The sequence below is a fragment of the Lipophrys pholis genome, assembly GCF_963383615.2.
Source record: "Lipophrys pholis genome assembly, chromosome: 22".
Taxonomy (NCBI): Eukaryota; Metazoa; Chordata; class Actinopteri; order Blenniiformes; family Blenniidae; genus Lipophrys; species Lipophrys pholis.
The window spans coordinates 14,392,271-14,453,218 of record NC_137644.1 but is presented as its reverse complement, the minus strand read 5'-3'; the positions used below and the strand labels follow the sequence as shown (position 1 = coordinate 14,453,218).

At 41.8% G+C, this 60,948-nt stretch overlaps 5 protein-coding genes across 6 annotated transcripts; 2 read left to right on the top strand and 3 right to left on the bottom strand.

Annotated features, from left to right (window-relative positions):
* Positions 1 to 441: 441 nt before the first annotated feature.
* On the bottom strand, positions 442 to 10,232 carry pnpla8 (patatin-like phospholipase domain containing 8). Its single transcript, XM_080492040.1, has 10 exons — positions 10,151 to 10,232; positions 7,422 to 8,514; positions 7,185 to 7,334; positions 6,899 to 7,050; positions 6,087 to 6,181; positions 5,803 to 5,974; positions 5,629 to 5,686; positions 5,357 to 5,551; positions 1,768 to 1,963; positions 442 to 1,608 (listed from the first exon to the last, which is right to left on the bottom strand). Exons 2-10 carry the CDS (start codon positions 8,343 to 8,345, stop codon positions 1,334 to 1,336), a joined length of 2,217 nt encoding a protein of 738 aa, XP_080348166.1. The 5' UTR covers positions 8,346 to 8,514; positions 10,151 to 10,232; the 3' UTR covers positions 442 to 1,333.
* A 4,357-nt stretch (positions 10,233 to 14,589) lies between these two features.
* avpr2l (arginine vasopressin receptor 2, like) lies at positions 14,590 to 16,374 on the top strand. The gene is made up of 2 exons (XM_080491872.1): positions 14,590 to 15,530; positions 15,639 to 16,374. The coding sequence occupies exons 1-2, from the start codon at positions 14,711 to 14,713 to the stop codon at positions 15,716 to 15,718; spliced, it is 900 nt and encodes a 299-aa protein (XP_080347998.1). The 5' UTR covers positions 14,590 to 14,710; the 3' UTR covers positions 15,719 to 16,374.
* Positions 16,375 to 17,585: 1,211 nt separating this feature from the next.
* Positions 17,586 to 23,776, bottom strand: LOC308127087 (THAP domain-containing protein 5-like). Of its 2 annotated transcripts, none has more exons than XM_080491861.1 (3): positions 21,026 to 21,212; positions 20,413 to 20,599; positions 17,586 to 19,829 (listed from the first exon to the last, which is right to left on the bottom strand). In XM_080491861.1, the coding sequence occupies exons 1-3, from the start codon at positions 21,109 to 21,111 to the stop codon at positions 19,083 to 19,085; spliced, it is 1,020 nt and encodes a 339-aa protein (XP_080347987.1). In that variant the 5' UTR covers positions 21,112 to 21,212; the 3' UTR covers positions 17,586 to 19,082. The 2 variants fall into 2 exon arrangements, with proteins under 2 accessions (XP_080347987.1, XP_080347988.1); XM_080491862.1 differs by lacking the exon at positions 21,026 to 21,212 and adding an exon at positions 23,657 to 23,776 and having other exon boundaries at positions 17,592 to 19,829.
* On the top strand, positions 21,399 to 24,324 carry LOC308127088 (dnaJ homolog subfamily B member 9-like). Its single transcript, XM_080491863.1, has 3 exons — positions 21,399 to 21,681; positions 21,950 to 22,192; positions 22,758 to 24,324. Exons 2-3 carry the CDS (start codon positions 21,976 to 21,978, stop codon positions 23,237 to 23,239), a joined length of 699 nt encoding a protein of 232 aa, XP_080347989.1. The 5' UTR covers positions 21,399 to 21,681; positions 21,950 to 21,975; the 3' UTR covers positions 23,240 to 24,324.
* Positions 24,325 to 25,489: 1,165 nt separating this feature from the next.
* akr1b1.2 (aldo-keto reductase family 1, member B1 (aldose reductase), tandem duplicate 2) lies at positions 25,490 to 46,777 on the bottom strand. Its single transcript, XM_080491881.1, has 12 exons — positions 46,230 to 46,777; positions 34,255 to 34,348; positions 32,239 to 32,407; positions 30,845 to 31,012; positions 30,641 to 30,757; positions 30,474 to 30,551; positions 29,915 to 30,037; positions 29,210 to 29,316; positions 28,862 to 28,943; positions 28,671 to 28,754; positions 28,500 to 28,582; positions 25,490 to 27,148 (listed from the first exon to the last, which is right to left on the bottom strand). Exons 3-12 carry the CDS (start codon positions 32,302 to 32,304, stop codon positions 27,106 to 27,108), a joined length of 951 nt encoding a protein of 316 aa, XP_080348007.1. The 5' UTR covers positions 32,305 to 32,407; positions 34,255 to 34,348; positions 46,230 to 46,777; the 3' UTR covers positions 25,490 to 27,105.
* Between the last annotated feature and the right edge of the window lie 14,171 nt (positions 46,778 to 60,948).

Here is a 60,948-nt window from a genome sequence, read left to right as displayed (position 1 = left end):
GACAGCGCTCTGACACCGCGATATCAGTGTTTACTATCTGGAAGGATCAGTCCAGAGCGGGGCCAAGTGTATGCGGCACGGCCATAAATCAGGTCTCGACATGAAGCTGAAGCCACGGCGAAGCTTAAACTGGCAAAAAAATAAATAAATAAATCAGTCGATCTATTGGTTGAATCAGCTGAAAGCAAAATGAAATGCTTGGATGTATTATTCTTTCGGGAGGCAGATGATCGGTGTGACAGAGGACTGACGATTAGGAAAAAGGGGCGATTCATCAAAGGCCAAACGCTCGGAACTCTTCAGTGCCAGTTCTATCGTGTTGCTCTTTGTGGTCCGTGCTCAGTGGTGCTTTGGCAGGCGGCTCCAAACGCAGGCGAACATGACACAAGTGGAGCGGGGATCACCGTCGGTGCTGAACTTCAAAAGAGAGACATGCCAGGAGAACATTTGAATCAAGGTTTTCACAACCGAGTTTTATTATTTCATGACATTTTGTAGATTCCTTGCAGCATTCCAACAAGAATGAGAAAAGGATGGGCTCGGGGAGAAATCTGGATTATCACAATTTAAAAAAACAGTGCGTTCAATTTGTAAAGAAGTTAGGTTTGAACTGGTTTACAAGCTTGACACTACTGAATGGGCTCCAACTAGAAGACACTGAGGTTTTCAGAATAATGTCCTTATACTTTAGTGCACGGTCAGGTTAGAGTTTGTCGTATTAATCTTTTTTTCCAAACAGAAACACTCAAAAGAACAATAACTTCAAAACATTATTTACATTGTTCCACAGCAGTGGGGCAAAAAATGTAATCTCACAAAGTGCCTAAGTATTTCTTTTTTTTGTACAGTATAACAATGAGGCAGTCATTATTTTAATTCTCACTGTGCAATCAGGTACTAAATTACATCTTAATGTATTCAACTTCATAATATTTTCAGTTTTTCTTTTTCTATTTCGTAGATCCACAAAACCACGACTGGCAAAACTATCATGTTGGCGCTGATGCTTCATTTCCACACTCCCGTCTTTGTGCGCCTCTAAATCCACTCAACTTTTGGCCACTTTCATAATACTTTCACCAGAGTTTAAAAATCAACTGGATTCTCTTTAAAGAACCTGATTCTATCTCCATCGCAGACACATTCTGTTCCGTGTAGAACCAATTACACCACACGTTGACGCTATCTATAGTGTTAAAATGAATAAATAATCATGTTTTCAGTTTTAGGTAGATGAGTGATGGGACCGTGTAAGCATTGGGCATTTCACTTACCCGAGATTACCAAATTGTGCCCATTTCTTCTTCTTCTTTTTTTTTTGCCAGGCTAACACTTACAGCTTGGACACGAAGGGGAGGCCCTCGTACATGTCGGCCTTGAGCTTGGCCCACTCGGCCAGTCTTTGAATGGCGCCCTTCTCCTGACCCAGCACGCTCGCCGCCTTCTTCAGCTTGGCCTCGTTGCGCTCCAGGTAGCGCTCTCCTTCGCCTTTGAGGAAGTTGAGCTTCTCCCCGCGGCTCTCGTTTAACGGGACGTCCTCGGTGATGTAAGGGTTGAAGCGGAAGTAGGTGTCCGGGGGCAGGAGGGCATCCAGCATTGTGTGCACCTCTGACACAAAAAATAAATAAATAAAATAGAGGAGGAATCTTCAGTTTCCCTTTTATAGAAGGCACTCACCTAATGTTGAACCACTGTTTTATACGACCGAGACAGCAGTTTATAAATAAACTTGAGTAGGACGTCAAAACACTTTTTGTGTGGTCTTACCCTCGGTGTCTGTGGCACTGCTGATGACGTTGGTGAGCTTGGTCTTCAAGCTCGTGTAGGCCGTGCTGTTTTTGCCCATCGTCTCGTAGCGCCCGGTGCCCAGAGACAGCACACACTGCAGTGGTGTGTTCGGCCACAGACACTTACACTCATGAATGGCCAAAGCTGTGGGATTGTTAATCAGGAGTCCCCCATCCTGCAGGGGAAGAAAAAAAAAAAGAGAGAACAAAAGACACATTGCTTTAGTCTTGATTCTCAAAAGGGAGTATTCAGTCTATAAAGGAATCATCTGCAGCTTTAATACATTGGTTGTGACAGTCTGTTGGGGCAAACGAGGTGAGGTGGCTGTTCCAGAGCCTCACAGCGTCGGTCCAGAGGAAAGCCAAGCTCGCGGCTCAGAGATGTGCAACACTGGCAGACAGCCCTGTTTACCGGTTATCCAGAAGTAAACACAGAGTGAAGTACTGGGGTTTTTTTCTTTTTTTTTGCAGTGACATGAAATGATCTAAATCAGCACGGACCTTTATGACTCTGACAGTTGGTTTACGATGGATTCGCCGTCACTAATAAATCAGACAGTATCATAATCTTAAGTGATTTATTATTCATTATTTGCTTGCGCTCACATTAGGAGCTTCATGTCTATTTACATTAAACAACGTCAGCGAAATCATTAAAGAGTTGCTGACCTCAACGATGCCGGCACTGAGAGAAAGAGGACAATCACACAAATGGATGCCAGGACCGATTTAGTGCTTGGGCTGCTTCTCGGTCCCCCCCCCCCCCCCCCCAAGTCTGGATGTGGACCGCATCCAAGCACTGAAGTGTTTTTTTTGTTGTTGTTTTTTTTGGCTGGGATTAATAGAAAATGGTGAGTTAACACACCATCGTCACCCCAGCAGAGCAGGGGTAAAGGTTATTTCCATGTCTCAACAGGTTGTGGTTATAATTACTCCTAAAAAGAAATCAACAGATATCAAGACCTGAATGTAAAACTTCTTAAATACACAGGAAATAAGCTAAATACAGATTCTGAAAAATCGATTTTATTTTTAATGCAATATGTTCAAAAGACTGAGCTTTTAAGGTGTTGATTTTATGCAAACGCTGCCCAAGTATTACAAAGGGACAATAAGCACAAAGCTGAGCTTGGCTATAAGATTGTTGATTCACAAATAGAAGCTCCTAATAGAACTGGCATTGATATTCAGAGGAAATACTCCTAAAAGGTGGCTCGGACTTTTACCCTAAGCTCTTAGCAAACTTGGATCACAGTGAACCTTTAACAGTCAAATTATGGTAATTATGGTCACTTATGCTCCGAGTTAAGTCTAATTCAGGTTCCTCCTTTGGTAAACAACAACTATATGAGACAAGATGAGACAACAGGACTGTGTGACATTTTACAGATATTTGGTGACACTTTTATCTAACTTTTAAATAGGCATTTTAAAACTATAAAATGTGTGTATTCTTAGTCAATTTTATACATTTTATTGCACCTACTCAGCAAATCATGGCCTTTGCTTTTATTATAGAGTTGATAATAATGAAATGGAAAAATATAAAATTTGAACTGTTTGTGCCATGGTCTACTTTAAATTTTCAAACATTATCAAAGTGCAAAAATCAAATTTTCATGCAAGACAATCATTGGATATTGTTGCATTATATATTCACAGCTGACTTCTGCACCTTGTGCTGAAAGAGAAATGTCTGTACAGGACTTTGTGAATGTCACTCCCTCTGCTCTGTTCACATGTGGATTTATGGGCACGGCAGAATTCCCCTGAGAAATACCACCGCTCCTGCTGAAAACTCGAGCGGGAGTGAGACCGGTGGGTGGCAAAGGTAACCCGAACTGTCGATGAAACACTACGCAGCTCCATGAGGAATGTGGAGGACAACAGACACAACTGGTTCCGTCTCCATCCTTGCTGTCAACTCTGAGGTTTATGGGTAACGGCTACTTTCTGAACAGACATGTGCAGACAAAATATACAAAAACACATGAACATCTCCGCGAATGAAGTTGTGGGCAAGTCACATTTGTCTTGTTGACACAGTGAAAGTTGCATTTCCTACAGATATGTCTTGGCGAAGAACTAACTGGACACAACTCGGACATCCTGCGAGAAGCACAGATCAGGTTGGACACGTATGTAATTTGAAATGACAGATTATGAGCAGAAATGGACCAAAACTTAAGACAGGGCTCTCCGTCAAGGCATTTGCTTTAGAAAGTGGCAGGGGAACGGTGGAGCGACAAAGCTAATTTTACATAAGTAGGTTATCAAAATGAAGCTAAGCCTTGAGCATAATTGCTACCCATAAAGACCATCTAAAGATATCTGGCCTAATAATCAAACCTCGTAAAATAAGACTTTAATGCAACTCTATCGGAACATGCAAACGATACAAAAGACCCTAATTGTAAAACGTAAACTACATTAATCCCGCATATATTTAAGCAGTTTAATGGATGATTTAGCTCAGAATTACAAAACACATTAAAAGCCGGATTTTTATTCACAGACTTCCCACATCAATCCCATCTACATTTGTCAAAGCTAATCATCTATCATATCCTCCTACTTCCGTGACTCAATGCCGAAAAGGTGCGAGGATCCATGACTTAATACAGCCATTAATCAGTGTGACAATGAGTGATGAGGAAACAGTTTTAGGACTGAAACGCATCAAGCACAAAGCGATCTAATGGGATATTTATCATCAGTGCTAAAATATCATTTCACAGCAGCTTACAACATTTTTTATAGATTGGATTGTTCAGAAAATTGCAAAATTTTGAAAAAAAGATGAGTATTTTTAAGAATAAGACACTAACGTGTTTGTGTTTTGGACCCCCAGAAAGATCATTTTAGACGCACACTGGCCTGACAGACAGCCTCCTATTGGATATTCCCTTTCATGTGGAGCGGAAACTGTCCCCCCCCCCCCGCACCAGTAAGGCGAGCCAAGTCACAAGAGGACAAAGCTTTTGATGTTTAGGGACACAGACCAGGTCTCAGGACTCCCTCCATCTAACTCTATTCACTTCCCCTAACATCCATCCGACTCCTGACAGCCAGCAGAGAGGATGAGCCAATTAGGGGACTGTTTAATAGTTGTGTGGAAAAGCGAAACCAATCTAAACCCCCACACACACATACACATACACATACACATACACATACACATACACATACACATACACATACACATACACATACACATACACATACACATACACATACACATACACACACACACACACACACACAAACACGGTGAAGTGCAGTAGAGTCTGCGTCATTGGCGGCAGCCTCTTAGGAAACACAACACCACTGCGGGAGCGTATTTAATAGTAAAATCTCATGGAAATGACTCCCTCGCTCTGAAACACGCCACTGTTTTGATTTGCACTGATTAAAATGGTCAATTTTGCATTGTTTGTGTAACATTTCTCACATGTACCTTGTCAAAACTGCACTATTGCAGTGCTTTTGCACTACTCCAAGACTGAAATTCTCTAATTAAAGATGAAATTATCTGAAACTTCAAGATATCTCGCAGTTCTATGCTGTACCTGATGAAGGTCTTTTCCCAGCACGAATTCCTGAAAGTAGCCCGGGGCGGCAGACGAGGCCCTGATGGCCTGCCACATCTTGTGTTTGCAGTCTCCGAGGTAGTGGGATCTCACTCCTGGCATGAGCCTGTAGTTCCTGAATACGAAGGCCTTCAGGGGCAACCCTCTGTTCACAATGGTGCTCACTGCTGCCACCTAGTGGATAAAAAAAGAGACGTCAATAAATGATAATATTTTATGATGGTGTAGAGCTGAAAAGACATACGACTTACTTTGGTGCAATGTGGATCCCTGGAACTCTCAATCATACTCATTTCACCCATCCGTTCTCTGGAGTACAGACGACACATAACAGATGAATAAGATCTTCCGAGACTAAGACTGAAAGAGAGGTCGGATCGAATATAAATATATATTTTATTAAATATATGAAGTTGCAGACTGACTTGAGAATATTTTCCCAGATTTCACTGTCATAGAAGGCGTGGCTCCAGCCCATCTTCACAGTCCCGACGATGACGTTCTGTTTGAAGACGTCCGAGCCCAGCTTTCTGTACATCTCCTCGCACTCATCCAGGGGGATCTGAAAAATCCCCAGCATGAAGGCCAGGATGGCACCTAACACAAAAGGACCGGTAGTTGTACAGTCAATGGCTATTGCATAAATGAGAGTTCACAATTAGGAACGAGCTGAGAAAAAAAAACAAAAAAACCCTGAACAATTACATACCTGTGCTGACACCACAGATGTAGTCGAAGAGCTCGTGGATTCTTTTTCCTGTCAGGTCCTGTAGTTTATGGAGAGTTTGCAGAGCCAGCAGCCCCCTGTTACAAAGAAAAAGAATAATATAAGTACAATTTCTGACATTACAATCAAATATATAGTAATGAACTTAGGATTTTAGCACACAGAGCTGCATTGTGTTTAATGATTTATCAATAAAATGGAGCAATACTGTGACTGTCACTATAGTGGGCAAATAGACAACCCTGATGACCATTAATTTGTTTTCTAAAATAATAATAATTCAAGCATATAATTAAAACAAATGACAAAAGTTGTTGTCAACCTTTTCCTAAACCTTTGACAGGACACAGGCACATTAAACACACATGGTAACAGAGCAACTTTGCCAAATACCAGAGATATTTTCTTGCCGCATGCAATTTTATTTACAGTTTACAGATCCCCAACTATCATTGTTCTCATTCTCTTCCCACAGTGTGGCGTCTTTCCTGCCATCCAAACAATTTGAGAAGCTGCACTAAAACTTTTAAAAAGCTTGTTAACGTGCAGGCTTCTCACCTTTCCGACATGATCACTGTTCATTGTTCATTGCATAAACTTTACATATGCTAGACTCCAGATGGATTGCATATAAAAATAAATCCCACTTTTTGACAGCTATCACCAGGAAAAAAAAACAGTCTTTAATAGAGACAATGGCAATCAAACTAGTTTAATTTTCTAATACTCAGCAGCATAGTCTGATTTACATTGAATTCTTTATTTCTTTCTTTAATTTTAATAGAAAACTGCACCTTGTTCCCCCTCCATCAATGGTCAGGACCCGAATCCCTCGGCCTTTGACCGGTTCAGAGTAGCCAACCAGCGCCAGTGCTTCTCTCACGGCAGCCTGGAGAGGAAGGTCTCTGCCCTGACGCAGTCGGAGCAGGCAGGGAAGCGCACTCTCCTGAGGAGTCAAAAATCATATATGAACATTCAGAAAACAAATTTCATGACTTTAATTTATATTTGTGGATCGAGGAAATCTTCCTCGTCCTCCATTATATCGGTGTACTCTGCGCTGAAACAGTCCAAACTTACTTTAATAGCCACACCGCGAGTCTCAGGAAACTCCAGGAGATGACAGCTGAGCTCTTCCACTCGAGTTGTGAGGAGTTTGACATCAGAGACTTTCTGCAGGCCTTTCACTAGACCTCTGGTTCTGTTGTCGACGCTCACTCGGGCTATAATCTGCACGACACAAATTCCCACAATGTAAAGCATGTGTACAAAAAAAAACCCAAACATTTGATCACTGAGCAAAGTTTAGAATCTCACCTTTTCTCTTTGAATCACCAGCTGTTTAGCTTTCTCAGCATTCTCCTCTTCATTCTCTACCTTCTTGGTCGCTTTGTCCACAACCTGCTCCCCCACCGCGGTTTTATCTTTCTCACTTATAAACTTAGGGACCAGAGGGGTGATGTAGCTGCCGACAAAAGCCTGAACGCTGGGCCGGGGGTAGGACAGGTATTGGGTGAAGCCCTTTTTCGGAGGGGTAACCAGAGGAGGGACTGACTGAGCTCCACTTTGACTTGCGGAGGCTTCTGAAGGAGAGACCTCGCCAACGGGACTGGGCTTTTCCGGCGGAGAAGACGGTAGAGGAGAGGTAGTGGGGGCGCCGTTGCTCTTTGCAACTGGGGACAAAACAGGAATGTGGTGCTCTGTTCTCTGAGGGGCAGAAGGACTTGGCTCCGGAGAAGGAACATCCTCTTCTCTGTTCTGCTGCTGCTGCTTGTTGTCTCCATCTTTTCCCTGAGCGCTGGTGCCAAAGTAACTATTGATGTGATGGGACAGGCTTTTATAGGTCTCGTCCATGTTGGTGGACAGAGCTGCCGGGTGGAACAGCTGCCTTGTTTGCTTTGCCACGTTGGAGGAGGAACTCGGGGTGGAGAGATTTGCCACGGAGACAGAGCCGGGCTTCTTCTTCGTCACAACAAAAGCTTTTTCTATAACCTGCGAGCTTTGCTTCTCTGACTCTTCCACTGCTCCGTCCTTCCCATGGTCTTCTTCTTTCATCGTGTCGGCGGCAGAAGCGGCAGCTGTGTTGTTAGAAGTCACGCTCTCCACTTTGACCAGAGCCTTTTCTGCAAGGACACCGTCCACGGCGGCACTGCCCGGTTTCAGACGGGAGAACTTGGAGATGAGGTCCGTGCTGCCTACCGCCTTGGTGACACTGTCCAGTGTGGTCCTGAGTCGCGACATCTGTCTGCCAGTTCAGCATTAACTGGATCAAGCAAAGGAGCAAGGCTTCGGTGTTCGTGTGACGAGATCCAGCATGCTGGCAGGTTCCCTGCCATGAGCTACAGAGGTTCTGGGTTCATGCTGGAAGAAAACTATTTCAGTTGAACTGATGCTGTTGGCCAAGTATCTCCTAAAAAGGTGAAATGGAAATAAGAAAGATACAGTCAGATTATAACATTAAAAAAAGATCAGGATTTTGAACATGGAACACGGGGATACTTAAGACAGAATTGAGGAGACACTTTAATAGAAACTAATGTGCCACAGATTGATGAAACATTTTTTAAATGAGCATCTATTATGATGGTGGCGTCTTTCAGTTACTCTATTGTCTCAACAGCGGTGATCAACATGTTTGATTTCACACAAGTTTTTTGCTCACTTCCCGCAGTGGATGTCAGGTTATTATTTACTCTGTGTGTGTGTGTGTGTGTGTGTGTGTGTGTGCGCGTGTGTGGTGGTGTGGCATGGTGTGATGTGTGTGTGCCTGAGTGATGGCCAGTTAAATGACTTGCACCCTGTCAGTCCACTACCTAGCCTTTCACCCAGTGTCAGCTGGGAGCGGCTCCATGTCGCCACGTCATTGATCTTGATAACACATATATAGAAAATGGTCAGATGGTTGTTGATGAAATAACTTCAGGGTGTAATTCAGTATCGTCTTATTTATTTATTTTTAAAGAATGATAATATAACAAGTTGAATCATCATGATCATTCAGAGTATGATAAGAATGATATGAAGTTAAATGTAAGTAGAACATGAGCCAACGGAGGGCTCCTTCTGACTTCCGTCGCCTGTTGGTAACCATAGTAACAGTTCAAGCAACACAGCAGACGCAGTCAGCAGAATCACCTAGAAATTCCCCGAGGATATTCTGTGTTTGCTTGTCGCCCTTTGCCTTTTTTTTTAGATTATTATTAAATTGCCAAAATGGATCAAGAGTCAAGTAATCTGGTGAAAACTTTGCTGGAGAGACACCGTCTGGCCAAGCAGCAGGACGACGAGCCGCCTGCCGGGGAGGCAAACATCAAGTGGCCAGCCTGTGAAGACTTCACAGTGGAAGAAGGGAGGAAGCACATCGCTTCCTACATCCAAACATGGGAGATCCGGCCCAGCTGGATCTTCAGTCTGGACTTGCTCTCCTCTACCGAGGAGGAGTACCGCGTCTTCTACAATTACAGGGCCCGATTCAGCACGCCGACCCCGCACAGGCCGATCCAGGGGACCGCCAGCGTTTACTTTGCTGTGGATGTGTCTAAGGTGAAGCCCGGGAATCTGCCGGTGCAGGTACATTTCGTGGTGGAGTCCAACCGGCTGGTGCACACACCCGGCAGGACCGTGTTCAGAGAGAAGTGGCTGGAGGACGTGATCGAGGACAAGGACAAGCTCGAAGGAGTTCTGGGCTTTAAACTATGAGACTCATTGTTTGCTTCGTTCCAGCAGTTTTCGGATCACCTGTTCACTTCCATGTACATTAAAGAAGCAAACTACTACAGCAAACTGTCAGCTTCACTCGCTTTACTGGGTAACGTTAGGCACAATAAATGAACCAACCAGCATAAATGAAACTATTTACCTCTAAAGGATACCAAAAATAAACACGACTGCTTCTCGCTGTGTTGTATTTTGAAGGCTAGCTCGGTAAACAAAACTCGCTACGTGTGATTAACACGTGAATATATGGCTAAACGAGCTCTGCTAATGTGTTGACATCATACCATCATCAAGCGTTCACAATTTCAAAGAAAATGTCATCTTCCTACCTTATGAAACAGAGAATTCGGTGCTTTCTAATCGCAACTCCGCGTAAGGCTGGCACAGCCCCGATATGAATGAGTCCAAGTCAATACAGGAAGATAACAGGAAGTGACGACCGAGTTTAGGGGTGCAGTGCTTCATCTTGAACGCCAGATGTCGCCAAATACGGGATATATTTTTTAAAGCTTTTATTTGAAATGTGTAAAAATAAAACAGAAAGAATAGTTAAAGAAGAATAGTATTAACTGTTATAGATTAGATTGATACTAACGCCATTGAGGTTACCTACAAATTATCTTACATAATTAGTAACACAGCCAAATAATATGGTCTGCCAGTTCTAACCACTGTCAACTATTTGCTAAATAGTTTAATTTCATTTTGCCAATGAATTATGATCACCAAGAAAAGTGAGAAAAAAAGTAAGTGAAAATAAACACTGGATAATATATGGTGTGTGTTCAACAGCCAAGGATGGTTTTTTCTACTACTACTACTACAACAACTTACACTAATACTACTAGTACAGTAGTGGTTGTAGTCGTAGTATTAACAATGGACAGGCTATTATTCAGTTGATAATATTCATATTTTTTTTCAGAACCAGATAGATTCATGTCCTGCTACTCCTTTAAAAACACGTGAAAACACAGAGCCAGTTTTGGGTTTTTTTCATCTTCTTTTTTTTTCATCAGTTCCCTTTATGGGCCTGTTTGCTTTTTTGTCGTCAGTGATCCACATGCCTAAAATTAAAAGAAATATATACATGAAATTAATAAATAAAGGACCAGCACCATGGAGAGCGAATTTGGAGCCACACATGAATTTGACATAATGGTTTTTGTATTATTGATGGGTGCTGGAAAACCTAAAGGAAGCCCATAAAGGAGGAACATGTAAAGCAGAGAAAAGGCTGAGAAAAGGCCCCCTGGATAAAATTAAACTTAAGATCCTCAGTGCTAACTATAGCATCACCAGCCAGCAGTTTTTTTTAAATGAAATGTTTGGGCAATTAAAATGTCAAGCATGCCTTTCCTCGAATAGAAGAAATCAATTTAGTCTACAGACCATGTGAAGCCAATTGAATGCTAACTTTGGAAAAGGTTTGTGTAAAAAGGCCTCTCAATGCTCTGTTAATACTCATTGCATTCCACCATTAACTGCCTCTCACTTTCTATTTCTTCACTATCATGCACACGCAATCCCCCCTTTTGTTTTCACATAGGACTTTGGAATCACTGAGGTGATGACAGTCTTTTGAAAGTAAATTCCAAATTGACACGCGGGGAGCATCATGCAATCAAGATGACACGTTTAATCAAACCCCACGCCGAAGAAGGACACTCTTAAACCTCACCTATCCTTATGTGGGCCTGATTGTCATTGTATTTACGTGCTCTGAGAGCCATGGGTCATTTCGAGCGATAATGGCTGAGGACTAATGTGTCAGTTGGTAATGATAATAGTTCCTCTGGCACGGACAGATCCAGGCAGATGACTACCTTGGTAGAGTTTAATAAATGAGGAGCTGCTTTTTCAAAAGGACGTAGTTCGTACTGTGACGGATGACACACATATCTGTGGAGTACAAATTACTCGGAAAATGACGTCTTTTCAGCAATCCAGGGTTGGCCCGACGTACAAATATATATCTTGGAGAAAAGGGGATGATTCCTTTCCCCCTCTTGAAGAGCGGGGACTTAGCAGTAACCACATGTGTGCAGAAAGCAAAAAGTCCAGCTAAAAGACTGATGCAGTTCGCCAAAAGAGAACTATTACTGATGATGTTAGTGCACAGTATTGTAATTATACCTCACACTCGCCTGTGTAAGTAGACCATTATGGTCGAACGGATAGGCGGTCATAATTAGAGTGTGTGACCTATATGGTATACTCCTGTAGCAGAGCTCAAACTATCAGTGGTATCTTTCACAAAGGATTGGACGCTATGAAAAACAGCTTTAGTGAACTCGCCCGGGCAGGAGAAGGCGTGAGGGGACAATCGGGGTGGATGAATAAAAGCTGAGAAAATGATCTGTACTCGCTATATTGTGACCATCCTGACATGAAGACACACAGTATGGATTCTCTGTCATTTGTCACGAGCGGTTATTGTCATTACGGCTCCAGCATGGCGCACGCAACACAGAATGCACTTTTACCACCGCGCTGGGATGCAGGATGGACGGAGAAATTTATCACAAAGTACATGCAGTTACACTTCCTTTAGTTCCTCTCTGCGTCAGCGAGAACAATTATTACCCGTGTAACAGGTCCTTCATTCCTTCAGCAAATCTCTGTGGCAGTTCTCTGATCTGGTTTTACTCAGTGTGACAGTTCTGCTACAAATAAACATTTCTATGCATGAAGGGAAAACTTATTAAAGGCTCCACACAAGCCGACTCTCAGACTAATCTGTTCATTCTACATTATTGCAGTATTGGTTTTTAAATTTTAATTTAGCAGTTAAATGTACAATGGTAATAATACCTTTACCCCTTTGTATTCACTGAACTACACACATAACAATCAATACTGATAAATACTTTATTCATCCAGAAAGAATTCAAGACGACGTCTCTTGAAACAATTATTTCTGTGCCTGAGTCTGTATTGACTGAAAAGGCAATAGTTTAGTTACCATTACTTACATTTCTGTCACTGCCTCTCCACTTTTAAATGTCAAAGCTTTTATGAAAACATAGAAGCCAATTCCAGTCCAGTCCAACTCTAATGTTACTGCCATGTAATTTCCACCGTGAAGTCTGTAGTTCTTGACTCAGTCTCTCTCGTTCGAAGCTCTTCTTAGCAAGACCAATTACATACTGGAACCTTGCAACGTTCATACAGTTGGAATCAATTACTGTGAGCAAATGCATTTGTATGTCTACTGCAAGCTGCAAGTGCATTGAAAGTTCAAAGACAACAAATGGATACCTCAAACATCAGAGTGCTGGGTTCAATGTGGCACACATTAGTGACGGACCGCAGCATGAAGCGATTAAAGGCACTTATAGCATTGTTTCGATGTATGTCTGAGTCTGAAACATTGTAAGAAAGAAAAGCTTTCTGCAACGTGACTTTTCCCGAATGTTATTGCATTCCAGCTGGGGGCCCCTGTCTGAGTCCCTGATGAGGGTTGATTGTGAGTGTTTTTCTTTCAAGTGACGCTGAAGTTGGGATGGCTTCAATAACTCACTTTTGCAGCATCTGAAGGCATTAGGGGCCGTCATGGCCTCTCGGGCGACAGTAAATCCATTCTTTATGCATGCAACTAAGTGTTTCTATCTCACAATTGGGGTGCTAATAAAGTATTTTTGATTTCAGGTAAATGTTTTGAGGGGCAGACACTGCACATAAAACACTGATATGCTTTAGAATATAAACTACGCACAAAACATAAGGGATTTGGAGCATGTGAGATAGTTTCTTCGTAAAAAAAGAATGTTTGGTTTTTCTCCTGGCAATAAACCGAGCACCACTTGTCACTTGATTATTTCCATTTTAATTGGTGCCTAATTTGTTTTAGTTTTTTTCAATTTGCTGTTGACTCTTGTGTGGTTTAATTGACGATGTGTCTGAAGAAACAGGGCCCCAGTAGTGCTTGGAAGAATAATTCACACCCACAACAGCCGAGTATCTGCACTGCTGTTTCCCTGCTGGTTCAACCAGTAAAGGGGAAACTCAGCCAACTCGGTAACGTTTGGTCATTCTGGATCAAACAGCTGTTTAATGGGCCTGAGGTCAGATCTGTTGGCAGCCTTACAAGCCTAGAAATATTGTAACAACAAAGAAATAATCTGCCAAACATAACATAATCATTTGATTTTCCCTCGATGTGACTTTTTTTTTTGGACATTGAACTTATTTTACTTGAGGGACAACATGAAGCTCAATTTGATCTTGAGTGAGCCGCTCCAGTGGCTCCACAAAATAACTTGTACATATAAGGACAAGCACAAATGGTTGGTTTATTTTTAGTGCATTGTGGTGAATTATACAGTAAACAAGCAAACAAACACTTTTCATTTACGAGTCCGGTGCTGTCTTGTTGTTAATGCATAGTCTCATTAGGATCTTAAAGATTAAATAGCTCAACTGGACTTTTGTTCTTTTTCCAAGTGACTTCATCAGTTCACACTGTTCCCTGAAAGAGACTGACACGTCTACATAATAGGTAAAACACTGTGATCCTCAGTCGATATATGAGAAACCACTGTAATGTGTATTTGAATGAATTTTAAATAGGATTAGAGGCTACAGTTTCAAAAATGCCAAAATGACTACGAGTGCGTAAATGAAGGTCTTTTCTTACTTTTGCAAATTTCTTGTTCTTTTCTTTTAATCTGTGTTAGTGCATGTATATCTGAAACACCGTGACGCAGGTTTTCAATCACCATGGGGTATTGTGACCCACCCCCCTACTGTCATAGATACTTTCTCCTGTTCCAGCGGTGCGCAATGTGAGTGAAATGCCCAGTGACGAGTTAATCAAACGTTTTCAGCTTGTCCGCTGATTTTATTGACATCTGGAGTTACGGTGCTTCGTGGAATTTGACGCTCCGATGGATCCTACAATGTCTGAAACAACGGCGAAGGAGGAGGACAAGGAGCTGCATGAACGTTTTGCGCTCGTCAGGGCTGGAGTTTTGGGAGTAATCTTCATGCTCGCAACGTGTGGTAATTTCTTCTTCCTGGGCACACTTTGGAAGAAAAGGAAGAGGAACACGAGGACCCAGCTGTTCCTCTTACACCTGTGCCTGGCCGATCTGGTGGTCGCTTTTTTCCAAGTCCTCCCGCAGCTCTCCATGGAAATTACGCACAGGTTCCGAGGCACAGACTTTCTGTGCCGCTCCATAAAATACTTACAGGTGGTCGGGATGTTCGCCTCAGCGTACATGATGGTTGCTATGACCATAGATCGGTACCATGCGGTGTGCATGCCCATGGTTTCTTTCTTCAAAGGCTCATTTAGGAGGTATCTCTCCATCGGCGCAGCGTGGCTGATCTCCCTCGCCTTCAGCGCCCCGCAGCTTTTCATCTTCTCTCTCCAGGAGGTCGAGGCGAGCCAGTACGACTGCTGGGCGACGTTCATTGAACCCTGGGGGAGCCGCATCTACATCAGCTGGATCACAGTGTCAGTGTTTGCCCTGCCGGCAGTTATTTTACTGTACTGCCAAATGAGGATATGCACCACAATTTACTTCAACATGAAGAGAACGGCCATCCAGCCGAGGCGCACGGGCACCAAGGGAGTCTCAAACGCGATGCTCAAGACTGTGAAAATGACTTTTGTCATTATCATGACATACACAGTGTGCTGGAGCCCCTTCTTTGTAGTACAGCTGTGGTCTGCATGGAGCCCCACCAGTGCACCTACAAAAGGTTGGTTTATAAAAAAATCCAAGATGATCGCCTGCATTCTTTACAACATCCATTTAAGCCCATTGCTTTCAAGCCTAATCACACGTGTCTCCTTTCTCTCTTCCTCAGGACTTGTGTTTTCCATCATCATGCTGCTGGCCAGTCTGAACAGTTGCACCAACCCTTGGATATATCTCTATTACGCCTAGAAATCCGGATCCTGATTATACAAATCCCCCTTTGGCTCCTGTGTTTACATATTTAGTGGCGGTTTATGAATGTTTTGGTATGGCGATGAAGGTCATGAGCCAAGTGGTCAATACTTTTTATTCACGGGGAAATGAGGTACAGCGGTGGCTTTAGGGGGAGGGAACCAAGCTTGAATCGTAACACCTGTTGGTAACAGTTCCGCGTCCCTGAGCAAGGCATCTAGCATAAAACTTCAAACATGGCATTCCCATGATCTGCTTGGTGGCCCCAGAAAGGACTTTGTGGATTTACATATTATCTCTGCATATGTATGTTTAGTTTTCTCTGTATAGTCTGGTTTTCTCCCACAGTTGAAAAACCTGCATTTGAGTCTATCTCTTTGTGGTGAACTGTCCAGAGGCCCAAAGTCCAGGGTCAGTGTGGTCGGACTCTAAACCCAGGAGAAATGGATGACACATACTCAAAAGCAAACTGAGGATAATTTGCATAATTCGAGAACAGACTGAGGCACATGTTGCAAATAAGTCCTCATCAAGATGAACGTCATCCTCACCTTCATCACTTCGCTGTCAAAGCTTTTATAGTAATGCTGTGATCAAATGATTTTGCTTGCTTTAAGTATTCTTGATGTTGAATATAATAAATGATTTACTGTAAAAAAAAAAAAAAAAAAAGGATGCTCTATATTAAAAAAAAAGTCACATATTAATTCTGCACAATATTCAGTTTTTATATATTTCTATGACCCCCCCGGCTAGCTCAGTTGGTAGAGCATGAGACTAACAATCTCTAGGTAGTGGGTTCGTGTCCCACGCCGGGGGCCACCTTCCCGTGGGCTCACCACCTGCAGGAAGGTTCTTAAATGGTGCGATGTGATCTGGGTGACAGTTATCAGACTGTCACCCCCGCGACCCAGAAACGGATAAGCGGAAGACAATGAATGAATGAATGAATGAATATATTTCTATATACGTTCCGTCTTTTTTCCCCCTCCAGGATCTAAACTACTTTTTTAATTTCAATATTTTTCTGACATGTTCAGAGTTGCCCTTTGAAAGCACTTACCGGGAAAATCACAACATTAGTGAGTTAACAAAGAGGAGTGCGGATGCAGATATGTGCCGAGCCACACGGCAACCTGATTGGCGCAATTTTATCCTCCAACTAATTTCAAGAACTTGTTCTCCTATGAGAACTGCAGATCCAGTGGCGCTCTCATCCACGTCTTCTTCCAAACCTGCTCATCTGATCCGACATCCTGGTAAACAATCGGAATTGCATCCTCTCGTAATCCCAATCAATCACTGGGATATTAATTTCAAATCCTTTTTGACATTTCACTCACGCTCACGAGCGCAGGTGGTTCACGAGTGCGCCAAATTAAATATCGGCCCCATCGCTGACACAAGGAGAAATTTCCATCATGTAGCTAAAGCCTCATGAATATATGTGAATCATTTAGCATGAAATGCATGATCCCATGCTTTATTATTCCCAGCAGGTTCTGTTTTTCCTATTTTGAGCCGACAACGTGCTGATTTGGATGTATACATGGTCACAGTTCTATTTTCGGCTCAGGTGTGGGTCGCAAATAAGAACGCTGTAGTACAGTGACAGCCCCGAGGACATGGACATTGTTTTCACCGACGATCTGGCTGGAAAAGACAGCCTGTGGTAAATTTCAGTCGGGAAATGTGCTTCAAATAGGATTATGTATCTCATGTGGTCAACATACCCCGACTCGGAGCCCAGGGGCTGGAGGGAGGGGGGGGGGGGGGGGGGGGGGCAAAACCATAGATACATCTTGCTGCCTGTTCATGTTCTTGCAGTTGTAATATTTAAATCAATCACCACAAACAGTTTGTTGAGTTTGAAGGCTTGAATTTACAATACGTTCAACCACCCGTGATGCTTTAATCAAAACAAAAGCGAGGACATCAAAATGAAACTTCAGTAAAGCAGAATATTTGGGATTTGCAGGTTGCGGACAATGACATGATTCAGTATGGGTGGAGTGGATTGGCTAAAGCATTGATTTGCTTAATGTTAATATATAGAGTCATCGCTGTTCCAGTCAACTCAATCCCACCTCTCAGGACAGAAATCCACCAGCTGTAACGAGGTTTTAAAAAAACAAAATCAGACATGACTCATAGATAACCTTTAAAATGGCGCAATTTTAAGTCTTTAATAAAAACAATTGACCTTGTCAGTGGCTGTGAGTCATACAAGTGCCACCATGTGCAATTCAAATAAAGATAGAAAAGACAACGACTCAGTATCCCTCAGCCAATCTAAGTGTAACAAAAGGCCCCAGAAAAGAAAGAGCAGCTCATTAAATTCCACAAAGGAATAGAAACGTAAAGCATAAGAACTGTAAATGAGTTTGAAGGCTTGAATTTACAATACGTTCAATTGTAGACAACTTCCCAATAATGAGTCACCGCGGGTGTAAATTACATTCAAAGTGCTGTAAATGTAAAACAATAATACATGAATGCCTTGGCCACTTTGCTCCAGAAGCAGCACGTCATTTAAGTGGGAAGCTTGGACAATTTCAAATAAAAAAAGTCTTTCAGAGATCCCAGGCTGAGACACTTGCGTCTCCTCACATAAATCACACACTGATTTTGAGTAGTTCTGAACTCCAGAGGGGCCAGGCCATCTGTTGGAAGAGCTGCTTGTACTTTCTGCCAGCGCACACAATTATGACTGTCTGTACGTTAAAGGTCACGTCGGCGGATGAATCTGAGTGAAGACGCTCTGGATGCCCAATTTGACAAAACTGAAAAACGCTTTTAAAATACTGAGCAACAGATCACTCATTAAAACAAGAAAATCACTCGGGTCACACTACGCCACCGTGTGGACAAAGACGGACAATCAAACGTGCAGAGTGGACTTCTGCAGAGAGGGGATCCTTCCGCCCTGCTGTCCTGGCATCGCTTGGCTTCTCTCACTTATATTCTTCATCACGTGACAAAAGATCCGGGCGGAATGTTTGAGTTATCAATTAGATATTTTGTGAAGCAAAGCAGACAAGGACAACACAGCGGTCCAATCAACTTTCAACAACGAAAATATGCAATCGCATCAAAAATTAATAATTTCACAAATTCCTGTTTCTGTCGCTCCGTGAAATTAAAAGTTACAAGTCAAAGAGTTTTTATTCTTTCTTTTACATTCCAAACTATTTGGGAGCAGTTTGACTGGAAATAATTAAATCAATGATTCCGAATTATGTTACACCTTTATAATACTTTTATCTACAGTCATGTGTGTGTTTGTGTGATTTTGCAAAAGTGAATCAATAGTAACATTGAGAATACACGTGCGTCTACAATCTCTTTCCAGAGTCCAAAATCAGATCATCACAGATGATATAAAATCTTCTAAAACCTTCTGTTTTTCTTTGAAAACAGCCCCGTCTCTCTTCAGGAGGCTTATCTCAGTCTCCAGTTCATGGATTTTGGCCACGGTGGTCTCCTCTCTGTGATCCAGTTCCAGGATCTTTGCATGCAAACTCAAGATTTTCCTCCAAAGCTGATCTTTGCTGGTGTCCGGCCTGCAATATGAATGCTCATACAGAGAAATGTGCTCTCCATCAACAGGCCCTCTCTCCTCCAAAAAGTGGTCTGTCGGTTTGTCCTTGACCGTTTCTACGGGAGCAAAGCTAAAGGCTTCACCCAGGGCTGCTTGGAGGCTGAGCACATCTATGTTTGCCTCTCCGCCAGAGAAAAGGCCCAAAGGGTCACAGCACAATACAGTCACAGCGGAGTCGGCTTGGTCTTCACAATCTGCTTCATTGTAAGGAGACGGTGGAAGGCAGGACCCTGTCGGGAGCCGTCTTTCCCCTGCGAGCGCACAAGCAGCAGTCTGTGTCTCCGAGTGGTTTGACCGGCCAGAAATGACTTTGTCTGACACCAGAGGAAGCTCCAATATCACTTCAGTGTGTTCGGCAACACACTGGAGTTTTTCGGGTGTGCTGCTCAAAATGAGTGGCCTTTTCCCCAGGGGAGAGTCACATCCCGTGTTGTCTGTTTCACGGTCTGAAGAGCTGAGTTTGCCCTTGGGGTTTCTTTTACATGTGGTCACTTTTTTCTCTCCGTCCTGAGACAAAATCAAACCAAAAACCATTACCAATGAAGCGACATCTCATCAATTATATTCATATCCACAAGATTAGGATGACTCAGGCCGCGGTATTATAACTGGATGTAAAGACCTTGTTTTTATTTGCGGTGAGAAGTGACCAGGTGAAAGCTGTTGTGGGCAGTATAATGCAGAGTGGTGGAGTGGCAGTATACCGTGCCACGAATAATGTCAAAGAGTCACCATAACCTCCATGGAAAAGTAGCGGCCTAAAAATGCATGCTCATCCTAACACTCATTATAATTAAGGATGCTTCTGTGGAAAGTCTGTTTTCGTCCCATAGTACCTCGCTGTTAAGTTAAACTTATTAATGGTTTTATTTGCACTGTGGGTGTGCCTGTCAGAAATCAGCATCTAAAGTGGAAGTCTAAACTGATGTTTTTACGTTGATTTATTTTGACTGGGAACACCCTTTCGGAATCACTTGTGTATTCATTGATTTTATTTGCAGGGTGTAACGCAATACAAGAATGTCTGAGTGAGAACTTAAACTGTTGTTTAGCGTGACGTTTGTTGACGTGTTGATAGAAAGATACCTACATCCTCAGCAGGAGGGAAAAGAGTGGGAACGGATGTATTCTTCAGATAGCGGATGCCCCATCGGATATCGAAGCAATCCTCTGTAAAATGCTCGCTGCACAGATACTGATGTCGACTTGGGATCCAGTCCTCCCGCTTCATGTTGTCCACCCATTTCTGAAGCCGGGGCTTGTCTTGCAGTGGAAACCTTTGGGAAAAGGACAGAGAAAATTAAAACTCCTCGATGTTTCAGTACAGGGAGTATAAACAAATCAACTCATGCTGGGACCCATCCTATTGATATGTCATTTGTACTTGTTGTGTTGACCACAGCTATGTAAATTTACAACTTCGAGCTACTCTACTTATTTCTGTTGGATTGTAAAGAGGAAATCGTTTTCCTATGAAATTTCATGTGCAAATCTGCAATAAAGACACAAAATAGCAGTGACAAAACAATACGAAGTAAAATAAAACAAATGAAATAAATTCACTGGTTCCCTGGAATATAATGGCGATAAATAAATGCCTTCAACGCTCAGTGTCTCCCTGACTAACACATTTCTAATCTAAAAAGTAGCATGTGCAGGTGAAATACAACACAACAGTCCATGATTAAACAGAGGCAACATACGGATAGAAGCTAATTCTCTTGCTGTCTTGTCTTGACGCTGTCCCCCCGCGGTTTCTGCACACTTTCACAGCGCAATACCGCGGCATGGCTTTAGGTTACTACATGAATACAGATTTGCGGAGAAAAGCTTCTAAATAAATACTTTTTACACAAGGCAGCTTGCGAGTAGCTATTTCCGGATTGTAGCGGAAGTGACGTTTTAGCTATTTATGTAAACAAAGTAAGCTAGTAACGTTGTTACGAAATCAAGTCCATAAAACAGTTACCTCTATGTATGTAACTATGTTGTATGAATGCATTAAGATTGTAAATTTAAAGTTAACTGTTCGGGAAACAATCGAGGTCACACTCTTTAATCGATGAATACGAGAAGTGGCGGGGCAAAGGGGAAAACGGAAATACAAACACTATAATCATCTTGCTTTATTTTAGCACTCTTTGTCGGCTAGTGTTGGCTCTCCACGTGCGCACTATTTGGACCAATCACATCGCTCTGAGTCATTGTGTGAGGAAACGGACCAATGGCGTTGCGAGTCGTGGTGTTCGGCTCAGGAATGCGGCTCGTCAACAACAGAAAGCTTCAGTCCGCATCAGCTGGAGCTGCTGGCGGCTGTTAAGAGGAGTGACCTCCCGGCTGTCTGTCACCTCATCTTCAGGTAAACCCTCACCAAGTACAATATTGTTATTATTATTTTGTTATTGTAACGTGTTTATTTCGGAGGTGTCGGTTCATCAGTTATTACAGTGAAACTGAGTTGTCGTTATGCCGAAACAAGCTAGCAAAGTAACACCAGTGTGTTAATAACGCAGTCGCTCTTGGTTAGTTTGGGAACTAAAGTCGTTTTTTTACTTCTTCACGTGGTTGTTGAAGGTTGTGTGTCAAATCGTCCTCGTATTAAAGTGTCAAACTGTTTTCCTTCGCAGCCCGAAGGGACTCAAACCCAGCAGCCATGGCCACAGCGCAGTCGGTGCTGCTCCTGGCGGTCCACGTTCTGCTCATCTCCGAGTTCATCCTGGCCCAGAGGGACTACTACGAGATCCTGGGGGTCTCCAGAGATGCCACGGAGAGGCAGATCAAGAAGGCCTTCCACAAGCTGGCCCTCAAGTACCACCCCGACAGAAACAAGGCCCCGGACGCTGAGGCCAAGTTTAGGGAAATGGCAGAGGGTAAGTCAGCCACTTTGACATCCTAGATGTTGTTTACGAACACATTGTGTGTCCAACAATTCAAAAAAGAAAAAGAAAAAAGAATTTGAAATGAGTTTATCGTCATAGAAAAGCTGTGTTCTCAGATTAAGGTTGACATATACTGAAGGACACACCCTGCCGCAGTAATCCAGTGATTGTGTCTTCTGATAAGGGCTCAGTTACCTGGATGATGGAGCAACTTTGTTGACCATAATCCAGGTTGAGTTTGCCTGAACAAATCTTCCACTGTGTGACACAATATTAGTTCATAACTGTTGCGTACATCTAAAGTGAAGTATCTCGAGATTGTTTCTGTTCCTTGTCGCATAGTTTAGAAAAACATCCTGCGGCATAATTTGACATATTGGTCAAAAGATTTGACCTCGTGTTATCATACTTCACGTCATTGTAAAACCTGTTATCATTACTATTATCATTTTAGTGAGTCCATGTGACTTAAGCCTACACTTGATTAAAGATTTTACTAATCGTAATCATAAACGACAACAGGTTATTTAAAATGATGTGTGTCTTTCTCGCGCAGCGTATGAGACGTTGTCCGATGACAAGAGGAGGAAAGAGTACGACCAGTTTGGCCACGCTGCGTCTTCAGAAGGGACCCACAGAGGCGGCGGCGGCGACTACAACTTCAACCAGCACTACCAGTCCTTCAACTTCGACGACATCTTCAAAGACTTCGACCCTTTCGGGCAGCAGCAGCAGCAGCAGCAGCAGCACCACCACTTCCACTCCAACTTCCACAATCAGGCCCACCAGAAGAGACACTTCGAGAGCCACTTCCAGGCTCACCGGGACGCCACCAACGCGCACAAGCGGCGGTCCCAGCAGGGCGGCTTCGGCGCGGGACTCTTTGATGACATGTTCGAGGACTTGGAGAAGATGTTCTCCTTCAACGCGCACGGCTCCAGGACTGACGGCACTTTTCGGCGGGCGGGGAAGCAGCACTGCAGGACAGTGACGCAGCGGCGAGGGAACATGGTGACCACCTTCACCGACTGCTCCTGAGGAGGGCGGCCGGGGGGTGGGGGGAGCAGAGCGGGCCCCCCGGGACAGTTGTGGAAATGGGAGTTAATTTATCGCTTGGCGGAATAGAGAATAGTGTCTGCGTGGCTTTTGTAAATGTCTGTATGTGACTTTCTATATGAACAAATATCCAAGCTGGCCTGAGAAACGGCTGCTTCCAAGCAATAATCCATTTATTTTATTCCTCATAGTCTTATAATAAGCTTGAGAATCCTTCATATACCTCCTCAGTAGTTTTCTTTCCAGTATTCTTACTTGTGCTTCCTTTTCTTTTAATGGTACAATCTATTAAACTCAGGTATGGTAAAAAAGTTAAGAGTTAAAAAAAAAAAGAAAGACCTGTGAGGCAATAGGATCAATTTGTAACCAATGTTGTGAGATGAAACATCAATAATCCACCTTTTCTCACGACATGAAGCTCGTCCTCAGACGAGACCAAGAATCTGAACTCGTTTTGTTTTTGGTTTTTTTGCACATTTCATTTTGGTTAAACCTCCAACTTTGCACATCGAAAATCTTCCTTTTCTGCAAACACAGAATCATAGGATCAAATTTAGCTGCAGCTGCTTCACATCCATCAGACCTGCGCAGGTTGGCCATCATCAACTGTTACCTCGTTTTTTGTTTTTATTTCAAGTTCCTTCATGTCCCTTCAATCCGTCAGGGTTGGGAAATGAACATCAGCCTCCTGACATTCTGCTGGTGTTTCGCCTCAGCTGTTGGGATCGTAGTCGGAAGCCCCCCCCCCCCGGGCTCGTCTGCCAGGGAGAAGCCGAAGGGATCTGAAAAGTTTCCGGAACTGATTGTAACGTGCAATATCTCGCACTTTCCGCTCTTCGTGTTGCCTATCTTTCAGAGACAGTGCTGCATAAATGTCTGCACTTTGTCTGCGAGTGTGTGTGAGTGTGAGTGTGTGTGTGTGTGCGTGTGTGCACAAGCTCACTGTGAGAGCCCTGACTTGATTGGTTGCGTAATGTTTGGAAAGTAAATAAAGTTACAAAAGCAAACAACTTTTGGATTTTAAACTGGTATTTTTCTTTTTAAAACATATTAAATGGGAGATTTCTAAAAAGTTTCTTGTCATATAGGCTTCATTAACATGTTTTAGTTTATACATTCTACATTGATAGACGGTACATCTGTATAGTTACTTTAAAAGTTACTGACTTTAAAGCAGTTTTTGTTTTTCCCTTTCTGATGAACAAAAAATGACCTATAATGCGTTTAAGGACAAGCTGACTCACCAGCTTCGGGCTGACTTTCCTCAAAAGGCCACTTGTCTACCGCAAGATGATGCGACGAGTAACTCTAAAGTGAGGAAACAGCAGGAGTCAACAATAAGTAAATAAGACGATGCTTAAAACGCTTAAACATTAACTGAAAACTGATAAAAAAGGATCAAATTGCATCAATCGTGCATGGTGCTCCCGTCTTGCAGCAAAGCAGAACTCCATCAAAACCAACACCTTTGGGTCTTATAATATAAGTAAGATCCCCGCCTCTCGTTACTCTGGGCTTGATCCAGCAAATATACAGGATCTATGAGTGGCCGGTGACACTTTCTACACAGGAACATGGACAGACGGGCTGTTCTGGAACGATGCAGTTCAACCTTACCTCCACAAGAGGGCGGACTTTCCTTCGATTCAAAGATCAGCATCAGGTTATGAAGTGAGGAGACACCAACTTCCTTCAAACGACAGATTGAGGTTTAAAAATAGTATTCAAAAAAGCAATTTTGATGGTGTAAGAGTATGTAAATACGCTCACACCATCTTCTTTCCAGATGTGTGTAGCATAATGTTGCAATCTGTTTTTAATTACGCACCAATTTTGTCTTTCAATTTCCTCGAGATTGTTGTTGTGGATGAGCGAGTGTGTCATTTCCCGGCAGTCCCAGATGTCACACACACAATGTTGTGCTCGTCTAATTGAATGAAATGAAAACATTCGTGTTGCGATTGGTCACGCTGTACTTGGATCAGAGCATGACTGCAAGTAATGGCTGTCGCTGCCGAGACAGCCACAACACATTACAGTTATCTCTTTTACTTTGAAGGGTTAATCCGTCTGTATTGCAAACTGCCTTGCTGTCTTGATTCAAGTGTTAAATTTAGAATTCTGTTTCAAAAAAGACTAATACTGTCACATAATTTCATGTGCTTCACTGTTTTCCAGCGGTTGTATTATGTTATTTATATATATATATATATGATCGACTCCTGCTGGTTTGATGTTGCAGTTAAAATGAAGTTTATTAAAAACAGAATAAATGCAGCGATTGCACCGGGGTTTGGTTTCACTGGAAGAAATGTGACAAGTCTGAACACACCTTGATCTTGACCTTAAACTGGTTTTTCCCACGAATTTTCGACTCGGAATAAGGTGTGGACACGTGTCCTTCAGTGTGTTTAACTGTGGCTCATTCATAAAGGAGCTTCGCTGAAACATTTGACGTTAAAGACGGAAAAACTAAAGGATCAGCGCGATCAGAGTCCGTGTGGCTCGACGTAATACGACTCTATTGAAGTTACACAACTTTCTTTTTCATTAAAGTCCAAACAGAACCACTGTGAGATGAGACGTTAAAGTGAATCCCCTCCAACTTTAACCTAAAAGATTACTGCCTGAAACCCGCGATTGCGTCCTGTCGACAAAAAATCCTTTCCAGTCTAACAGGTTATGATCAGTTACTTGTTACTGCAGTTACTTTGTACACAACATAACAGACATTCCTAACAGTCGTATAAAGTTCAGGAGAAAATCTTTGAAAAGCAACATAAACTAGTTTTGGCGAATAAACCAAAATTTTACATAAAAGCTGAGAAGATGCACTGCCTTTATTTCTTTATTTAATTTGTTTCGCAGTTCCTAAGTTAACTTTGTGGAAACTTTGCAGGTGACGCAGCAGCCGCCTCACATTGAGAATATCCACAGCTTCACTGAACGTTCGGTCTAAAACTCTTAAAGACATCAAGGACAAAAAAACCCAACTCCGTTTCCAAAAAACAAAAAGAAAAGTAATCTAAAGCAGTTAACCGTTTTTGCGTAATTCTCTCATTTATTCTCCAATGCAAACGTTTAATTTGGGAGATTAATAGTAAAATGTCATTTCCGCATTTTCACCCCTAAAAACAAACCCAGTTGGAGTTTTAAAGAAAACGCCAGTAAAAATACTGTACTTATACATTCTACAGCTTTAAACTTAAATCCATTTTAATAATTGTCGGATTCGTCAATAAATCCATAAAACACTATACTACAGATAAATCTGAAATCAATTTGGAATTTAAAGAGTTAAAATTCTTCACTATTTGATCATTTCAATCAGGACTTAATAAAAGAAGATTTCACACAAGAATAAAAATGTCATGTTGCTGGAAGAGGACACGTTTGTCTTTATCGGAGTTATTAAAAAAAACCTAAAAACATTTAAATGGAAAAATTTGGTTGAGCCGATGAGAAAGTGAAAACAGACAAATGTTGCGTCAGGGATGAGGCGAATTGGTTGTTCGCATGCGACTGGTTCCGCAGAAATGCCGACTCTGAGTAACGTGACTCCTCCTCATGCAGAAAGAAGCTTGAAACCTTTTAACCGGTGTGATTTTCTCCCACAGGATTTTTTTTTTTTATTATTTATTGCAAAGCTTTACAAAAACCAACGGATCCAAGGAAGTGAAAGCAGCGATCCTGTAACAGTTTACCATCAAATACAAGAATCTTCAGGAACAAAAGGTGCAAAAGGAATTAATTTGCTGGAGGGAATCAAAACTTCAGGTGAATATTAGATTGGAGGTGTTATGCAGAGCCATACACTGACTGTGAACCTGTGGCGAATCCTCCTCGCTTCAGAATTCCACGTTGAACGGGTAGTCTTTGTGCTTCTTGCCCCTGTGGAGAGAAATCAAACACACGTTTGCCAGAATAGAATAAACCGAAATTAATTCAAGGAACTGGTTCAATTTCGCTGAAGGAGGGCAAAGAAGATGCAATCTTGGGAGTGTGGAGGAGAGGCGGGCGGAGCTGTTCCGCGCTGCACCACTAGAGGGCATCGTTACATCTCTGACTGCTTCTAAAGCAGCGGACATGCACTGGTGGTCACAACTGGACCTTCAAAACAGTAAGACTTAAATGAATAAACTATATTACTATAAACAAGTTGCTCTAATTTAGAATTTATTTTTGTTCCCAAGCTCCTTTTTGTGTGTAATTGTTTTTAAGCAAATGTCTGCCACAGATTACATTCTTTACCGACGGACTAATACAGGCGGTACCAGTCTTTTAAAGATATTAATGTGTGACTGAAGCGACGATATTCCTTTTACGAGAGCAGGAGACCTCCACTGTAATAATCTGGCCGTTGACCAGTGGACGTCCCCCTGCTGTAAAGCAAAGCGGTCACTCCAACTTTAGCTTTTGGAGGACAGAACTGAATTTGACCTGGAGTTGGCTGAACATCCCACAGTCCAGATTTGGGCGAGTACAGAAGGGAGGCCGACGGGGAAAAGGAGGAGTGGAAGACTCGGCACACGTTCGTTTTGTAGATTTTGACGTTACGATTCTGTCCGTCTATCCGTCCCGTCATCCCGGAGAAAAGTTTTGCTTCTATTCGGAGCTCAATTCAGTTCTTTATGTTGCGTAATTACCCCCTCACAACTTAATTCTGTATTTATTCTACTTTTCTGACTATCGTTTGACATAAGCTAATATTTAAATACTTAAAATATTCTGGGCTGTGTTTAATAACCATTTTATTGTTTTTAAATAAAATTAAACTGGAGCCACAAAACACATTTTAAACCTACACGCCTCTTAAAAGTTTTGATATATGAACATAAACTGTGTCTTATGGTGCATTTATGAGGTTTTAATTACAATTTAGTAGAGTAAATATTTCAGTACATTTTGTACCCGATTCTGGAGCTTTCAACTTTATTTTTCAGCATTTTTTTTTACCATTTTGTCTCTTCTTATAGCAGTTTAAGAAATCCTTATCATTTTAGGTTTTTTATTTATAAAAGTTGTCTTGGTAGAATTTCTTTTTTTATCCATTTTAATTGCACCTTTACAGCCACGAGTTAAAATTCTTTTTAAAAGTACCTATAAGCATGAATAGAATTAAATGTTTATTTAGGTATAATCCTGCAGAAGGTTGAGGGAGCCACTACAGAAGGGCCAAAGAACCTGCTAAAACCAGTTAAACAAGCAAAGCCATCCTGCACACGACAACGTGCGTTCCTACCAGTGCATTGGACAGAACCTGTAGGCCCGGTCGAAGCCCTTGATGGCGCTCATCTCCTCCTCAGTCAGTTTGAAGTCAAACACCTGCACAGATTGTAGGAATGCTCAACACCGAACGAGCGCGCGGGGACGGCGGCTCGGCGAACCAAGACGACGGCGCCGCCTTCGTTACCTGGAAGTTCTCCTGGATGCGTTGCGGCGTGATCGACTTGGGGACGGTGATGACGTTTCTCTGGACGTGGAAACGGATCAGGACCTGCCAAGGGAGGGAAAAAACAAACAAAAATAAACACTCGGGTCACCTCCAGACAGATTGTGTGTCTATATCGGTTGCATTTCCTGCACTTATGAGGACTGTCGCACCTGAGCGGCGGTCTTCTTGTGCTTGTTGGCGATGTCGATGATGGATTTCTCCTCCAGCAGCGTGGGGTCGCCGGGTTGAGCCCTGCCGTTCACATTCACCATTCAAACTCACTACTTTCGAAACCAGCACTTCTTTCCGTGGCGCTCCCGTTGTTACTTAATCCCACACCCAGAATTAAATGGTAAAAAACACGAAGCACACGCAAAGAGGAACAACGGTCACAAGATGAAGCTACAAGAAGTCACATGGCTGACAGCAGGATCGGCAATGGAAAAAAATAAAAAATAAAAAAAGCTTCAATTTCATTTAAAAAGCGGCACAGCAGAGATTCAGCCGCCCCTACTGACCAGGGTCTGTCGGGGGAGCCCAGCGGGCTGTAGGCAGTCACCGTGATGCCCTGAGAGTGGCAGTAGTCGATCAGTTTCTCCTGGACCAGGTAGGGGTGACACTCAATCTGAAGCGGAAAAAATAAATTTAAAAAAAAAAGCAACACAAGTCGGTCAAATCCACGCAGATGCCACGTTCCCCAGAAACATCTGGTTAGGAGACGCGCTGATGCAATAAGGATCTCCGGAGGTCAAGAAAATAAAACATTTTACGTCTCAATCTGATTGAGCTTGCGCTTTTATTTTGGCGTCGCCGACTTTCAATCCGATTCCCTGGCTTTTAAGTGTCGCTGATGACGAAAGACAGGAAGACAATTGTCCCTTGAATCCAATTTAAAGCATGACAAAACGAGGCTAGACATTGATGGTGACCAACGGCTCTGGAAAAAAAGAGCAAGAAAATAAGGTCACCTCAGCTAATTGGTCTCCGCCTGAAGGGGGAACGGCTGCGGCCCATGATGCATTAACGACATTACTCCCCAGAGCTGATGGCAGAAGACCGATAACGCCATTACCGCCTCTTTGCCCTTTAAGACTCGCCGGCTTGAGAAGCATTTGCCTTGTTGCCGCTAATCGCCGCCTAAATCCACGGCAGGTCTCCGCCGCAAAGTGTAAAGTCGAACGCAAACACGCATCACGGCAGATAAACGCGTCCCGTCACGTTACCTGGTTGTTGGCAGGTTTGTGTTTGAGGCCCGGCTTGTTGAGAACGGCCTCGATCTGAGACTTGTTGAAGTTGGACACCCCGATGGCTTTGACCAGCCCGGCGTCCACCAGCTCCTCCATCCCCTGAGAGAAGAATACAAATTTTAAAAAAAAGAGAGAAAAAAAAAGGGGAGAGAAAGAAAAGAACACGTCGACCTTGACAGAACGTGACGTCAGCAGTTACGCAAGACGAGCAAAGAAAAGACTAAAGATTAATCCCGAACCCACAAAAGGGTTTCTCCCTTTACACATTTTCAGGCGATGGGTTAGTTTTACCTCACGACCTGATAACAACACATCCCCTAACCTCTCTGGACGCTACAGTTTCAATATGTGACTGACCGGTAGCAACTCAAGCATCAGACCTTGACCAGCGGTCGACTCATAATATCAGTTATAGTTTAGCAACTGCAGTTTGACTTTTATCATGATTAGTAGTTGTTGTTTTTTTTTTTTTCCTAAATTGTCCACCAACCATCTTCCCCTTCCTCTGAAAAACAGTCTTGTCTCAGTAACGTACCTCCCATGTCTCCAGGAAGTGAGAATCATCACTGATGGTATCTCCAGCATCGTCCAGAGGAAACAGCTCCGACCCGTACTGGAACAGAAGACGAGTCGTAAAAGCCAACGTGTATTCTAACCTCAGTCTTCTGGTTGCATTATAGCATAGAGAATAAAGCTACCTACCTTGAAACCCATAGGCCAGTGCACCAAGTAGAGGTCCAGGTAGTCCAGTTCAAGGTCTTTCAGGGTCTTCTCACAGGCTTCCCTCACTGTGGACTTCTGGTGATAAGTGCACCACAGCTAGGGAAGGAAGAACATTTAAAAAGAAAAAGGAACTATTGTTTTGTATTGGGGTAAATACAGTATGTACTTCAGTCTAACACCCACCTTGCTCACGATGAAGAGTTCCTCTCTCTTGGCCACGCCGGCGCCGATCATTGCCTTCACGCCTTCGCCCACCTCGTGCTCGTTCTGGTAGACCATGGCTCCGTCGATGTGCCTGTAACCGGCGGCGATGGCCGCCTTCACCGCCTCAGCGACCTTACCGGGCGGAGACTACGAGACAATCGGAGCCGCATCAGACATTAAAAAGTCTCGACAGAACGGATTTCAATTCACATTGTAAAGTAAGAAATAAACCGGCTTCATGGTACTTTTCTCTTTTCCTGAAAAGGTGCAAATAAAGACAGACTGACTGGTGACTGGACACACAGTCATTTGTTGTTATATGGAAAAAAAACAAATGGGCGTTTTCACAGTATGGTGGCCAGGGATAAGCGAAGCTGCATAACTGCCACCCAAACATATTCTTGTGAAAGCAGAGATTAGTTGATTACCCAGGTGTGCCGTACAAGCAGAGCGAAGCTCTTTCATACATTAAACAAAGCCGACTGAACAAGAAGATAACTCAGTGATGTTACATATTTATTGTAAACAAGCTCTTGAGGAGATTTAAAAAAGGAAAAGAATAAACAGTATTTCACAAGTGAAGTATCACTTCTCTATATAGGATTGGATATACAAATATAATATGTTCTAGTCTGAATTAAAAGTGGATTTTGGAGATTTGACCCCCCCCAAACAAACAAACTTACTTATAGTTGGATTTGATTTAAAAAGGATTCATTTTATATCAGAAAGTGTATAGATTGATCAAAAATAAATAAATAGCAAGAACACACACACAAAAATAACCATTTTGATCTTAATCCAGATGTAGAATCAGAGAAAGACGTTATTCCTCACTGAAATATTACTTACTAGATGTATTTTAATAAACCTGATGGGATAATCTGAGTTAAAAAAAACAAAAAAAACAACACAAATATAGTTCATTGAAGGACTTTACTTGTTTGTTTTTGGCATCAGTTTCACCGTACACACGCATTCCTACATGCATATTAAACGAAGAATAAACCAACAACTCGGTATAAAGTGGATAAAGTGCAGCTCTGGGAGAGAGGAGTCTCCGGGACAGTTGGACTGCGCTCCATTCCAGTGATGCGTAATTTGATCCTGAGGCTTTGCGCACTAAAGCTCCTCTACAAACATGCATGAGCCTCTTGTACCCGAGGAGGGAAAACAACCCAGAAACTATCCACGACATCCAATACAACTTCGTTTAATTCCCCTATGTTGACGTATTAGAAGGTATTTGGGAGAGAGCAGGGTTTTTTTTTTTAGCAGGGCGTTCCGCTGCTATCTCGCGCTAGCTTTACGTAACACGCGTAATATTGAGCCGCGCCTGCAAAAAAGAGACAATAAATGAATAATAAACGCACCTTCCAGGTCCCCAGGCCGACCAGGGGCATGTGTGCCCCGGTGATGAGCTTCACGGAGGTCGACATTGTCGCAGGCAGGTTGGAGGACCGCGGTCAGGCAGGTGAGCGGAGCGCGAGCGCCGCTTTAATAGGCCGGGATCTGGGATCGATTAGTGATGCCTTTTATGGGCTGCAGCAGGGTCAGGAAGTTTATTTATATCATTAAGGAGAAGAAAGTCACACACAGCGTGGATTTTGGATGGCTGTTAGGCCGCATCAGGGTGGAATACACACATATTTAAACTGTGGTTTCATTAAAAATAATAATAATGTGCTTACATGAGCGCTAAAGGTTCGAGTCTGGCCTTGGTTTTTATATCTAATTTGCTGCCTACGTTCTTTTAATAAAATGATGTTTTAAGGTGATTTGCAAAAATAAAGAATTATATATTTTTCTTATTTTCGCATTTTGCACAATTTTACAATCTCTATGTTTTCATACAGAAACAGTTTAACATAGCCATACCTCACATATTGTGATATTGTCTGGGCTGCTTCACATGCTTCTCAACTTTATCAAATACTCTTCATACCAAGAATTATGCCCAAAAGACTCTCAGTTACCACTTTGTCATGTCTCCAAGAATAAACTTTCCATCGAATTTAAATTGTTTTCATCTTTTGCTGTTTATAAGGCAAAATTATTTAATCATCTGTCCAAATAGAATCTCACTGATTCTGGTGCTGTACGGTTTAGGTTTAGGTGTTTATTGACTCCTTTGTTACTTTTCTCTGCTTGTCGTTGCTATTTTTATTATGGTCATTGAAGTTGCTATTTGTCTTTAAACAAAATTTTACTTAAACTTCAAAATTTAACAGGCCACTAACGCACCAAGAATATGTGGTTTATGCAGGCGAAATCCCACTGTCCACACGAAGATATTGTGTCTTGTCTTATTTCATTTCACATCAAGCAAGCAAACAAAGCAACAAAGAGGCCACTGTTTCTTGCTTTGGTGAAAATCTTTAGACCGAACCCCGGTACATGCTGGTCCTATGCCTTCTACCTTCCTAATATAAAGACCTCAAGTGCCCATAGCATTATCTAATAAGGTCCACTGATTATAATATATCACTTAATCCAAACACAGTATGTAATGCAAACAAACAATAAAGCTAAAATAGAAAAAAATTTATAAATAAAAAAACTGGCAAAAATAAATATGAATACAAGACAAAATCAACTTAATAATTATTCCAAAAAATCAACAGAGAGACTGCTGAATAGCTCCTACAGTAACGTTATGATGGGGAGGATTTAATGTAAGCCTCTTAGACTTCTTTCTTCAGGTTTTTATTTCTTGTAATTCTGTTTCATATTCTTATTCCGTACAAATACACAAAAAAGAGACTTAGCAATTCAATTTCTTATCATAAAGTATGCGAACTATAAAATGCAGTACTGCAACTTTGATATAAAGTACAGACGCCATCACTGTCATGGAACATGACGTGTCTGTTGATGCCAAAGTGAGTGTTTTTGTCTTGAGACGATCAGGTGATCTGATACCTCGCCTCAAGTCATGGGCAGCTTGGACTATAATACTATAATGATAAAAAATTTCAAATTAAAAGAATAAACTAAAATTATGGGATGCTTTACAATGCAACCAATAGAATATTTAGTGTTGAGTGTTGAAATAATTAAATGTAGTCATTCATCAACATAATGTATTATATATTTCAGTCTGTCTGTTATATGGAATGTAAATGCAGATGAGAAGCACATCCAGTAGATTTCCGGTAGAGGTTAAAGTGTTGGTATTGAGGATGGGGCAGCACCAGTGGGCAGCACTGTTGCTGCACATCGAGGCGCCGCCTCCTTCAACCTTCTTATGACTTGGATTGATTTTAATAATAATGCTGAATTTCAGTACCTAGCATCCTCATCTGCATGTGTGTTAGGATGGTCACAGTGAGGAATTCCCACACCCTGCGCTTGCCCTGACATGCACTGGCAGCTTGCTTTGGACCTACCTCGTGTTGCCCTGGATGGTCTCCAGCACACTGCCGCCCCCTTGTGGATAAAAGCAGGTATGAACGATGGATAGACTGCTGTGGGTACAATCATCTGTAAAACCAATGAAAAGGATGAAAGAAACATTGTGGGAATGAGGAATTCTCTGTGAAATAAAGTGTCAGTGCTGAAATATTTTTGAAGACTTTCTTTAACTTGTGAGTGTTAGATAAATCGCATGACCTACACTGTGCTGATAAGACACACCCAGAAACCACTTGTCAAAGATAAAACCAGGTCTTTTGAAGATTTTGTTGAATTGAGTCCGGTTGTATTATTATTTGTACAGCTGTTCGGCATGGAAAGAATTTCTCTTTTCATATTTTCTTTTGTTAAATTACCAGCTGGGTGGGTGGTTAGGACTCACACCACACAGCGAGAAACTCCACTTTGACTCTACACTTGGGGGCCTTTCCGTACAGGGTTTGCATCTTCTCCCTGGGTGTGCACTGATTGTTCTCTAGTTTCCACCTCTTAAGTTCAAGCTTTCTCACCATTTTCCATAAAACTAAAATGATCTGGAGTCGTAAAACACATTTAACCCTGAGAATAAGGCAAACACAGCTCAGAAAGTTTTATATATGGTTGTGCTATACATGCACAACTTAAATCATATATCCTGTTGCATTAATGACATTTCAAAAGTACCATTTAGTAAAGTAGAAATTGTAATTTAAATGAGTCGCTTTTAGCTTATTCATTCATTTATTTATTTATTTCATGTTCATTATTTCAGATATTTTAGCCATTTGGGCTTATTTTCCTTTTAAAATATTCCAGTGGTTTTTCGCTGTTTTTACTAATTTGGCCATATTGAGTGCTCATTTGTCTCTTTTTTTTGACCCGTTTTTTTAAGCAGTTTGATGTATTGATGAATATCGTGGATGGATAAATGGATGAAGTTGTTCTGCCATTGAACCACTAGAGGGCACCATTACACTTTCTAAACATGCAAGTCTTTTTCCTTCCGCCACACTGAGCCTCTATAATGAGTGTCAAACTAATTTTAGCTCAGGCGCCACAGTACAGCCAGATTTGATCTTGATTTTGATGGACAATCGATCAAAAGTAAAATTCTATCATAACTTCTAAATAATGACATATGTTTCATTTGATTTTGGTTCAAAGAGGTGTGAGGAACATTATGAAGGGATCTACGTGGAATTAATTCCCTAAGATAAAGAATTGCAGCTTTAACATCGCAATTGCAATATTTTCAACTATCCCTTCTCTTGCAAAATAAAGTGAAACCTCTAAAAAATAAATAAATAAACATGTCCTGTGTTGCATGTTGTTTGTTTTAATGACAAAAAGTTTCTGCTTCATTTGAAAGCCTGTCTGAGGTGTCATTATTTCTGCAAGCCTTCAATACATTTCAGTATTTTTCTACCATTTTATTGCGAATGCTACTTTGGTAGCAGGTGATCTCAGGCCATATTGGACACTGTCAGTTGTAATTTGCAAACTATATATTTGACATCCCTGCTCTAAAAAACCCCAACATCAAACATTATATACATGAGCTAATTTGTATAAAACGACCAATGTTTTAAGTTAGAAAAATGTTGGTTTAGTTAACTAGTGTATAAAATGCAGAAGTTAAGCATTCAAGTGTCTTTGATGCTCGTATGGTGAATATAATGCGCCCGGTTAATAATGTGCACACACAGACGTGTCCAAAGCCCAAAGAGACGGCGAAGAGAGGGAACAAGGTGACTTATTTTGGCAAAATCAGATAAAACCTCACAGACCTTTAACTGAGCCATTCAACATTCTGAGGGGGAGATAAGAAAGGGAGAAGATAGCCATAGAGGAAGAAAAACACACACACACACACACACACACACACGCACACACACACACACACAAAAGGAAAAGTTATGGCAGCCAGCAGCCACTGTGTACCTCACAATGGCTTTCGCTAAAGTTTTGTGTCTCTTCTGATCTTCTCCCAGCTGGACGCCTGCTTTTCAGGGCCCCTCTCTTCTCTGATCTAACTTCAGACACTGGAGGGCCTTTTGCCAGCCTGCAAACTGTCAAAGTACCCCAGGAATCAAACACTGTCGCACACTGTCAGGATCAAAGGCCCGCCGGTAAACCAGACGCCGCCGCCGCCACATACAATTGCCACCTAAAAAGGGGAGGTTTATTTCAGAGGCTCGTATTTTGCGTCTGTGGGCAGACACCGTTTCGCTGTGCCAAGTGCATCGATTAGACGAAAGGAAAAGAGAAACGGCAAGTCATTTGAAGATACAACAGAGGCCCCGAGTCAAATCGAGTGGCTCTTAAGGAAACTTTTGGACAAAGAGTGTAGACTTAGGTGAGGCTTGTGTTTTAGGACTGGATAAAGCTTCGTAGGCTGAAGGGTTTGACGGAGAAAGCACAAATAAATATGTAGATCGCAATGAGCTGCTGTCTCCTTTCCCACTATGTGGATCCATAACGGATGCTCTGTGCAGTCGTCAGAGTCCGAGCTTCCGTTTGCCTCTACATCAGATCAGACACTCCACCGGTGAGACCTGACCTGTCCCCCCCGGAGATCAAACACCTAATTTCATTTCGTGGCATTTGCTCCATTTCCTCCGCCACGTCTCTCCAACCTCTTGTCTCTCTCCCATTGGCCTGGGCTTTGCTGTCTTCTTCTCCGTTTCTGCCAGAGCGCCCTGGGTTATAATCTCCACCCATAAATCTAATGTCGAGTGTCAGCTCTCGCTGAGTTCACTCACACACTCGCATTCCGCACATTCTGGCTATTGAACAACAACTAGAGATCAGCTCGAGAAATCTCGACGTCATGAGCAAAACCGTGGTCACTTGTCTCACGCGTCTCAGGGGCATTGAAGATTAGTTGGGCTGATTTAAACCCCCCCCCCATCTCATTCAGATCTCAATCAACCAAAGATTTAAAGCTATGCACACTTTGATCTGGAAGTCAGATCATCTAATTAAAGATTTGAGGGATTTTATCTGAACCATACGAGTCTTTTCAAGATAACATTTTCTTTTTATTGAGGTTACCATGTAAAACCTGCAAAAAAAACAAACTATTGATGGTCAGGTTTTAGTGTGTCTGAGTGAAAAAATAACAAAAGGAACGTCTTTATTTTTTTTAAGAGACACACATTCACACAAGGTAAGACACCAACATCAAACTTGATAGCATTAAGAGAAACATAAAAGGATGTTAAGAAGATTTTAAACCACATATACAATTATGGGGGCCGCACAGCGGGGTGATGTTTGCACTTTCTGGTTTTTGAGTCCAGACTTTGCACGTGCAAAGGTTGGATTTTCCTGCCATAGTCAAAAGGCTGGGATTAATTGGTGCCTTTTATGTCTGTGGTTCTCTGTCTCTCTGTATTTGACTCCTAGTCGGCTGGGACTGGCGTCAGCTCCGCCACTTTAGGTGGGATAAAGTGGGACGGGTAGATGAAGTGACTCTTTCTTTAAGAACATTTGACCAACACAGATTCTGGGTCATTAAATCACAGCTGTTCAGCGTTTTCCAAGCATAATTTCCCAATATTACTAATACTGTGCGCTCGACTCCACAAAAGGGAAAACCAATATCCTCCAACTCTATCCTGGCCTTTTGTGCATTTTCCTGTAAATCACCTTCAGTGAAAAAGGAAGCTCGGACACGTTGAATAAAAAGACAATTCCCTCGTGACGGGTTCAGAAATTACACTAACAAAGTCAGTGGAAACTTCTCAAAGGGGCTTCTGAATCACGACGCTTCAACCGCTGCTAATCCTATCGTATCTTACAAGTTACATGTAAAAATAAAAATGAACCTAACGGTGTTACGGGCTCTAAATCAGTTAGAGCCGTTTTAATGGAGCGTGAGCGCTCCCGGGTTCCATGCTGGGATCTTATGTTAACACGTCTAATTGCAAACAACAGAGAACTTGTGCCGTTGGCGTTGGTGTGTGAATGGTCGCATAGCATTGGAATTGCGTTAAGGACCCGCTCGGGTGAGATCGGGAGGCATCGGCCGGAATAGTTCGGACAATTTGCGCAGTTAATGTTGGGGAATGTACGTGTGAAGGAGCCTCTGCAGCTACTGAATCCTGCAGCAGCTTCCGAGCGCCGATCTCCTTGATCTTCTCACACTTGCATGCTCTGAAAATATTTCAGGCTGCATATGCTTGTGATTTTTGTCGGCTTTTCGATGAAGATCAGAAAGACGAGGAAAAGCACAGTTTTGGTGAAGAGAGACGACAAGATGACGCATGAAAAAAAAATGGTTATGTGATGTTTTTGGTTTAGTTAAGATGCTGTGGCGGTTCGCACTCTCCCGTAAACAGCGAGAACGTCCCTGCTTCAAGTTTGTGGCTCATAGTTGCTTAGTTTGCATGTTCTCGGATCGTCTCCAGCCCCCATGCAACCTGAATTGGTTAATTCAGCACAGAAGATGGAAGGTTAGAGGATATTTGTGGCTCTCGGAGGGTGAATCCTTCCAGTTTTGGTGATTTTCCTTATTGGGTGGGTTGTTATTTAGAAAATGTTTTTGATGAGCATCTGACAGATTTCCTGAGAGAACAAAAGGGTTGCATCTTATACTCTTCTTGATTTGTTAAGGGTCTAATGCACAGCTATACACAAAGCATTTTTTTAATGATCCCACTTATGAGATATACTCTGAATGCACTCACATCTTTGGCCTTGTCTGTGAGTTGAGGTTTCTCCTCTCCGGCCCCTCAGACGTAGATTTATTTTTTGGCTTGATTAACCACTTAGTTCAGTCTCTTAGACACAAGATTGCAGGGAGAAAGCAAGTAATGAAGTGCTTTTGAATTTGCATTCCTGAGAGCTTTCGCAGACGCCTTGATTTCAGTCTGACTTCGCTGTTTGTTCTTCGTCGAGAGATGTCTGCTATTTTAACGGTAACACGTAACAAGTGTCCATCCAGCCTCCTCCATATTGCTCCCTCATCAACCTAACTGCCATGAATAAACACAATCAACATGCATCTGAAGGGGGATTCGGAGGCTTTTTTCTCTCAAATCGTCCCCTGATGGCTTGTTCATCATTGTTATTATGCAGATTACAGTGTGACCAAAAATGCAGGACGGGAGCCCCCCCCCCCCCCCCCCCCCCCGGGATGAAATGTCACCGTTCTACGAAGCTGACCAAAAAACACTTGTGTGTTTTGTTATTTGAATCGAAGCAGTGCTGACCAGCTATGGGCAAACTTTCTCAAGAACGTGAGATTAACAGTGTTCATCAGTGTTTAACAGTGTTTTTGTATGAACCTTGAAAGTCTTTGTTGTAATTTACCAGATAAAGCTTCCGTGGTACCATGCTATCTAATATCTGTATGTATTCGACCCATTTAAATTCTGCCATGGTTATGTCACACGATGACTTGCCAGAATCTTATTTCTGTCGAGGGTACAGCTTCCCTTTGCACCCTGCTCCTGGGTGGCAGAAAAGAGGAAACACAATTTGGCTTTAAATCTGGGGCCCTTTCACTAACACATGCTTCAAACCGTGATGCAAACATCAGTAGGAGGCGGACCGGCCAGCACACTCACTTAGTTTGTGTGAAGCTGAACTTGGGAAAAGAAAAACAGAAATACAGAATTCCAAGGACCTTTCGAAGAGAGACTCCCCCCCCCAAAAAAGGCAGGTAAATGAGAATTCTAGAATGATTATTTAACGCTAAAATATCAAAATACTATTTCGTAGCAACTTGACCCAAGCTGTAAATGAGTAGTGGTATGTACTATGGATATGTGAATCATTCTTGTTGACCTCTGTGTCGATGACAATGAGGATGGACGCCTCCTACTTCACCTCTCCACCAGCTACATCAGTTATTTAAAACAGGAAGTATTTTCACTGACAGGTAGAAATGATCTGATACTCTAATATTAAACACACGGGTCACCTTCTGCTAGTTGCAATGGCTGCTAAAATGTATACAATCTGTGTGAATGGAGGCATTGTTTTAGAATTGATATAAAATCCGAAGTCAATCATTTTCGTACTAAGTTTGTGTAAGAGGACATGAAATGTCCAAACCTTACTTTGGAGGACACGTTGTATATGAAACTGGTGATATTTTAGACAACAAGGAATGCTCACTAACTAAATGGGATCTATGTTACTGGGTTATCTTGGATCTGTGCAATAGGGAAAGACATGCAGGCCGAGCGATGAAGAAGATGAGTGTGTGTGTGTGTGTGTGTGTCTGTCTGTCTGTCTGTGTCTGTGTCTGTGTCTGTGTCTGTGTCTGTGTCTGTGTCTGTCTCTGTGTTCGCATGCATGTCTGTCTGAGTCAATAAGTTCAATATAAAATATTATCACAAACATTTAGTGACCATTCTATCAAATATAAAGTGGAAGTTACTGTGTGTCAAAATATATGTTGTTCAAACTTCCATGTGAAAAAAAAAAAAAAAAAGGCGCAGCGAGTCTGAGAACACACTCCTGCCTTCATGTCTGCCTGTTCTCTGTTTGCATGTCTGAGTGCAGCTTTGATTGATCAGAATGACACAGCAGGAAGAGTTCCTCATCGGGTGCTTCTTCATTTTTGAGTCATCTGATATTATTTACGATATAACGAGACAAACTTTGTGAACTTCTCCAATCTTGCATCACGGGAGTGTTGTTGTCAGTGCCGTGCATGTGCACCGCAGTTGCTCTGGTGAGGGGTGCAAACCATGTTAACACACTTTGTGTGTGTGTGTGTGGGTGTGTGTGTGTGTGTGTTTGTGTGTGTGTGTGTGTGTGTGTGTGTGTATGTGTGTGTGTGTGTTAAAGGCCTCTTAGTTAACCCGGCAGAATAAAATCAGATAATTTCAAGACATATTCAAATCTGGGTCGACATTTCAGTACTTTTTAGGTAAAGTTCAAGGGTATGAGCCCAGGTGGAAGAGATTGTGGTAGAGGTGTGCAGTAGTAGAAATGTGTGCAGCTCTCTGCATCTGCTTGTGTTCATTCAAAGAGCGGGGTGCAAACCTTATCGTGGTGCGCAGCTAATATGACATGAAACGTTTTGTGCACATGGCTCTCCTCGCTCTCCAGGAGTTTTGCAATTTGAGGAAGAACCACGCAAGTCTGAGTCACACCGTGTCAGCAATGTCATATGGAAACAGACAGTCGATGACACACCCACAGTGTCAAAAATCAAATCAAGTATGGACAGTATCTTTTCTTTTTTTCAGCTTCTGAATAGGTGCACACAGCATCATCTTGTGGACAATTTGGAAATTGCAAGTTGGGCACATAACTGCAGTAGTGAAGTCTTGTCCAAAAGTGTAATAATTTTCAACAACAGCAACACTACAAATCACACAAATACCCTTGAGGACTAAAAACATGATTTGTTTTTATGTTTTTTTGGTTTGCTCGTAATAGCATTCAGTCTACAATCAATGCAGAAATGCATGGAAGTTGCGGTGGGTTGGAGGGAGAGTAATGTGCTGGAAGAATGTAAACATTGTCTGCTTGGAGGACCGACTTCAAAGTGAGCCCGGGTTAACCTCTGCTCGGTGTTGGCGTGCACCCTAGACCGATAAAAAGTGAAAGTGAATGTTCATCCACGGTCTGGAGGTTTTTCCTGCAACCTCTCTTTGATGACACAAAATGGATCTGATTGACTCCTGCAGGAGAGACGCACAGCATCTCTGTTTCCCTGTTGGCATGCGCTGCAAGTGTTTCTTTAAAAAAAAGAGGCATTTTTTTGAGAGTTTAAGTTTTTGTGAAAAAGCAGCAGGGAATGTAAAATGTTATGTATCACCTCGTAACACCCAACTGTTATTGTATTTTCATTTTTCCCTTTGAGAAATCCTGTAAGCAGGAACAATCAATAATAGTAGAAAATAAGAGGAAAGTTTGGCCTGTGAAATGCTGCATGTGACAATCATAATCCGATTTTATCTACTGTAGGAAAACTATTTGTTCATATTGAGAAATGAGGATCGGCTGACCTGTTGCTTGAATTTCTGAGTCTGAAATATCAAATTCATGCCTTGGTCAGACTCTTATCTTCAAGTTTTCAAATGGCACTGACTTGAAATGAAAATTATTATTCCTAACATTATTACATTACAGTAAAGTGAAATGTAAAATGAACACAAAAGTGCTAAATGCTGCTTGTCTGTTTTGCCACCAGCTCACCCACAAGTTGCATTTAATCCATACGTATATTCCGCCACGATACCGGTTTAATTCAAGGTGCACAGAGCTGAAACCTATTCAAACTGACATAGAGGTGAAGATAAAGTAAAACCTTGGATAGTTGCTCAGTCCATTGGGAAGACAGATGTAAAGATAGACACAGACAGCAATCTAGACTCATTATCGGCCCAAATATGCCCATTTTAAGACAGTGGGAGGAAGCTGAGTCACTCAAGAGGGAACTCACGTGGAAAACATGTCACGTCTTCTTGTTATGAGTCTTACCAAATCATTTACTGATCACGAATCAGTTTCATCAAACAAACAAGAGAAGAAAAAAACCTACCAGAGAAGAATATTCAGGTGGGAAAAGTGATGAATGAGTTTGTATTTTGCATCCAGTGAAACCTTTTTCACTTTAATCAACCAGAACCAAGCTTCAATCTTGCATTTAAATATGCACTTATTACTTGATAGCGAATAAACACTCCATCTCAAGTGGTTTGAATTCAATCAAATAGCTGAAGCACACCGGTTTGAATCACCTGCCCTAAATAGTGAGCCACTGGACACACTTTGCCGTAATGAGCGTGTGTGGGAAGCCGTTTGTTGGGGAGCCTTTGCCGCTGTTATCGGCGATGGAGGCTCGATCTGCCGTGTGTGTCTGAGCTCCTCATCATTATCTCAGCTCAATGATTCATGTCCTGAACGCAGGGAACAAAAGTCTCGCAGAGACCTTGTTCCTGACGCAATGGGATGCCAGGAGGGACAATACGGGAGAATTAGCAGTGAAAAAAGCAAATAAATAGGTGCCTAAATACATGACAGCCCCGCGACAAAGACAGCGGAGGATAAGAAGGAGAGCTGTAGCAATAGAGAGGTGGAAGGGGGGAAAGAGGCCTTGATAAAAATAAGTAGTGGAGCTCAAAGGAGGCAAGGGTTGAGCGGATTGGAGGTGATGATGAGTGAAGAGCTGTACAAAGTAGTACATCTATGGGAAAGGTTTTAATGAGGCAGACGCCGGTGTGTGTGTGTGTGTGTGTGTGTGTGTGTGTGTGTGTGTGTGTGTGTGTGTGTGTGTGTGTGTGTGTGTGTGTGTGTGCACACGTGTTTTCTCATCTGTGACGCAGACGCTCAGAAAATGCTCAGCAGTGATACACCAAACTTCCTGTCTCCACGTGGGTGGGTGAGGATTTGTTAAAGTGTGTAACAGATGGACAGAAAGACAGAGAGATAAATAGATGGACAGACACGAGGAAGAAGATGAAAGGGTTAAAAAAAAATCTTTCTGGATTGATTAGTAGGAAAGATATGAAACATTATGAAAATATGACTAAATTAAAGTGTTTTATTTTCAAGGCCTTATTTCAGAGTCGGTTCGACTGGATGTTGCCCATCTGGATGCCAATTTGTAAAACTTGATAAATAAAAATGGCGGCACACAGAGACTGGAAGAGAGCCTGCAGCCTGACGTAAAGAAACGCCGTCCTTCAGTGGCCCCCAAGGCTTTGTATGTATGCGGACAACATGCCGAGCCGCGGGGCGGCCTGTAATTCTACTGTCAGCCCCCAGTTGGAACAAAAGCAGGTCAAATAAGGAGAATACTTGTTCTACAACCTGGAGATCATAAGGTGGTGGTCTCATGAGATCAGGGCATCACAGTCACACTGCTTATAGAATTACATGGCCATTCAACAGATAATCAACAATGAGCCATGTTAATAGGTTAAGCGAGTTAAAGGAGAAAAAGAGAACACCTGATACTCTCAGGATCAGCTCCGCAGGACACTGAACCAGGTACAGAACGGGATCCGCAGTGGAGACTTACGGCAAATCTGTCCTGCAATATATGTTTGTCATTTTGATGACGCGATATCTCGATTCATGAGACCCAGATTTAGTTAAATTAGATTAATGAGATGAATCTCCTGTGTGTTAGTCCTTTGTAGTGTGTAGATAAGAATACAGTCCTGAGCTCCAGTTTGATAAAAATGGAGAAGAACAATACAAAGTACATAAGTATTTCACAAGTGTAGGTATTATTAGATAATAAGAAAGGTTATGATGATAAGAAAGAGTCAGTGAATGTGGTGCTTGTAAACTTCTTTGCAATGACTATAAAGAGTAATCAATAGATGAATATTAATTGAAATTTATAAGAGATTTGCATATAGTTTTCCAAAGTATTGTAAAGTCACTGTCAATTATGGCAGTATATTTTGTTTGTATGTGTGGAAACTTTTTTTTTTGTAAGTGCAAGTAGGATGAATGCCCTTTAAAGTCACAGTGAATATCACATTTCCTTTGTCTAATGAGGAAAGAGTCGGGCAGTTGGCGTGAGGTCAGCTCAGGGCACCATATTGCTTTAATCCGGGTCCATCTTAATCAACAGACTGGCTGACTGTTACCACAGAAAGTTGGCACTTTCAGCTTTTATAACTCATGTCTTCATGCTCTCATGAATAGACAAGAAAAAAAAACCAACAACCTACCAGCACTTTTATTTTTTTTGTCATGGATTTAAGTTTGATGTTGGCGATTACTGCCGACACAAATCAACTCTGTGTGATAAAGCGTAATTAACACAGAGGCAACTTGTTATTGAAACATTCACACAAGGCTGCTTGAGGGTGAATATGTGGCTGTAGGGGTTAAGTTGAGCAAATGCAATGCTTCACACTGGGGAGGAAGAAGAGGTTGTGGTTGCACATATAAATATCATAGAAATCGCTGCTCACTTAGAACACCATCCATCCGTCTTCGGTACTACTTAACCAATTCAGTCTTGGGAGGCTGCTGTCCATCGCAGCAAATAGTGGGTGGAGGCGGGTTTCACACTGGACAGTTTACTCGTCCTTCACAGGACAAACACAGAGAGAAAAACACCTTTTTTTGGACTGTGGGACAAATTAAAGGAGTAATTTATTTTCTAATTTGCTTCCTTCCCATCAACAAGAAAAATGTACCAATACATTTTAGTGTTATATTATCGTAACACAGATTACACATAAGCAATTAGGTGTTTATGGTATTTACTACAAAAGTCGTAAACCAGTGCATGCGCAGGAAGAACATGCAAACTCCACGTCGGGCCTAGGGTAGTACGATGACAACCTGTCAGCGGCGGGGTTCAAACATGTGATCCTCCAAACACAAGCTGGCTTATTTACCGTCCATGCCACCACTGCCCGCAGGTAATCCCTATTATGAATTAAGACAAGCTATGAGAAGGTTTTGAGTAGAAAAGTACAGACATTTGTGTGAAATATGGGAACTGAAAGTAACAACTCGTCTGGGAAAAAAAACAACCAAAAAAACTTGGGTAAATATACTGTAGATGAAAAATTGTCTTTATTTCTATATTCTACAAGCCATATCTTCGAGGAGTTTACTGTTCTCCACAGACACACGTTCCTGTTGTTTCTAAAATCAAAACCTCTTTAACATGGAGACATGAAGCATCACACGTGCGACACCATTGTTTAATGTTTAGTCTTCGTTCCAGGAATCTATATGACCCATATGCACAACTTTATCGGGTGACAAAAGCTTGGTTGAGTGGCATTCCCATACTCTTAAACTATTGTTAGGCCAATGAATGGTGATTCAGGAAAAAAATGCCTTGCTCGTGGGCAAACAGAGAAGCCCACAAACCACAAACAAAGGCTCAGACTAAACCTGCACAGACACACCAGTTGTTCCAGATGACCATTTTTACAGGAATGTAGCTAGGTGGACAAAACCCTCTCTGGACATTTACAACCCCCCCCCCCCCCCCCCCCCCCAAAAAAAAAAAAAAAACACCAACCTGTTTTCTCATGCCAGGCCAGTGTCATCTCTGCGCACTTTAACACAGTGCCTAGAACCGCATGGCAAATTTTGCAGTGGAGGTATTCTGCGATGTTGGCGACATAAAAAAGACAATTAAACACTGTTTGCACTATGCTTGGACAGCGATATGCTTTGCCAATTAACCTCCAACATGAGGAGAGAGAGAGAGAGAGAGAGAGAGAGAGAGAGAGAGAGAGAGAGAGAGAGAGAGAGAGACACTCTGAGATTATAACCACACACATTCCTCCACTTTCTCACCCCACCGCCTCCTTGTGTTCCGCCGGTTCTGCTTTGTAACAAATGCACGAGACTCCAATTTTACATGCATTTTCCATTACCAGGCCCGTAGTAGTGACAGCTAATTTGCACTCTTCTATTATAACAAAGACATGAAGTGGTTGTACTTAACTTTCATACTTGTACCCTAACTTGGCTTCCCCCGAGACCGCTGCAGACTGACGCCTTCCACGTATCGTCTTCTGGGGAATCCACAGTGTAGACTCGCTGAGGCCCAACGAATTAATCCTTAAAAACAAATGAAAGAAGCGATGAATTGCATATTCTCTCTATGCATGTGCTCATTTTGAATCTGTTTTCCTCTTACATTCTAAAAACATGCATTGTGACATGTCCCGGGGGGTTTCGCCTTCAGCATACCCCAGCCCTGAATTAGATGAAGCATCGTAAAACAATGGATAGATGGATGGATGTGTTGTCTAATATTATTATTATCATCTTAGACATGAACCTCTTTTCGTTCATTTGATTGACAAAGTCACAAAATAACACTGTTTTTGACTTCCTGTGCTAATAATAGATGTGTTTACTAATAATATTAACCAATAGCTTTTGGACATATCAAGCTAATTATTCATGATGTTATTAGATTATTGGAAGTTATGGTTCTATGATTAAACTAGGTTTCCTCTTTGTGTCCAGCCACACATGTTGAGATGTTTTAATTTGGAGCATGCTGCTTGTTATTTCAGTCACAGCAATAATCACGTTCACCTCATCATGGAAACAATGAAAGTCAAATGAGGAGTCAGTTATTAATTCTACAAACAAACGCTAAGAAAACACTATTGAAGTTTAGACTTTTTAGCTTGGAGAGAATCCCGTGGTCGGGGGAAATTATTCAAAATTCTTAATTTCAATAGCAGACAGCAAGCATCCTAAGCAGAAAATGTAAAAAAGAAGATAGAATAATGGCAGTATGAGTAACAGCGGGGCCATTCGACTCCTGAGTATCTATTTATGTAACAATTTGAGGCAAAGGAAGAGAACTACCTAATCTGAAGAGGAAACGTGAATGAAATGTCTTTTTTCCAAATTCACATTAATTGTGGCAACAAGTCAAGCCACTACAACCACTAATCAGGTAAAGTCCCAAGTATCTCCAAAGAAACTGGTTGGAAACCAGATTTACTAAATTAAATATCACATCCAAACTGGCAGAGGAACAAACACGCATCTTCCCTCTGCCCTCTGGATTCCCTCTCTGTAACAAGATACTCGCTGCGAGAGTTGAGTATAAATCATGATCCAATAAGGATAATACAACTATTTCATTACAGAATTGCCTTATGTACTAATTGCTTGCTTTTTTTTTTTTTTTTGCTTGGATCTCGTTTTGGACGACCAGAAATGTTCCAGTCGTGCTCCAGTCCAGACAACCAGAGGGAGGTTAGTCAGAGAGATGACAGATGGGGTTTGTATGATTCTGGACCGCATCCACATAGCTGGCCTCAGTGGGGCGCGCCGCATCCGAACGCCACGGTGCTTCACTCTCTCCCCTGGTGTCCGTACGGCGGTGCGTACACCCAGGCACAAGCGCCTGTCTGGTGGCAGTCCAGAAGCACATGGAAGGTATGTAGTCTCAACAAAATAGGACGACCACACTGAACTAAAGCTGTTTTTGTGTCAAATTTTTGGAATGAATATAAGTCCTACAGCAACACCTCAACTTCTGGCAGTCATGTATATGAAACTGAATAGTTAGATCAGTGCATTACACCCACACCCATACATATACACCCCAAAATGGCAGTTACATTATCTGTAAAGTAATGTCAACGGCTGTGTCACCCGCAGCTGTTCTGTTGCATCCTATCTGTTTCCTTAAAGGGCCGCAAACATCTGTATTAAAGCCAATCCTCCTCCAACTCACTGACGTAATTCAACTTGAAAATTTGCAAACAGCCTCATGGTCGTCTGATGAGATATTCCAGTGATTATACAGAGGACATCGGTTTTACAGCAGCATGTAGAGGTGGGCCACCAGAAGGTGTTGAACAGCATGTCAGACCTTGGGATAACTTAATTAACACTTTTGTATGAGATCCAATCAGTCTATCTTTGGTTTCTGTAATTAAGCCTAACTTTTCCAAAAGTTCAAAGTCTAATCTCGATTCCCAGTGATTTAGTTCGCAGTGGACCTTTAACAAGCACATCTCAAATAATGAGGTTTTAGTTGAAAAGGTTTTTGATTACATGGTCATCTACCTTACTATAAGTATGTTTGTCATTTATACATTAAATACGAGGCTGATTCTCCACAAGAAACTGGAACTGGTCACTGGGATTAAATAAACCACACTGAGCAGTACGCGGTGACACCGTGGTTGGAGGCGTTGCATTAACTTCCATGCTACAGATTCTTCAGATTGGCCCTGATTAATTCCTTTTTTGAACTCAGACAAGATAAAGAAGTGTATGTAAAAAGACATCCTCTGACCAAACCACATTATATGGAACCTTCTGAAACCAACAAACCAGATGTTGGGTTCAAAACTCCGAAACATTTGGTTTCAAACGTACAGCAATACATTATCTCAGAAAATACGACCTGGAAGCTAATTTACCCGGTATACATCAGTAGATAATGTTATATCAGCAGCTTTCTGTGGGGCCTTTTTTCGGCGTTACTCTCCTTTGTTTCTCGCAATCACTTTACATTACATTACACTGAAGGCGAGAGAAAAACCTGTGAGCTCAGGAAAAACATTACCACCTCCAGTTGAAAAGACCCACGATCCATGTGGCTTTTTGTTATCTACACACTTCCCGTAATGGCCCGTATGTCACCACAGGTATATAATTACTGTAGTGTCACGTAAAGAAATGTTGTCACATGTGTAATTACTGAGCTTTGGCAAACGCTTCAGCCGTCATAAATATGAAACCCGACGAAGTCGTAAACACAGAGGGACTCCTCGGTTGACCCTCCTCCCGCCGGCCTCATGAAAATATCAATAGCACATTGTCGTCTATTCATCACAGCTATTTAGAGGCCCGTGATAAAAAAGGTCAACTAAACAGGTTTTTTTCAGTTGAATAAAACAAACCTTTTTCTTGCTCGATAATCTATCGATATTAATCGACCAAAAATCCACTTTCACAGGAACAAATATGCAAGTGTGTAGATGTCCAATACCACTACGTAGCCGTCTTTCTGTGACCATGTTGCTGTTGTTCACAGACAGCGGGAACAATTTGAATGACCTCTGTGTTTTAGGGGTCATTTCTTAGGAATTCCGTCTCTGGAGATTGTAGCACCATTGTGCGGGCAACTAAAAAAAAGAAAAAAACCCACACACAATGTGCTGACAGATCACTGAGCCATAACTTCCTTTCTGCAATTACTGTATGCCCCTGCATATATGCATTCTGTGTGGATTCAATTGTAGCTGCATACATGCATATTTTCTTTCTTTCTTTTTTTTTTTTTTTAGGATTGCACAAAGATTGCAACCATCATCTGGGAGTTAAAAAAAAATTACATCTATTTTCCTGCTTTGCTTTGATGCAAAAGTAAGCTTCAATTTTGGATGTTTGGGGTACATTGCGGGGTATTGTGAAAGGAGCCAAATGACTCCCTGATCGATTGTAGTAGTCTCCTGGCTTTAGGGAGGGGATTTCCGAGAAGGGATATATGAATCAGACTTTTAGAGGAGGAGGAACAGAAAACATCCCTACATTAGATGGATGGCTGGTAGACTTCAAAGCATTGTTGCACTATGTTTTTCACTTCGGTGGGAGGCCTTTCATGTGCTAAAGTCGCTCTGGTGTGTGAAGTGTGTGTTTGTGTGCATGTGCAAATGCTTGTGGGTATTTGTGGATTGGTCTCGGCCTCTAGGTGCAAGCTACCCCCGTTTTTACCTGAGGAAGGGAATCTAAGTAGGGGCAGGTGGAGGAAAAGGTTGAGAAACTACATTAGAAGAAAGAAGCCTCTCCATCTATTAACGAAGTTAAATTATTATTAAAAAAATGACGCTGGGAAAATGAAACAGAATGTAATTCGAGTCTAGAAATTTGTGTATTTATTTCCAGGCTAGAAATGCTGCACATAAGAGGGGTTACACTATATTCTGTTGAATCAGGAAGATTAGCGACGTATCCACAGTCTGGTGTTGGACCAGAAGTTTAGGGATGCTTGTTTTTATTTAGATTTTTTGAGAAAATCTCATAATTAAGAAATCAAATACATATATATAATTGATTATATTATCAAAACACATTTTTAGCTCGATGCACCGTGCGAGAAGTTGGCTGGTGTTGTCTCCAAAGTACTTCAATGAACTGATATAGAAGATGAAAATATGGATGGACTCCAACAGCTGTTAACAATAATATCTTGTAATGCGAGGAACATGAAGGAGTCTGCCATTCAACCATAAATTGCTACTCGGCGTGAGACGTGTGGCCTGAGAGAAAAACCCCTGGTGTAACTTAAAAAGCCAGAAAACGGCAAGGGTAGAGCAGAGCAGTGCATAAAGGTCGCAGAAATATGGAGAACGAAAATTTAGCCGACACTGGTGGAAAGGAAAAGAAAAGAAGAAACAGCAGGAATGCGGGAGACGGGAAAAAGAGCAAAGCCAGGGGAGAGCGTCAGCACAACAGGGACACTGGCAGGCTGAAGCTTGAGGGAGCAGCAGTGATTGGTGTGGACCACCCATCTGGACTGGCCGAGCGCCTGGGCTGGCGGGACCGCTCTCTGCCCGCTTGAACCGGGTACATGCATGAGTGGGGGAGCAAAGAGACAGGGGTCCTGTGTGTGAACTCTGACAGATGAAACAAAGTACTGGAAACACTGAATATGTCAATGGAAAACACACACGCTATCACCAGCAACCTGCGCATAAGGAAAAAGACTGGTCAAAATGAAAGCAGCAGTTTACAATGTGACCATCATTTATCAGAGTTTATGTAGACTTCATTATTCGGTGCGTGTAAAAAAAAAAGCCAAATCAATTAAAATCAATTAATTTTTGAGACTGACCGCACAAATTCCAATTCCAAATTTTCTTATTTACCTCTTTTGACCCACGACTTCATGAAGGGCTTTACAGTGTACTGGAAATAGAATTAGATAATCAAATAAAGCTGCTGTTCAAAATTTGGTTTTATATGTGGCCTGATACAATGATCAATGCGGGAACAACAGTCTTACTGTTTCTCTTGCTTTCCCATTGAAAAGCCGGACTTTGACCAGGTAATATATGGTGAAGTATTCAAATTCCAAGTGGTTGGTGAAGATTGTTGGCTTTCCCTTATTCGTTTCTTCGACAAAAATACAATATAGACCACTTTTTGATGTTCCCTTTAATTTTTTTTTTCTTCTTTAAACTTTTAAGGGCTGAAATGCCTAATATTTGTGATCACATGTCCAGAGATGTTTCCCCCAAACCCCTGCTGATATGAAAGGGTGATCATATAGGATAATAGGATTAGGTAGATAGCCCCCCCCCCCTAAATGCTTCACATTGTAGTCTTTAGTGTTTCACAGTGGACAAAGCTCGAACCAAACCAAACACACACACATCACCACCTGTCCACCTCCGCCAACACCAAGCGTTCTCAGAAAAGCGGAGATCAAACCATCAGAGTGTCGCGGTAATTGACACGCAGAACAAAAACACGGGCCACTTTTGCTTAAAACATGTCATAATCCCTCAAGGTGGGGCAGCGGGAGGGGTGGAGGGGGCGCTTTCAAGGCCACCAGGAAAGCTATTCACAGCACCCAGAAACATGGCGAGACCTCCGGGAAGGACATGCTGAGGGGTCCGCATGAGACCTGGCGTGACGCTTCTGAGAAGAAAGGTGACTCCAAATGAACGGGATCATGTTATCCTTGCTTTCATCAATACATGTGAAAACACCACCTTAGAGGGGAGATGACAAGTGTGCTCCGACTGGAACTAGAATGACGGTTTGCGGATTGAAGCTTTCCTCAGTGTTTAGTGTCGGTGTGTTGTTCAAGCATGATAGAGCGATCAAAATGGAAGAAAAAAGTCGAATCTAAAGGAGAAATGGCCACGTGAATTTCTCAGTAGTATATGCACGTTTAGCTTAGACAGTGACGTCTGATTGCATCGTTTCTTAGTTTTGGGGGGGAACTGCTTTTGCAAAAACAAATCTGAAAAAAAAGAAGGAATAGTCGCCAGATTTTGCCAGAACGTTGATTCATGCGACTGTAAAACTGCGAATTGACAAACTAGGAAAAAGTTCAAATTACGTACAGTTATGGTAACGCCAGGTTTTGCAACTACATTATTCAATCTCTAAGTTCAGAGAAAATGAATATTTGTTGTCTGATCAAATAGATAATGTCAGCAGTCAATTGAGGTTGGAGAATTATTTTCCCTCTCAATGCTGGACTTCATCTTAATGAGACTGAGATTCATTCTGTACCTTTTTTTTTTCTTCTCCTTATCACTGGTTAAGATACAATTGCAAAGGCCTGATGACTCTAACCTTAAATCACCTCATCGGTTGACGTCCCAGTCGTTGGGCAATTTTGCTCGCTCAAGGTTCTCATTGTTCGACCGTTGTCTCCGGAGACTGTCTGAGGCACCAGACTGGACACTAATCTAGATGCTAGCATGCTTCCAAATTTAAATTCAAAACGTGATTTCCTTGTAAGTCCGACTGTCGTGCCTACTTTATGTTCACTACTTTGAAGCATCTGTTCTTGGAAAGTGCTTAAAATGTTCTTTAATAGTTACTTTAAACTACATTTTAACGTGTTTAGCAACTCCTCTTTATCAGTGACCACAGTCAGAATTTATTATCATATTAATTTGCATACCAGCTTTACAGACACACACACACACAAAATTCCATTTACATGCAGAAATGTTTCTTTATGTCTTGATGTGAAGTGATTATCTTTAGTGTGGATAAGATACAGCAGTAAAGTCATCAGTGACGTGGTAAAAGCCCATTGTTCGCTTGTTCTCAGTGTATTTAGAGACAATGACTGTTTAGTAATTATCCCAAGAGCCTGAGCCCCATCAAGCCATCTTCTCTTCAGTACCACTCTTATCTGTCCCCCACCTCTTTACATTTACGGCTTCGTTCCCCTTCACTATGATTGGGTTTGTGTCCTGTGGCACTGTTTTTGACTGTGGTCCTTCAGGCTTCAGACTTGGGCAGAAAGAGTTTGATTGTGACCATGTAAAGTGGCCTGTACCGTCTGGTAATAAAAGGATTTCTGATCTGTACCTATAGGACCACGTTGAAAAAAGACTTAGAGACAAGTAACACACATTGTGATGCAGAGTTGATGTCAAATACACAAAGTCTGAGTAACTAATTCCAAACTAATGGAACAATAATGAACATATTATTAAGACTTTTCTTGGCCTTGTTTTATCATCTTATCCTGTATTTTTAAAAGAAAAAAAGAAAGAAATAATGAAACCTGGACACTGAAATGACAATAAATGAAGCAAACGTGATCATTTGTTTTGTGTATATTGAAAAAGTACTTATCTGTTTCTACTCACATACAAACTGAAATGAAAAAAAGGCATTGATAGTTCATGAATAGAAAGCAAAAGCACATCAAAAACTGCTGACACAACAGTCTTCTAGCAATAATTAAAAAATAAATACTCAAAAAGGGAAAATATTAATGGTAAATGGATTTCACCTAAATAGCACTTCACACTGTTAATCACATTCACCCATTCACAAACCAATGGAGACGACTGCCTGCAAGATGCTCGAACCACCCATTGGGAGCAAGTTGGGGATCGATGTCTTGCTCAAGAACAGGGGGAGATAGGGAATCGAATCTACAACCTTTCGATTGAGAGACAACCACTATGGACCAAACCAATGATTGTTATTCGAGGAAATATCTTTGTTTATTTGTTAATATCAATTTATAGGTCAACATTTTTCCTTCTTCACGAACAAGACGTCGTTTTCAATGTAAAATTGAATCGGCAGATTTGTGGTCAAATCAATCACGCAGTGAGCGTCAATCACATCTAACCCTTGTGATCCATTGATGCTCTTTGTCGCTGCTGGACTACACTTCACCTTGTTCCGACGCCATCATGGCTGAACTGCATGCGCATAATACATCCATTCATCCATCCATTCAACTGTGGACATCACTGGGGTCCCCGACATACTCCATAACCTTTTATAAGATTAATGCAATGGATTGAGCAGGTGTCTGCCAAAATTCCATTCCCATTTAAACCTCCATACCAGCAGCCTAATCCTATTAGGCCCAATTGAGTGAAGTCGACAGTCTTTATCAGTTAAACTAAGTTCATGCACTAATAGGATTCAAAAGGGGGCAGAAAAGAAAAAAGAAGGTACAATGCGTGGAGTAGTAATAGTGCTGGTGTGTGGCTGGCCAACTGGACAATGTGCATTGGGGAGTATATAATCAGGGACTGATGTGGACTGTGTGCTGGGACCACTAGAAGCCTCCTGCAGAGTTTGGTGATATGTGTTTATAAGAAAGGGAGGGAGTAGGCTGGAGGTCTCCCTGGAGGCTGCATAAGCTGGGACAGTGAAACTGTGACAACTGTACTGCACACAGTCACGTGATGCGACTGTCTAAACTGCGACAGAGTAATAATTTTCAAAGTGGAAAAGGAAATGACTAAAGTTATGTGGTTTGAAGGCATTAAACAACTGACTGTGGGCGCATACGCCCCCATTCACTTATCCATGTCACAAGGATAATGTGATTTTTAAAAATGAAATCATGGTATGAGCAGGAATTGAGATTCACATGGGACGTAAGCGAGCGCAAGAGCTGCAGCTGAATGAACTTTCTTTTTTTTTTTTTTTTTTTTCTTTACGAGTCACAAAAGGTGAATTATCTACACTTCCCACCAAAACATCCTCGTATGAGGCTGGGAAGTTTTCTTCTGTAGATATGATCTGAAGAGTTCCCAAGACAAAAGACTGGAGGAAACACCAAAGCAGGCATTGAGTCCTTTCTGTTTTTGACTTGTGGCTACTATATGGTATTATCAAGACCCTTTGTCAATGACAAGACCCCCCTGCCCTCTTTGTCTCCGCTAAAAAACAAGATGAGAAATAGTGATAGGCAAACTTAACATCCCTTCAGACCGACACACACACACCAAATTAAGGAGGTCAGGACAGGACACGGTTTTTAGCCAATGGTGTCAGTGACAGAGACATGGCCTGGGGATCTTTCCTTTCAGGGCTGACAGTGGCCAGAGGTGCTGCAGGGGACTCCCTTTGAAGAAAACACATCCAAAGGGAGCCGAGAGACAAAAGATTAGCGCAGACTTTCAGTCATCTTACGTGACTTTATTTCTTGAATAACAAACGAGCAGCAATGGGGCCGAGGAGATTCTTGACGCATGAGTGGAGGTGCTAAAACACATATAATCATAATAGCATTGAGTTAACAGAGTCATGATTGTTTTATTATTTTATGAAGCAGAGTCTCTAATCACACTTGTACTTTACAGACATTTTGGTATCCCGTTTTGTTTTGATCTCCTGTTTTCAGTTAAGTGTTTGTCTTTATTATAGTTGTTTTTTTTTATCTATGTTAAAACTGGCTCACACCCAGAAAATATCCAAAGTTTGCTTTAAAGTATCAAGTGCAAATAACCGCAACAAGCAGTATTATTCTACAAATGAATGGGTGCTTGCATGCTAATCAATGTAAAAAGAGATACTGTAATTTTATTGGCATTTACGATCAATTTTTCTTGGATGTATAATTGTCATAAAAAAAGCCATAAAGTATTCGGGGGGAGGGGGGGGGTGTGTCTATGAAACCATAATCATGTGCTTAAAGTCTACAGCTCCTTCATTTTTCTCAAGCAATTTGAGATTTACACAAAGAAAATCTAAAGTTCGATTTTTTCCTAAATCCCTACAGACCTTTCAGTTCCTACGTTCCTAAACTTCAAAATTTTTTCTTCCTGACCTTTACCTTCTTGTATTTCATAGTGCATTATGTTGTGCTTCAAGAAAGTATTTAGAAATGTGATACACATCTGCACAGCCATCAGAAGAATGACATTCTAAATTGACTGATGAGTAATTAGACCATTACTCCCCATAATCGTGTTAAAGAGGGGTTGTCTTCCTCAACATCAAGTAATGAGATTTCATATCTCCCTTTCTTCTGATAACACCCACAGATCTGCATTGTTCCCTTTATTTGTGTCCTTCCTAAATGTCAAACGTTTTCATTCCGAGAAAGGCTGCACAATGTGGAGAACAGAGGCGACCGACTTCCGGACGAGAGAAACACATAAATACCTTTGTCTGTTATGTGCATGTTCCCAAAGCAAATACATTTGGGATATTTTGCAAACGTGTAGGAGCCGCAAAACGGTCACTCTGAAGCTGAGCAATGTGTGTCCAATGGCCCGTTAAAACGGGCTCTCCAGAGGTGGTTCTTCACAGAACTTCAACAAGTGCTTTAAACGAAGGACAAAATTCAGTCAGAAATAAGACTATATACAGTGTGGTTGAGTATCGGTTATTTTAGAAAGAAAATGTCATTGATTTGAGTAAGAGGTTTTAACAAAGTGTGCTAATTTGCTTTCTTGCCAAGTGTTAGGTAAGAAGATTGAAGTTCTTTGATTGTGAAGCGAGCAGTCAGCCGGTAAGCTCAGCTTAGCCGAAAGACTGGAAACAGAGTAAAGAGCTAGCATGACTCAGTTCAGAGAGAGAGAGAGAGAGAGAGAAAAAAAGAAACAATTTAATGAAAAGAAGAAATGCCTTCTAAGAATTGTAAAGCTTTATAAGCTACAAGTTTTCATTCAGGACGAATTTTTTTTTTTAATGAAATATGAAAAATCGGACTCACAACTTGACTCATGCAGAATTAAAATACCTAAATGGCGTGGATATTTACAAAGAAAGATAAATCACTCAATAATGTTCTTGTTTTTATCTGGTAAGTGTGAAAATGTTGTGTTCAAAGACCCGTGATAATGATTCACCTGAGAAAACCTTAACTGGTTCACCTCAAATACCATGTATTTGTTTGTGTGTACGTTTGTCTGCGGGACACATTCCAGTGATGTAGTCTGGTCTGTGAACAGCCAGGAGGGGCAGAGATACAGCGTAGGACAAAAGGGAGGGGGGGGGGGGGGAAGAAGAAAAAAAAAATCAAAGAATTGGAATAATTGGCATAATTCAAGGTGGCTGGGCACAGTCAGGGGGAGTGTCAGTGTTGGGCGAATCTTTTGCCATCCTCAAAGAGAGACGGTCTGCACAATTAGCCACACGAACTCTGACCCCGCTCAGAATAATTAATGAATAACAGAGGGGATAAAGACAAAAGGCGCAGAGCGGTCTGGTTGAGTGGTGAGCGAGGGTAATACATCAAAGAATGCCGTTAATTGGCCCTGTGGCTTTCATTCTTTGCCCTATTTCTTTCAATTCATTGACTCAAAATAATGGGTTCAGGTTCATTATCAACAGGTCGTAAGCCCTGGGAGTGCCAAAATTCAACAGGAGAGTCAGGGGTGTGTGTCTGTGTGTGTGTGTGTGTGTGTGTGTGTGTGTGTGTGTGTGTGTGTGTGTGTGTGTGTGTGTGTGTGTGTGTGTCTACACTTGATAGTCCATGTGTACAGAAATGTGTGTAATGGCTTAGCTTTTGCCTGGCCCCCCAAGTCCTGACAACATCAAGTCCACACAGGGAAAACTAAGAGTTGTACGGCCGAGGAGAGAGAAACAGGCCGCCATATTCTTTTTTTAATTTATTTTTTTCAAAGATTCCTTCAGTCGAGCTCAGAAGAAGCCAAAATTGGGTGTTTGTCAGTGCCGTCACAATGCTGGAATATAACTGGTACGGGCAGGTAAGTGAAAGCAACACCGATATTTCTACTCTGGCGAAGGGACGCTTTCACTCGTGTGCACCTGCTGATGGATCGGCATGATTGATCGACCAAAGCTCCCAGGGCTGCTGATGTCAATAATCGTTGTATGGAAATCAAATAACAATCAGACATGAACAAGATTATCGTGTTTATCCCACAAACGACATCAAACGAGGCTAAATCACGTCACTGCGAATTATCAGAGATCTTCAGTTGGAATCTCCGCTACTTGGAATCACTTAATTTACAATATCATTAGGTTACACATCTACATTGATGCCCATGACAAAGAAATCTGTTATTTCAGATCATTTGCTCTGAAAGGACCTTGATAACTACGTTACAAGTCAGATTATGCATGGATCATGGTTACCTCACAATCTAGATATTTATGAATGCTCATTTATAAAAGATGCGTTTTATTTATTTTTAATTTTTTTGCAAAACTTATGAGAAACTCTCTTTAGATCGTTAAAATCAAGGGGTAATTTTCTATTGAATGATGATTTGATCTATTCAACTTTGCTGGAGTCAGTGTCTGCTGCACTCAAGTTTCCTCAATTGGAAAATGCCAAATCAAAGTTACATATACATATTTGTATATATTTGTGGGATGTTACCACACAGGCTATGTTGTGTGACAGTCATTCATGTTTCAAATTGGACAGCTGCTAAGTTCCAGTTTTACTTTTACAATTTTCCCACAAACTCCAACGACTTTTAACTTAAAATAACCAACACACATAACACTGTTATGGTAAGTTCCCTGCACACTTGCGAATGCATCAATGCAAACAGCGAAGCTTCACTGTGAAAACTTTTGAAAATCACTTTTATGCTCCGATATGCAAAAAGCGGAAAACACATGAAGGAGCAGGGAGGGTTTCAGAGGGAAGTTAATTCAATTGCCACAACTTCTCCTGCTCAGAACACGTGATTTTATAAGGAAAACACTGCTGCGTGTATCTCGCTCAAAATATTCCAGCCATCCTCTCGGCTGACTGAAGCTCAGTCTTTTTTCCTCAATACGAGTGATTTAATTGGCACACGGAAGGTTTCCCATACCTGGGTGAGCCATGTCAAACAATTAATACCCCGAAATACGCCTTTTAAGTGACTCTTTTGGTCCCCGGGCCTCCCAGTTGTGATGAAAAGATTGGTGTCGTCTCACGTTAGCCTCGCACAGGTGCCTTCTTCTGCCTACACATCAGATCATTAACATCCCCAGAGAAGCTGATATTGGAAATGAGACAGCCACACGGTGAGGGTGTGATATCGGGCACAGAACAGAAAGAAGAAGGCAAGGGTACAAAAGAGGGGGAAGAAAAAAAAAAAGAAAAAAAAGAGGGAAGAATGAATGGAGACCATTTGCTTTGGCGGAGCTCGGTTTAAAATGCTTACACACGCACGCACATTAATGCCGTGTTAACTTTCCTCGGAGAGTTCAAACACATTAAAGATCAAAGTATTTACGTTACTAACTGCAAATCCTATTCGGATTTTCTCCACATTTCACATAACTTTTTTTTTAATTCCCAGTTTTTTTTCTTTTTTAAGCACAGTTGGTTGAATGAACTACGGTTGGAAACGCTTAGCTTCGAGATCTAAACAGAAATACCCTGTGATTCATTATCGCCAATCGCGTCACGGTGGTGTAGTTTTTAGAGCGCTGTCTCACAGTGAGACATCCCCAGTTTGAGTCTGGTAAAGGGCCAGTCTGTGTGGAGTTTTCAAGTTTCTTCCCCTGCATGCATGGGTTTTTGGTTTTATTTCCAACAGTCGCCTAGAGGTGTGAATATGTGGGATGTTTCTTTGTTCTGTGATGAAAACTGTCCTGCACCCTGCCTTTGCGACAGTCTTTGTTGGATTACCGCATGCCTTAGTGCCGTGGAGGGGAGGGTCGTGTCGGTCAAATACGACAATGCGACAGTGATCAGGCGTGTCTGAAAACATGCAATCACAACAAGGTTTCACGGTCCATTTTGGTTCTTTGGGGAGATTTGTCCTTGCAAAGACTTCACAGACGGCAGGGGGAAAAAAAACAAAAAACAGAGCAAAGCACCATTCGTTTTAGTTCATACAAGCATTATCAACACATAAGTCGAATAAATGCAACACATGCTTGGACATGGGCACTGGTGGGAGCAGAAGAGAGCAAGGAGAACACACTAACTCCAGCGCATGCACGGATTTCAGACAGCATGCTTTGATTCAGCTCACAGGAATGGCAATATAATAGAAATATTGTTTACATTATTTACTTACATCTGATTTTTATCCCACAGAATGAGTTATGGGGACTAAATCCTTCCTGTATTGAAATATTGACAGATTTTGGGTTATCTATTGAGTGAAATACATCATTTAAAGAATCTTTTCTTTTTTTTTTGTTAGACAAACAAATGAGACACAACCTATTATTCAAAGCAGAGTGAATTCCTGTTCTGGAAATAAGTGGTAAAAACCCTTTAAAAGAGACGCATTAGGGCGGTCGTGACAACATTAAAATGGAAAAATACAAAAATGCTAAGGTTTCCCATTGCATTACAGCTCTTATTTAATTTC

Bases quoted from the DNA above. Each gene is read 5' to 3' on its own strand.
- pnpla8 (XM_080492040.1), bottom strand. From the start codon at position 8,345: ATGTCGCGACTCAGGACCACACTGGACAGTGTCACCAAGGCGGTAGGC. The intron at 7,335-7,421 runs GTGAGATTCTAA...TGTGTCGTGCAG, and splicing joins TGGTGATTCAAAGAGAAAAG to ATTATAGCCCGAGTGAGCGT. The intron at 6,182-6,898 runs GTGCAGTTTTCT...TCTTTGTAACAG, and splicing joins ATTGATGGAGGGGGAACAAG to GGGGCTGCTGGCTCTGCAAA.
- avpr2l (XM_080491872.1), top strand. From the start codon at position 14,711: ATGGATCCTACAATGTCTGAAACAACGGCGAAGGAGGAGGACAAGGAG. The intron at 15,531-15,638 runs GTTGGTTTATAA...TCTCTTCCTCAG, and splicing joins CACCAGTGCACCTACAAAAG to GACTTGTGTTTTCCATCATC.
- LOC308127087 (XM_080491861.1), bottom strand. From the start codon at position 21,111: ATGCCGCGGTATTGCGCTGTGAAAGTGTGCAGAAACCGCGGGGGGACA. The intron at 20,600-21,025 runs GTATGTTGCCTC...CTTTTCCCAAAG, and splicing joins AAGAGAATTAGCTTCTATCC to GTTTCCACTGCAAGACAAGC. The intron at 19,830-20,412 runs GTAGGTATCTTT...ATTTTGTCTCAG, and splicing joins TTTTCCCTCCTGCTGAGGAT to GACGGAGAGAAAAAAGTGAC.
- LOC308127088 (XM_080491863.1), top strand. From the start codon at position 21,976: ATGGCCACAGCGCAGTCGGTGCTGCTCCTGGCGGTCCACGTTCTGCTC. The intron at 22,193-22,757 runs GTAAGTCAGCCA...TTTCTCGCGCAG, and splicing joins GTTTAGGGAAATGGCAGAGG to CGTATGAGACGTTGTCCGAT.
- akr1b1.2 (XM_080491881.1), bottom strand. From the start codon at position 32,304: ATGTCGACCTCCGTGAAGCTCATCACCGGGGCACACATGCCCCTGGTC. The intron at 30,758-30,844 runs GTGGGTGTTAGA...TTCCTTCCCTAG, and splicing joins AACTCTTCATCGTGAGCAAG to CTGTGGTGCACTTATCACCA. The intron at 29,317-29,914 runs GTAACGTGACGG...TTTCCGCTTCAG, and splicing joins ACAAACCTGCCAACAACCAG to ATTGAGTGTCACCCCTACCT.